This window comes from Tripterygium wilfordii, chromosome 23 (genome assembly GCF_013401445.1).
Source record: "Tripterygium wilfordii isolate XIE 37 chromosome 23, ASM1340144v1, whole genome shotgun sequence".
Lineage (NCBI taxonomy): Eukaryota > Viridiplantae > Streptophyta > Magnoliopsida > Celastrales > Celastraceae > Tripterygium > Tripterygium wilfordii.
Window position 1 is genome coordinate 6,019,049 of NC_052254.1, and position 54,509 is coordinate 6,073,557.

The 54,509-nt window shown below is 36.7% G+C and overlaps 1 protein-coding gene and 2 long non-coding RNA genes across 7 annotated transcripts; 1 reads left to right on the plus strand and 2 right to left on the minus strand.

Moving 5' to 3' along the window:
• Positions 1-5,819: 5,819 nt before the first annotated feature.
• Positions 5,820-19,907, plus strand: LOC119992998. 2 transcript variants are annotated; one of them, XR_005466476.1, is made up of 5 exons: positions 5,820-6,150; positions 6,406-6,481; positions 6,736-6,811; positions 7,072-7,147; positions 19,239-19,907. It is a non-coding gene; the product is annotated as an uncharacterized LOC119992998 (long non-coding RNA). The 2 variants fall into 2 exon arrangements; XR_005466475.1 differs by lacking the exon at positions 19,239-19,907 and having other exon boundaries at positions 7,072-7,568.
• A 630-nt stretch (positions 19,908-20,537) lies between these two features.
• Positions 20,538-28,898, minus strand: LOC119993013 (disease resistance protein At4g27190-like). 4 transcript variants are annotated; one of them, XM_038839892.1, is made up of 9 exons: positions 28,241-28,896; positions 24,867-27,726; positions 24,178-24,615; positions 23,418-24,083; positions 22,006-22,785; positions 21,586-21,685; positions 21,309-21,421; positions 21,106-21,166; positions 20,538-20,656 (listed from the first exon to the last, which is right to left on the minus strand). In XM_038839892.1, exons 2-7 carry the CDS (start codon positions 27,684-27,686, stop codon positions 21,366-21,368), a joined length of 4,860 nt encoding a protein of 1,619 aa, XP_038695820.1. In that variant the 5' UTR covers positions 27,687-27,726; positions 28,241-28,896; the 3' UTR covers positions 20,538-20,656; positions 21,106-21,166; positions 21,309-21,365. The 4 variants fall into 4 exon arrangements, with proteins under 4 accessions (XP_038695820.1, XP_038695819.1, XP_038695818.1 ...); XM_038839891.1 differs by lacking the exon at positions 20,538-20,656 and having other exon boundaries at positions 20,890-21,166; positions 28,241-28,496; positions 28,590-28,895; XM_038839890.1 differs by lacking the exon at positions 20,538-20,656 and having other exon boundaries at positions 20,890-21,166; positions 28,241-28,895.
• A 5,336-nt stretch (positions 28,899-34,234) lies between these two features.
• On the minus strand, positions 34,235-35,166 carry LOC119992589. Its single transcript, XR_005466413.1, has 3 exons — positions 34,912-35,166; positions 34,456-34,596; positions 34,235-34,366 (listed from the first exon to the last, which is right to left on the minus strand). It is a non-coding gene; the product is annotated as an uncharacterized LOC119992589 (long non-coding RNA).
• Positions 35,167-54,509: the final 19,343 nt, after the last annotated feature.

Here is a 54,509-nt window from a genome sequence, read left to right on the forward strand (position 1 = left end):
TGTATTTACAGCATAACTAATATCACGTCTGGAAATGGTTAGATACATTAACCTCCCTATGAGTCTTCTATATTGAAGTTGATCTTCTAAAGGTGTGCCTATGTTTAAGGAAAGTTTGGTATTACTGTCTGTTGGTGTGTTACTTATCTTGGCATTGGTAAGACTACTGTCCTTAACAAGATCAATTGCATATTTTCTTTGAGATAAATGAATACCTGCATCTGTGTGATGTATTTCTAGACCTAGAAAATATTTTAAGATTCCTAAATCTTTTATTTTAAAACAAGTAGCTATGTAATTCTTAACTTGGTGAATGAGATTAAGATCATTCCCTCCTAAGGCCATGTCATCAACATAGAGTAAAAGAAGTAAGATGCTATTGCCTTTCTTATAATGAAACATTGAGTAATCTGACTTGCATTGAACAAAACCAAATTGTATTAAAGCTTTACTACATTTTTCATTCCATTGCCTAGAGGCTTGTTTGAGACCATAAATAGATTTTCTAAGCTTACAAACTAGGTTTTTGTTTGTGTGAGGATAACCTGGAGGAAGTTTCATATAGACTTCCTCCTCGAGGTCTCCATTCAAGAAGGCATTGTGTACATCTATGTGATGTATATGCCATTTGTTCATGCTAGCTAATGCTAGAAACAATCTAACAGTAGTAATCTTAACTACAGGGGCAAAAGTCTCTTTGTAATCAAAACCCTCAGTTTGCTTGAAACCTTGAGCTACTAACCTAGCCTTGTATCTTTCTAGACTGCCATCAGCATTGTATTTTAGTTTGTAAATCCATTTACAACCTATAGCTTTTCTACCTAATGGTATAGTAGTCAATTCCCAAGTATTATTTGCATTGATAGCTTGCAGTTCTAAATTCATGGCTTTAGTCCATCTAGCATCTTTTAAAGCTTCATTGTGATGTTTTGGTTCAGTATGTGCAGCAAAAGAAGCAATGAAATGTTGATGCGATGAATGATGATGTGATGCAATAGTATTGCATTGATAATCTGCTAAGTAAGTGGGAGTTCTTGTGATTCTGTGAGATCTATTAAGTGTTGTGTTTCTTTCATATTGATGAGTACTGTCAAGAGATTGTGTAGTAGGTGTAATAGAATCTGAATTTGAAGGACTGTCTTTATGTAGGAAGGGAAAATCTGACTCATAAAAAATAACATCTCTAGAAACAAAAATATCTTGTGTTTCTAGGTCTAAAAGTTTGTAGCCTTTTGTACCCAAAGGGTAGCCTAAGAAGACACAAGACTGAGCTCTAGGTTGAAATTTGGAACTTAAAAGTTTGTTATTCTTTGCTAGACAATGACAACCAAACACCCTGAGTGCATTATAGTCAAATTTCTTTTTGTATAGAATAGTGTATGGTGATTGTTGATCTAGTACTCTGCTAGGTACTCTGTTAATTAGAAAAACTGCTGTTTGAACACAGAATGTCCAATAATTTTCAGGTAGACCACTATGTAGTCTTATTGTTCTTGCCACATTTAAAATGTGCTGATGTTTCCTCTCAACAATACCATTTTGTTGAGGGGTATAAGGGCAACTTTTCTGATGTATAATGCCTAGACTAAGAAAATTAGATGGCATATCAAACTCTTTACCATTATCTGACCTAATGCTTCTTATTGTTTTATCAAATTGAGTTTTCACAAATTCTATAAATCCTTTGAGATACAGTCTAGTTTCAGATTTATTAGTCATCAAGAATATCCATGTCATTCGAGAGTGGTCATCTACTATGGTAAGGAAGTATTTGTGGCCTTCAATGGAAGGTATAGGGTTAGGTCCCCAAATGTCTACATGAATCAAATCAAAACAAGAATCTGTAACAGAGTTACTAATAGCAAAAGGTATTCTTTTCATTTTCCCACTGACACAATCATGACATTGTAATACAGAATCCTTAGGAACATTATGTATCAGGTAAAGAACATCACCAGAAGGATGACCAAGCCTTCTGTGAAGAACAGTATGACTAATTGTTGCATTAACAAAAACAGAGTGATTTAATCTAACAAACTGATTAGGATTAAGCATGTAAAGATCTTTAAGCACCATTCCCAAGCCAATCTTCTCCAAAGTGACTATATCATGCAATTCACATGTTCCTTTTGTAAAAATCACATCATATTTATTTGTTTTGATCAACTTACTTACTGAAATTAAGTTAAAATTAAAGCTGGGAACACATAGAACTTCAGTAAGAGATATTTGTGGTGTGATTGTGACTGTGCCTATGTGAGATATTGGGTGTTTCTGTCCATTAGGTAAATGAACATAAGCATGATGTAATTCATGAGATGATGTATATAATGATGCATGGCAAACTATATGGTCTGATGCACCACTATCTATAAGCCATTTATGAATAAATTGTTTAGAGTTGTGATGTGAGGTACCTGAAACTGAGGCAACATGTGATTGCATGGTTTGAGAAGTATCTGTTTGAGGAGTCCTAGACTGCATGAAATTCATGAATTGTTGGCATTGTTCTGGTGTGAACTCCACAGTAGGCTTGTTCTCAGTTTCTGCCATGTTTTCTGTATTGGCTTGATTTGCTTGATACCTCCCAGTGTTGTATCTAGGTTTCTTAGGGAGTTTCTGTGGAAAGCCATGGATTTTGAAACACTTGTCAATAGTATGATTGGTCATTTTACAGTAATTGCAAAATAAACCTTCCTTGGTGCCTTGTGATTGTTTGCTAGAGGTAGCTTCCCTGGTGCCTTGTGTTGGCTTTCCAAAAGCATTGTCTGAATTCCTTTTTCCCTGACCATTCCTGTTATAGTAGGGCTTTGAGGGTGCATTATTGGCTGAAGTAAAGGTCTTGAAAGCCATTGCCATTGCCTCCTGAGTGATGCCAGGAGCTTTATCTGTTAGTTTCTGCTTCCTCTTGGGATACAATGTTGAAAGCTTGATTTACATTTGGAAAGGGGTTCATTAGCAAGATTTGACTTCCAATAGCACTGAAATTTTCATTCAACCCCATAAGAAACTGCATGACTCTTTCTTTTTCTGCTTTGATTTTGATTGGCTCAAGAAGATCACATGGACAAAGTCCACACTTGCATTTCGGAAGAGTTTCATATTCTTGGAGTTCATCCCATAAAATCTTCATCTTAGTATGATAGTCTGAAACTGATTGAGTCCCTTGCTTCATAATAGAAATTTCTCTTTTCACTTCAAAAACTCTAGTCTCACTAACTACAGAATACCTGACTTTCAAATCTGCCCATAATTCTTGAGCTGATCTCCATGAGGATATGCTCTGGAGGATGTTGGGTGCAACACAGTTGGTAAGCCAAGTCTTGACCAAGCCATTGGCTTGCTTCCATAACTGATAGTTTGGATTTGTAGTGTCTGGAGATGGTATGGTTCCATCAAGAAAACCCATTTTGTTTCTAGCCTCCATAGCATTTATGAAATTAGCACTCCAAGTGTGATAATTGGTACCATTAAACTCTAGAGAAATTAGTTTAGTGACTGAGAAGTCATTGGGTAACAGATTATAAGGGTTTAAGAATGGATTGGATGATGTAGTCTGGTGGTTAGGAAAGGGTGTGTGATAAGGAACTGAAGGCGGTGTAGGGAGAAGTGGTGGTGGATAATGAATAGTAGGGGTAGGTGGTGTTATACCAGTAGTATTAGCATCATTGCTCATTGTTGATGAAGTTTGAAGGCTTCTCAGCATATTTGCTAAATCAGAAGCAGTGAAAGCAGGAAGTGCAGAAGCAGCTGTGGTTTGCACAGTTCCTGTATTCGTATAATTTGTTGCAGGTGTTGCAGCCATTTGTGAGGATATGGCTTGCATATTTCTCAAAAATTGAGATACCTCAGACATTTGTTCTGAGGTCATGACAGCTTCAGTAGTTGAGGCTGGCGGTGGCGATGGTGGTGGTGGTGGTGATGGTGGTGGTGGTGGTGGTGGCGGCTGTGAATCGGAAAGCTCCGATACCATATTATATTTTGAATTAACAAAATATCTTTGTGTATTTGCAGGTATGCAAGATCAAAAGATTGAGAAAAAAGAAGAGTTCAGAGAGCAAGTTGAGAGAAGGAAGAAGAAGGAATAGTATCTCATTTCAAAAAGTGTCTCACAACGGCTACAAAGACAGACATATATGGAAGACAAAGTACATACTTGTCGTACAGTTGAAAAAGACTAAAACATATTAAACTAGTATTGGGCCAAACATGTATAACCCAATAAGGAGAACAAAGGGTTGAACCCAAATAAGAAACATAACTATAAGGCATGAAGCCCAATAACAAGATAAACAAAAGGCCTGCAAGTAGGAGGCCCGTGAAGAGAATAAAACCTAAAATAGAATTGTGCACAGCGGAGAAGATAAGCAAGCAGCAGAGACAAGGAGATGCTTTCACTACCCCCATTGAAATAGACCTTGTCCTCAAGTTATTTTACAAAGGAAATATAGGAAATTTCTGCACAAACTCCTAGTAATCTTCCCAAGTAGCCTCATCAGCATTGTGGTCTTGCCATTGCACCAACAGCTGTGTGCCTGCAGCATTATCCTTCTTATAGACATGCCTTTGTAAAATTGCTAATGGTTGTTGTTGCACCAAACCCTGATCAGTCACAGTAGGTAAAACCATAGAAGGCACCACAGCAGCTCCCAAATGTTTTCTTAGACTACTGACATGGAAGACAGGATGGATTCTGGATCCGGCAGGCAAATCTAACCTGTAAGCAACCTCTCCAATTCGTTCCAAAACTCTAAATGGACCATAAAACTTGGGATGTAACTTTGAGAATGAATGAGCATTCAACGAAGGAAATTGGTAGGGAATCAACTTCAGATATACTAAATCATCAACTGCAAATGTACTTTCTGTTCTATGCTTATTTGCATGGTGTTGCATTCTCTCCTGAGCGAATGCAAGATTATGCCTTAATAAATATAACATACCATCTCTTTCCAGCAAGCTTTTCTCCAACAAATCCAGCTTTGCAGTCCCTAGCTAACTCATATGTAATGACATGAGGTGGGGGATATCCATAGACTAACTCAAATGGAGTAGTCTGAGCAGCAGTATGAAAAGTGCGGTTTATTTGGAACCCGTAGACCAACATCACGATATGTTTATCAAAAACTGGCTACGCAACTTCAACTACCGTTTTGAATTGATGATATACATTGCATTATTGGTCAAAGAGTAATAGCTGTCATGCATGGAGAGAGTCAGAGAACTAATTCCTAAAAATTGCAAGAATTTGAAGCAACCGAGGTCCTAAAAAGAAATAACGCGGTGCAGACGTGCAGTGGGTGATATATAAAATTTAGAATCCACGTACCGGTGCATCCACCAGCGAGAATGAATTTCAAAAGTTGAATCGGTTGGTTGGAAATGTCAAGAACCGAATATTTTTTGAATTTATTTAATTGATAATATATATTTTTTAAATTTTGTTTCCTAAGAAGTATTGGATTCTATTTAAAATTTTAAATACATCACAAGTAGCCGTTCAATCATACCCGACAAACATTGATACGTATGATCCCTTCAAAACTTGTATTTTTTTAAAAAAAAATTGAAATTAAAAATCAACATGGATGATTGGGTGAGATGATGCATGGAACTCACCATGTGGGACTGTGAAATTGTAATGGGACAATTTCAGAAAAATAAAAAAAAAGTCACGGGTCCCACGCAGCCCAACCCAGATTGTCGTTTAGTTCATGCAGCCATGCTCAACTTGTCTTCTTTACCATTTTAAAAATAAAAGAAAGTTGACATGATACATTTTCTATAAAAAGCAGCAAAAGGAGGAAGGACGACATCATTTCGTCCGAGACACGGCAACAAAACTCTATCCCGCATGGTAAATTTCGGGTACCGGAGTTCTCTCTCACTCTTATCATCCTTCCATTAATGTGTTAATATGTCGTGCGAGGGGAATATGTATAGATGTGTGATGATTCCGATTTCCTAGTGGACAAGTGCTGTATTGGATGTGGCTATGCCTATTTGTATGTGTGGCTTTGTCTATAGTTGAGTTCAATATGTAGTACCGTACAAGTTAAATTATTTGATTGCAGTGATCTTGGATTCCTATAATTTTCTAGTGGCTCTACTTTACCTGCCTTCTTTCACCTGCTCCTATCTTCTTTCCAGGTATTTATTTTGGGTTCTTTGTACTCCGTAGGTATTGCTAATCATTATAGGAGTGCCACTTGATTTATGAAAAAAACATCAGCATATATAGTAGTCTCTTTTTTAAAAGAAAAAAAGTCTAAGTGGGTTTTCAAATTCTATAACTAGTGTTTTCAAATATAGTGATGATTAATTCTAGAAACTAGGCTTGGTGGCTTATATTTCACAACTGATTCTAACTACTCTACTTCAACAAGTTGAATTCTTTGATTGCAGTGATCTTGGATTCCTATAATTTTCTAGTGGCTCTAATTTACTTGCCTCCTTTCACCTGCTGCTATTTTCTTTTCAGGTATTAACTTTAGGTTCTTTGTACTCTGTAAGTATCATTAATCATTATAGGAGTGCCACTTGATTTATGAAAAAACATCAACATATGCAGAAGTCTGTCTCTTTGTTAAAAAAAATCCAAGTAGGTTTTTCAAATTCTATAACTAATTTTTTTATGTGCAGTGATAATTAATTCTAGATATTATGATTGGTGACTTGTCTTTTACAACTGATACTAGCTAGTATGCTTCAACAAGTTGAATTCGCTGATTGCAGTGATCTTGGATTCCTATAATTTCCCAGTGGTTCTACTTTACCTGGCTCATTCCACCTGCTGCTATCTTCTATGCAGGTATTTATTTTTGTTCTATGTAGTTTGTAAGTATCGTTAATCATTATAGGAGTGTCACTTGATTTATGAAAAAAAAACATCAACATCTGTAGAAGTCTCTTTTGTAAAAGAAAAAAAAAAAGCCCAACTGGGTTTTCAAAATCTATAACTAGTGTTTTTATATATAGTGATGCTTAATTCTAGATAGTAGGATTGGTGGCCTATATTTCATAACTTATACTAACTACTCTGTTTTAACAAGTCGAATTCTTTGATTGCAGTGATCTTGGATTCCTATAATTTTCTAGTGACTTTACTTTACCTAGCTCATTCCACCTGCTACTATCTTCTTTGAAGGTATTTACTTTGGTTCTATGTAGATTAATATAAACATGCAATTTCGCTATGGTATATTAATATAAACATGCAAGATATCCGTAAATTAAAAAATTCATTGACGAGTCATGAAAATTCTAGGAGTATGGTATCTATCATAAACGTTCCCAATTCCTAATCACTAGAAATTGGTCACAATTCCAACCTTTTTCAAGGTCTTAACTTTATTCTCCAATTGACCATTCCCAATCAGCTCGAGCTAACTCTATATCTGCCTGAACGAACAAACCAATGGTTTTTTTAGCTCAAGGCAAAAATGTGTAGCTCGAGCTAATTTGGTTTGTGCCTCAGCGAATCCGCGAGTCAGTTTTTTAGCTTAAGGCTAAAATATGTAGCTTGAGCTAACTTTGCACGTGTACTATATCTCAAGCCAAAATCTCCATTAATGCCCAAACACTACCATTAATTCCCTCAATCCACTGGATCTGAAACACATCTGAATCAGTCCATTCATTGACAGACCCTACAACACCAATCATAACCAAAACATTAGATTTAGATGTAAGCATCTGTAGTGGAATTCAACCCACACATACAATCTCAACCCAAGTAAAATCAGTGTAAATCCTACGCAGATCGTACAAGCAAAAACAATTAGAGATAACAACCAAAGCAACAACCCAAATACCCATAGAATCCAGCGAACCACAAGCAAATCAAAGCATATAAGAGCAAAGAAGTAAAAGACACTGAGAATTATAGTGGTTCATCCGATTTGTGCGATCAAGCAGGCTACGTTCACTTTGATGTTGCTAGGCTTCACTATGAATCAAGAATCAAAGAGTACACTCCAACTCTGTACAAAAAACCATACATGTCTGGACAGTTTATTCTGGTGTCCAGACAATAAACCCAAAACTACAACATTAAGCATGTAATTTGTCTCCATACTCAACAATCTCCCACTTGGAGCTAATTCCTCAAACAACCAGAACTTTATGATCATAAAAAAAGCCCATTAGCAACATCCATCTCCACTCATCAGTTACGGAGACCAACTAAAGCATTATACAGCTTCAACTTATCAGTAGGCACAACCTTGGTTAACATATCAGCTGGATTTTCACTACCAAGAATTTCGTGTAGCTTCAACTCTCCATCCTCCAACAGTGAATACATGAAATGATACCTAAATCGAATATGCTTCGTCCTCGAATGACATGCAGAATTCTTCGCCAAATGAATAGCACTCTGGCTATCACCGTATAGAATACCATCAACTTTCTTTTTGTCTAATTCCTCCAAGAAACTACTCAATCATATCATCTCCTTTGCAGCCTCTGTAAAAGCCACGTACTCCGCTTCTATTGTCGAAAGAGCTAATATCTTCTGTAACTTAGAAGCCGAGCTAAGAACAGTACCACCCATAATATACACATATCCTGAAGTACTCTTGCTGTCATCCATGTTACCACCCACGATTGCATCTAAATAACCTTGCAACTTCACACTTTCAGCCCCAAACCATAGGGCCATACTAGTAGTACCACGAAGATACCTCAATATCCACTTTACTGCCTCCCAATGTTGCTTTTCAGGATTACTCCTGTATCGGCTGACTACTCCCATTGCCTGAGCAATGTATGTTAGGTCTAGTACATACCATAGCATACATAAGACTCCCTATGGCTGAAGCATATGGCACATTCTTCATGGTTTCCTTCTCCTCCTTGGTCTTAGGCGCAAGCTCTTTGGACAATTTAAAATGTGCTGCCAAATGTGTCTTGACAGTTTTTGCTTCTTCAAGATTAAACCACTTCAATACCTTCTTGATATACTCCTCTTGCGATAGCTTTAGAGTACCCTTAATTCTGTCCCTGACAATCCTTATTCCTAGGATTTGTTTGGCTTCACCTAGATCTTTCATAGAGAACTTGTTTGATAATTGTTTTTTTTAGATTTTTAATCTCACTCATATCAGCCCCCACCACCAATATATCATCCACATATAGTAGAAGAATAATGTAGTCATTGTCAAACCTTTTAAAATAATTATAGTTGTCTGAATGGCATCTTGTATAGCCACTCTCCTTCATGAACGAGTCAAACTTCTTGTACCACTGTCTAGGGGCTAATTTCAAGTCATAAAGACTCATTTCCAATTTGCATACCAAGTCCTCCTTTCCCAGTGCTACAAAACCCTATGGCTGCATCATATAAATGTCCGCCCCCAAATCCCCATGGAGAAAAGCAGTATTGATGTCTACCTACTCCAAATATAGATTTTTCACTGCCACCATACGTAACACTAGCCGAATTGTGGTGAGTTTCACAACCAGTGAAAATATTTATGTATAGTCTATGCACTCCTTTTGTTGAAAGCCCTTTACCACCAGTCTCGCCTTATACCTCTTACTTCCATCTGCTTCCTCTTTGATCCTATAAACTCATTTATTATGCAGTGCCAGTTTTCCTGTAAGTAAACTCACCAATCTCCATGTGTGATTGGACATGAGAGAATCCATTTCGTCTTGCATGGCGAACTCTCACTTGACATATTCTTCATGATTCACTGCTTCCTTATAATACTCAAGTCCACCACAATCAATCAATAAAATATAATTCAATGATGGAGAGTACCTCTCTAGTGCTTTTCTTTCTCTTGTGGACTTTCTCAAAGTAAGTGTGCCTGGCTCGACTTCAAGAATAGAAATCGGTTCTTCAAAGTTGGTAACTTCAAGAGCATCATTTGAAGTATCAACTTCTAGTTCTTCTTGATTCCCATTGGTCACATTATCATCACCAAGATCATCTAGACTAGCAACCTATTTATCTTTCTTTTCAGGAGTCTTTTCATGAACTATTGCTTCCTTATTCTTGTACATCACCTTCTCGTTGAAGATGACATTCTTGCTCTGGAAAAGTTTCTTGTTTTCCTCATCCCAAAATCGGTAGCTGTATTCATCACCACCATAGCTAGTGAAAATGCACTTTTAGGACTTGGAATCCAACTTACTTCTCGCATTAGACTCAATGTGAACATATGCCACACAACCAAACACCCTCAAATGTAATAGATCTATCTTTTTGCCACTCCATTCCTCCTTAGGTAGGAGTTCTCCAAGTGGAACTGAAAGTCCACGATTAATCAAATGAGCAGCAGTATTAATCGCATCAACCCACATCATGTTTGTTAAACTTGCATGTATCTGCATACTTTTCGTGCGTTCATTCAAAGGTATATTCATGCGCTCAGCCACTCCATTTTGCTGTAGAATTCCAGGAATTGTCTTCTCCATTCTAATCCCATTCTTAACACAATACTCATGGAAATTACTATCAGTATACTCACCTCCATTATCCGACCTCAAACACTTGACGTTTAAGCCTGTTTGGTTCTTGACCAAAACTTTTCACTTCTTGAAAGTATCATAAACATCATATTTATTTTTCAAGAAATAGACCCACACATTCCTTGTGACGACATCAATAAATGTCATGTAGTACTTGGACCTTGTAGGAGATTGAATCGGTAAAGCCCCCCACACATCAGCATGAACTAATCCCAACTTGGCAAATTTGGGTGCCCTTCCGGTCTTTGAGAAACCAAGAATCTTCTACTTCCCAAAGATACAGTCTTCACAAAGACCAATCTTCACAGACTTTACACCCTGCAACTTGCCCTTGGACTGTAAAACCCTCATCCCTGTCTCACTAATATGCGTAAGCCTACAATGTCAAATGTTTGCATCATCTTTGTCTACGATAGTATTCACCAAATTCTTTGAATTCAAAGTCATATAGAGTGTACCTGACATTTCTCCACGAGCCACAATCACCGCTCCTTTTGTAACCTTCAAACCATGGTTAGACAAAAAGGATCACACACCCTTCTCTATCTAGTTGTCCCACGAAAATCAAATTCTATGATAAACTTGTAATATGTCTCACATCATGTATCCTCCACACACTATTGCTAGGCAATTTAATACGCACCTCTCCTCTTCCCACAACATCAAAAGCTTCATCATTTGCAATATGCACCTTGTCGTAGTTGCCGAATTTGTAATCCTCCATGATACTCCGATTTAAAATAGAGTAAAATGACACTCCCGAATCTATCACCCAAGATTCCAATGGACCCACAAAGTCTTCTCTTAAAAGTATGGAAATAATAATCTCATAATTTGTCTCCAAATGTGTGGTGCATGGGACTTCAATTTTCATCCCTTGATTTCAGCTAGGACTTCCTTCTTTTGTATTGCAAAAGTCAATCCATCAGGTCCTTACGTTCACGTACAATCATTTGTCAATAATCCTTCAATGTTGTAGTAGTGAAATCCCTATACTTCATATAGAAAGTACCATTTGAATTTCTTCCCATTAATATGTAGATTCAGCCCTATGAAATCTGGCTCTTAATGATCGATCTTGAATTCAGCCTCAAAGTCTTCTCTTTTCAAAATGAAAATAGCCCTAGATTTCCCTCATCAAGGTTGAAAATCGGCTCTTCTTTATATGGTAAGAAAATCAGTTTCAAAAGAAAAGGTATTCTCTTCACTTGTGGAAGCCGGCCTTGATATGTTTCTCATGATTTAGGAAACAAGATCATCTTGTATTAATGTTGAAATCATCTTCATAATCTTCAACAAAATCTCATCTTCTCCTTTTAAATTCAAACGGTGAGTAATATTTCAAGCCCTTGAATTTAGGTGAAACTAAGGAATGTGAACCTTCTCTTTATCTCCAAAATATCTCTAGGTGAACAATCTTAATATGGCAAGAAGATCTCCCCTTATACACACTTCAACTCTTGCCAACTTCGCACTTTTCATGATAAGTTGATCTTCCCAAATTTACTTCAACCTCTTCTAGTCAATTTAGCATGGTGCTTACGTGTTTCTTAGCAAGCCCTAAGTCTTCCAAGACCATTCTCTAACTGCCGGAAAGATATATATATATATATATATATATTCAAGTTAAGCATGCTCAGACACATTTTGACACACAATCATCAAAAACACAATGTTGATAAGTCTTGGTCCAATAGTAGGTTATAGAATTCGTGCTTGTAACGAGAATTTGTAAATAACGACTAAAATGTTGATATAAAAATGTTATTGATGTGAGATTGCGAACCACTAAAATTATAGAGCTGCAAAATTTAGTTTATACTCACAAGTGCACGAATTAATAGTAGTATAACTTAACAAATACGAATGTCAAATCCACGAGAATTGAATATTAATCTATTCTAATTCCAAAATTCACTATAGTATCACCAAAGAAAAAGTTAAGATTGTTTATGGTTGGAAAAGTATGAAATTAAAAGAGAAAATTAACAGAAAAATATAGGAAGCATATAAAAAACAAACAAGTTTGCAAGCTAGGTTCCGACTTCACCATCATTATACTTAAATCATTTAGCTATCAATTATCAATTCCTTCATACATGTCAAAGACCAAGTCCCCTGATTCATGTAATAGTTATGATATCTAGCTTACTACGTCTATTATTAATTTGCAACTATCCATGACATCTAGATTAGTTGAACAAACAAGAACGCATTAAGATCAATGGCAACTTATATAGCGTTCACGTAAGTCCTAGCATATGGCATCTATGTCTAGATAAATATGGTGTTAAATTGCAAGAAGTTATTCTCAATTTGAGCATGGACATCTACTACAAATTGCAATACAACAATCAAACCTAGATGGTAACTAAGCATCACAATTCAATCGTCAATTAAGTAGAACAATCAACACTTGACATAGCATAAAGAAATCAATAATTAATTAAACCAATCTCATTAAGCACAATCAAAAAAATGATCAAAAAATGACCATAGGTTTTTTTTTTTGAGCTTTTATCCATTTTTGCCCACCCTAGATCCTAAGTTCGGCAAATGCCATTTTAATACCCACTTCACTAAAGTTGGACACATGGGTCAAACAAAAAAACAGTTTACCGCGTAAGTACCTATTTGCCTTTCTATTACCTGTTATAATGTTTAATATTTATGTAATCCCTCTTTTGCCCTTCTTGTTATATATGTCCTGATTTTGTCTGCCTTCGACGATTCATTCATTCTCTTCTTTGCCATACCTACACTGCTCAAATTCGTTTAGTTATTGGATAACCGGGAATTGCCTGAACCTTCCACCGTATTCTGCCTTCTGTACAAGTTTTTCAATATGAAGCTCACTTTTAAACAAATGCACGGTCTGTTGAAGCACACAGATTCTCCTTATAGTTGGTTGGATAACCCGGTTTTCTCTCAAAGTTGTTTCTAACTTAAACACGTTTCTACACAGCTCAAGCCATGTTCCTCCTGCACCACTCAGAAGTTTCCATTTTCACATGATCCTTCGTGCAAAAGAATCAACAAGAAGATCGCCACGAGCCATGTTCCCATGTTTTTCATCATGAAGCCTGAAGACTTGCAAAGTAAAGATTGTCATGACATCAAAGAGAGTTTGTTTCCTGTATAAAGAAGCAGCACGACCAGAAAGACACTGCCATTATTTCCACATTCAGGAGAAAATTGCGGGTACAAAGTCCACTAACCCAGTCACTCGAGCAAGCAACAAGAGAGCAGTTGTGCCACGATTCCCATGATGCTCCACAACCAACACCTAAAGAAGAACAAAAGAAGTGTTCATCTCTTAGCACTATAAAGAAGAAGAGAAAGAAACAACAAGCCACCCTGCGTCAAACACAGACCCAGCGTCTTCAATCCTTTATTTGCTTTCTTAAGTATGGCTTTGGCCACTTATCTTTTTATTTAGCATGGCTCCACGCCAACTAGTACTTAGATTTACTTTTCCAAAAGCCCCCGCGGCTATGTTTTAGTTTAAGTTTGTAAAGCATGCCTACATCCCAAGATGTATCCCTTTTCAATGAATATTCTGATGCATTCCCACAATACGTTGTTTTTCATTTCATCTCAATAGGACTCTTGTCCAGAGCAGAAGACTACATTGATATCAATAAAATTTCTATTCCTAACTGCCAGAATTGTGAGGTCTCCTGTTCAGAGTAGAAGACGACAAACATATTTTTGGCACACTTGATGGGACTTGAAGTGTTAGTATCTTGCAGTCATGACAAAGAGAACTGAAAAAAACATCAATAGGTGAACCAACTGGAGACTCGTCTCCGCCACTTTCACCAAGGGAATCACACAACAATTTCCAGCCTACTCGTCCCGATGAAGGCGAGGGAGAAGGTGATGTGATCTAGAGGTCACCATTTGGCCTGTGGGCCTAGGCCCGACCCGGGCCTGAAAATTTATCGGGCCTGGACAGCCTAACCCGATGCCTTGGGCGGGCCTGAGCTCCATTTCTGGGGCCGGGCCTCGTCAGAAGCCCAATATCTCGGGCTAAATTTGACCCGGCCCTAGCCCGAGCCCAAAGCCCATCCGGAGGCCCGGTCAATGTTCTGCATGTACATGTATATACATGTCTGTGTTTGCATATATATATATATATGTTATGTGTGTGTATATGTGTTCTGCATGTAAATACATATCACACACATATATCTACATATATCTACATATTTATATACATATATCTACATAGCACACTTATATCTTTTGAAAAACAGTCAAAAAAATAGTCAAGGCCAAGCTTGGGCCTGGGCTTGGGCCTGAAAAAGTCAGGTCGGGCCGGCCCAACCTGATGCCGAGCGCTAATGTGATCCCTATACTTGTCAAACTCCTGAGCCAGGAAATCTCCTCATAAAACCACAATTTGATACAGATCGTGGAGCAGTAGCCAAGAACATGCAGCAACCTTGTCAGCATACTCTCTTACAGAATCATGAGGCTCTTCAATGAAATTCCTAAGAGTTCTGGCAAGTTCTTCAATCAATGTAGCAAGGCTCACAACAAGTTGCATTTTCAACACCTGTTTCTCAGCAGTCGATGTAGTCTATTCAGCAGCCAGCTCGACCCCAACCGTAGCAACAATTCATAATAGAGCTAGCCTCCATGTTGAAGGTAAGCTAATCGACATCAAATCCGAGTACTTGCAGCAATGGCCACCCTGTTGTGACCAACCCAGCTCCAGTTTTTGTGGCTATTCCTCCAGCTTTAGTGTAGAATATTCATAATCTTGGAATGCAAGAAAGGAGTTTTCAGGTGATGCCTTCTAGCTCAACTTCTTTAACTCCACTTACTGTCGTTCCTATGATGGGCAGCAAAATAATGGGAACAATGGTGAATGGGCAGAGGGATATGAACGAGACAAACCAGAGGCTTCCTCAGGTGACACCTCTTGCAGATCCTTGGAGAGAGCATTATTTTCAACCACAACAACAACACCACCAACCTTACCTCCAAGCAGAGGTTGGGGGGCAGGTTCTGTTTTGCTATCAGCAACATTATTTCCAGTCGCAGATGATTTAGCAATAACCTCAACAGGCGGTGAACAGGGATCAAGTCGTGAACATAGTTCAGGACATGCTAGGCCCTAGGCACTTGGAGAGACCTATGTTTTGCTGGCTTTTCACTGAGAGAGTATATCGTATTCCATTTCCAAAAGGATTTCGGCCTCTGGATTTCCCTTAGTTATCCGAAAAAGACGCCTAGTCAACCGTTGAGCACATAGCTCGGTTTACTATTCAGTGTGGTGAAGTTGGCTCGAAGGACGACTACAACTCAAATTAATTGGGACCTCTCTCACGGGTATAGCCTTCTCTTGGAATATCAAGTTATCCACTAACTCCATTGATACATGGATAGAAATGGATGAGGCTTTCCATAAGCAATTCTACAAAGAAAAGGTGGTGGATTTGTCAAGAATCACTCAATTTCCAAGAGAGCGGATTGGGTCATTTTTTACCAGATTCAAGGAAGCCAGACTTCACTGCAACACTGAGATTCCAGAAGGAGAAGTAGTGGCATTGGAAGTGAAAGGGATGTTTATTCAATTCAAGAATAAGTTCGATTATTTATACTTCCAAGACTTTTCTCACCTAACTGCCAAAGCTATCCGCTACGAAAGAGTCCTGAAGGGAGAGCAAGACATGATCAATTCATCCAAGGAAAACTACTACAGGGACTCAACTACATGGTGGCCAATGTCAATGATGATCTTAACTAGGAGGTGATTGTAGCAAAAATTCTGAGCAAGAAGTCCTACATTCGCAAAGATTTTGTCAATCAGAACCTTCTATGCAGCAAGCTACAGGATGATCCAAGTCAGCCAAATTCTATGGACTCTATGAATGGATGGTAATGCCTTTTTTGATTTATCCAACGCACTAAGTACTTTCATGAGAGTCATGACCCAGGTATTTCAACCATTTATTGGCAAGTTCGTTGTCGTTTACTTTGACGATATTTTAATCTACAGTCGTGATAAAAAAGAGCATCTTCAGCATCTTCGAGAAGTCTTTGAGGCTCTGAGAATATGTATGCCAATATGAAGAAATGTAATTTTATGGGAGACAGTTTGGTGTTCCTGGGATTTTTTATTAGTGCTGAAGGTATTAAACTTGACCAAGAAAAGGTTTGTTCCATTCGAGAATGGCCTACCCCAAAATCTATTGCAGAAGTTCAGAGCTTTCACGGATTAGCAACTTTCTATAGACGATTCATGAAAGATTTCAGTACACTGGCTGCTCCTCTCACGGATTGTCTAAAGAAGAAGTACTTGGAGTGGAGCGATCAAGCGGAACATAGTTTTGCTGTACTGAAGGAAAAGCTAACTAGTGCACCTATCCTTGCACTTCCCGACTTTTTGACAAGCTGTTTGAGGTGGATTGTGATGCCTCAGGGGTTGGAATTGGCGCCATTTTATCTTAGGATAGAATACCAGTAGCTTTCTTTAGCGAGAAACTCAGTGAAGTCAGGAGGAAATGGCCGACTTGTGAACAAGAACTTTATGCCATTGTTCGCACGCTTCAGCAATGGGAAGAATATCTCAACAACTCCTCAACGGCGAACAGACTGCATGCTCATTGGATTGCAGGCACAAGGCTGGACATTTAAACAAAGTTGCTGACGATTTGAGCCGCCGCGTCTTACTGTTGACTGTCATGTGTAGTCAAATTATGGGGTTTGATTACTTGAAGGACATGTATGCCGATGATGAAGACTTCAAACTGGAGTGGCAGAAGTGCTTCGCTGGGATTTTAGGTAAACATCAGTTGCATGATGGATTCATGTTCTTTGAGAACCGATTATGCATTCCCAAAGGTTCTCTAAGAGAACATATTTTACAAGAAATGCACAGTGGTGGGCTTAGCATACATTTTGCGAGAGATAAAACAATTTCTTTGGTAGAGGATCCATATTACTGGCCTCACCTTAAACATGATGTGGAGCAATTCATCAAGAAGTGCTATACTTCTCAAACCGCAAAGGGGCATACTCAGAATACTAGTCTCTACATGCCGCTCCCAATTCTTAATAGTTTGTGGGTAGATTTGTCTATGGATTTTATACTCGGACTACCACAGACGCAGAGGGGTGCTAATTCCATATTCGTGATTGTCAATCGTTTTTAAAAAATGACCCATTTCATAAAATACTCCGTCTCTATAACAGAAGATAAAAGTAAAATAAAATAAATATGGACTTAGTTTATGAAATAAATAAAAATGAGGGTAGAAAGAAAGTTCAAAAAGGTTTAAAGGGTGCAATAGCACCCGATTCTCACAATAAAAAAAAAAGAAAGAAATATTTTTTAAAAAAAATAATAATAATAGAAGAGAAAAGGGTGCAGTAGCACCCGATTCCCATTTTTACAAAAAGATAAAAGGGTTTTCTTTCCGATATCTCTCCACCACCTCCGGCAGCCACTCCCGGTGACACTCCAGCGAGTTTTCTGGCTAGACAAGGGTTCTCCAAAGTTGAAACTACACCTACACTTCACTTGCTTAAAGAAAATAGAATGATTAAGGTAATTTTTGAACCTAGGGTTTGTGGGTTTAATGGGTTTTGGGGATTTAGATTCAATGAGAGTTTTCTTTGTTCAATAACTCAAAATTAAATTCTAATCTTCTTATATTACTAGATTCAAGTGTGGTTCTTGAACCGATTCAAGAGGAAGCTTGGAATTCTTGAGTTGGTGAAAACTAACAAGTTTCAAGATAAGGTTTCTTGACTCAAATTGTTCCAATTAAGATTGGGTTGGGAGGAAAATACTATTGTGATAGAATTTTAATTGTTTAACCTTTGAATTTAAGGTAGAATGTGGATTTCTAAGAAATGGGTTAGAGTTTAGAGTATGAAATGTAAGACTTGAGTGATTGGTGAACATTGAAATATTGATGGAGTTTATTTCACGGAGTATACATTGTTTTTGTGGTAAGGGCTTACAATTCGATTTGAGGTAGGGATTTTCCCCATCTTTGTTGGATTCTTTAAATTCCGTAAAAGTACCTTGAATTTCTTTTTTGTGGATATCATATTATTCTTTGGTTTAGTAAATTCATTTGGGCTACTTCTTGTTTGTTCCAAAGAGGGTCGAGCCCCTATTTTATTCCTATTATTTGCTATCTCTATAATTGTTTATTCATTGTATCTTAAACCTTGGAAATGTCAAGCTTGATTGACATGTTTGAAATGCTCTTCATGAAACGTTACTGTATGTGAACATTGCATTCCTTTTGTGCATTATTAGTGGCATGGTGGATCACCGGGTATGGACTCGGGTGATTCAAGTTAGGTGCTGGTGGATTGGGGGTTACTATGATATTTGGGCCAAGAGGGTGCTCCGTGTGATCGGGACTCTTGTGCCGGATATATGTATATGTGATCTTCGGCCAAGAGGATGCTCCATGTGATCGGGACTCTTGAGTCAGAGATTAGGACAAGAGGGTGCTTCGTGTGATTGGGACTCTTGTGCCTAATATTTGACATTCTCAAGTATTTATCAGTGTTTCGGATATTCTGGTGCTTGTAAATGCTAGAGAATGATGAGTTGCTGCTGATTGATCATTGGAGGTGAGTTTGGATGTTCGGTTGGATGGTCCAAGTGCATATTTTATCATTGACATATTACTGTATTTACTTTCTTAAAATTTCAACCCTCATTTATACTCTATTTTTACCCCTATTGTGCATCAGGCTCATACCCTCTTTTCTTATCCGTTCAGGTGAGTCTACTTCTGATGTAGGTCCTCTAGATCCGTAGAAGGGGGTGTGATAGTGGTGGCCCGGGTTGATGATTGACTTATGTTTTGAGCTTTAGATTTTTTTTTATGTGATTTGGATATATATTTATGTATTATGAAATTGTGTCTCTGGATTGATGTCAGATGATCAGGAGGGTGCTCCAGATTATTGGGACTCTTGTGTCGAGTAGTAAGGAGGTGGTTGTGGGCTCTGAGGGTTTTGATTTAGATTATGTTGTATATATGATATCTTGAAATTTTTTTTACGTTTGCAAGGAGGCATTCTCCAATTTATGGGGAGATGTTGTCCGATTTTCTGCTTGATTTATTCTTGTGTGTGGTGTTGTTGTGTCATTTTCTCATTTTTCTCACGCTCCGAGGGTCGGGGCGTGACATTTCATCCCTTGCAAGAAGACCTTGGATGCCTCACATATTGCACAACTATTCTTTCGAGATGTAGCTCGTTTGCATGGCCTTCCCAAGACTATAGTCTCCCATCGAGATAGCAAGTTTTTAAGCCATTTTTGGCGAACCTTGTGGAAGATTGCTTCTAGTTCAGACCTTGTCAGCATCGGCACATCAGCTCCGTTGAAGATTTGCTCGACTTGATAATTTCCTTAATTTTTATCCTTGTTATCTTTATTAGTCCTTATGTTAAGGTGCACGATTGTCTGCATGTAAATATTTTAATTTTTATCCTTGTTATCTTTATTAGTCCTTATGTTAAGGTGCACGATTGTCTGCATTTAAATATTTTAATTTCCTAGTATTAAGGCTAACTTTAGGGAATGGGACCCACTTTATAATTACAACGGAAAAGACGTTTGCCCCATTTTTTTTATGTGATGAGACCCACTTTATAATTATAAGATTTAACTTTTTTAAAAAAAACAAAGCACATGGGTCCCACTTTATTAATATAGTAATATTTTGTTAACAAATTAATTTTTAAATTTTTTTTAATTCTTTTACTTATTAATATTTTTTATTTATATAAACATTATAATATAATAAAAATATTTATAATAAAATAAGTTTAAAAAGTTAAATAAATCATAATAAAAAATTAATTTTATAATTTATACTTAAAATTAATTTTAATAATAAAATTAATTAAAAAAATCATCAAATATAATATTATATAATTGAAAATAATACTTTTATTCCGTATGTATGATGTTAAAGCTCATTAAAAATCACTTGAACAACGACAAAACCATAATTCTAATCTTCATCCTTCAGTAGATCTTACAGCAGCAACTAGATACTAACCCTGCCAAGTGCCAAGACCATTTCTCCCGCACCCTTACCTTGGAACACTTATCATATGCCTTCTCCAAATCAAAGAAAAACTGGATTTCTTTCTATCAGGAGTAACATAGCTTCCATTGTGCATCATCCTGAAAAACTAACTTTTCAAAATGCCAAGAACTGCGAACATCAATCTCATTTCCCAAAGTTGCATATCATATTATTGTGAATGCCCACACAGTGTCGATGAAAAACCTCACCAAGTTTTCAATCAGGCATTCAATGAATATTGATGGCCACTAATCATACAACTACAACTATCTATATTCTCTTGAAATTGATAAGCATTGCGACTTTGTAATCAGGACAGCCAAACAAAATGAGTATTCAAGCCAAATCCAATTTTTTCTTGCACTCTAAATTTAATTGTTATAAGATGCAAGCAGAGCACATGACTGTCTGTCTTTAAAATTTAGGAGTCCCAGAAGTAACGAATTCAGTCCATGGATTCGATTATAATCAACAAGAGCGTACTCGTAATCATGGAAGGAAAAAAGAAAGAAAGAAAGAACGAAAGATTTCCAGCACACGTCCTCACCTGACACGTACAGAAAGCTTAATTAGCCACCTTCATCCTTAAAGAGAGGCATTGTTGGAGCCTAAAATTTGTTGAATCCAGAAATAAAACACAATTATGTTAGAAACACAAATAAGATGATCAAGAGCAACATTTTATGATCAAAATTACTTCTAAGTAGTAAGTAGTCATTGGAACTCTGTACAAGTACATGGCCTGCTCACCTGATGATGCATTTTGCAGATCTCTTACATATGACATGTACGGCGCTCTTGTGAACATCAATTCAAAGCAATATCTCCTTTTAAGCTTTCAAAAATTTTACGTGCAATATTTCCTGCAAATTTGCAAAATGCGTGTGTTAAATTACTGAGTAAAGAGCGAGGCTACTCTCCTAACCCATCAGAGAAAATTGAAGTCAAAGGGACATGGAGTTGCTAAGATTAACATTTCATGTATTGAAATAGATATTCAACTTATTACATATTTCTGATGCCTTACCTCTCACTACAGACTGTATTACTGTGGAAGACATCCGCAATGCAACAAAATTCCTACGAGCAATGTGCCTCCGAAATTGGCGTTGGATTCTGATGGTCATCTGAAAGTGGAGCCATATTTAAAATAACTATATATATTCAGCCTATTCTTCAATCGGAAAATTTATATTCATTGGATTTAATTAGAACATTTAAAGGTAGATAAAGTATTCAAACTTAAAATCATAGTCTACGCCAATCAACCCACAAATTAATTAAAACCAGAATGCATCATGCGGCAGAGCATACAATCGAGAAGCTAAAGAGAAGGGCATCGAGTTTCATTATAATAGGAAAGAAATTGTCAAATGACTCATATTACCTATAAAATTCATATGAGTGCAACTTGATTGGAAAGAAGGAGCGAAAGGAAAATGTGTACCGTTTCTACCCTTTCTTTATACAAGGTCTGTATGGTAGTATTGAGGTTGCCATTCCAGCGCTCTTCATAATCTAATGTTGATATATAGAGACTCCGGAGCTTAAAAGTGGAAAGTGGTCCCTCGCAGAAAATTTTCAGATTGGGGCATCTTTCCACAATTACTTTTTCCAATGATGGTAATTTGAAGGCATGTTTCCTTGAGCCACAGAAGCTTGAAAGGTTTTGCATATAAGTAATATTCAGTCGTTTCAGTCGGTGGAAAATAATATCATTATCATCCTCTGCCTCACCTTCCCCTACACATTCTACAATGGACGTCATCATTTCACATTCATATACCTCCATTACCTTGAGCTGCGTCATGCTTTTAGCTGTCGAGGAAGACATTAAGTAAGTCAATCCATTACAATATGATATCTCCAGTGTAATCAAATTGCAGAATGACAGCAGTGAGGACGGAAACAGAATTTTCAATCTGTCACAGTCTCCTACTCTCAGAATTTTCAGACTGCAAAATGTTGAGAGCTCTCCAGCCTCGCCAATGACTTCTCCATTTGGGAATATCTCATTGAAAGCACAATAGCTTACATCAAGTTCGTCCAAATCTGGCAGTTTCTTAAAGAAACCTGGTGGAAAAGAAGTGATGGTTTCATCATGAAACTCAATAACCTTAAGGGATTTTAATCTGCAAAACATTTCAGATTGAAATTCTCCATGCCACATCTCCTTCATCGTGTAATTCCAACTCAATGACAATTCTTCTAGGTTGGGGAATATCTCCTGTCAAAATATTAAGTCAATGTAAAAAAAAAGCAAATTAGTCACTCAACATCCAATGAAATACATACTTATATATAGAGAAATTTGATATGTGGCTTCACATAATTCAAACATGCAGCTATTACTAAATTATTAATCTTTCATAATGGTTAGATTTTTTAATACGAGTTTTTTCAAAACCATCCAAACACTTGATAACATCATTAAATTATAACTTTATATTATACGGAGCCTTATCCTCTACTCCAAACAAGACCCTAAGTGAACAAAATATAAATGTCTTATCAATAGTATTATCTCTCTTAGTAAATTGAAGGTTTAGTATAAAAATATTAATTACAATTTATTTTTCATCAGTGAATAATAAAAATTAAGAGATGGAGGACATGTGCATTTTTTTTCTTCCTAGTGTACGAGTATGTATAATCTACTTACTTGGATCGCTCTATTGTCCTCTAATTACCTTGGACGTTGCGATTTAAAGGATTCATTCCCAGCTAACTCCATCATTCATGGGTGGTTATCTAAACATACATCTACGAGATACTTTAACTGTTGCTTGAGTTTTTAATGATGTTTAGGCATAAAATGAGAACTTTAGATATTCTAAGCAGAGAGTTATAAGTCTATACCTTTTCATGAAAAAAAAGAGGTTGCTCAACTGAGGTCTCCAAAAGATACTCATCATGCGAGCCTTCTTTGACATTCGAAGATTCAGAAGGAAATATTTTCAGTTTGTCACATTCAATAACTCCCAATTTCTTTAACAACGGCCATTCTGATGTATGAATTCCAGGGTAGAAACTTCTTAGTTGTGGTATGCAATCAAGTATCAGGGAAGTCATGACTTTTGGGAACTCGAACCTAACATCCGCATCTACCCCTTCCATTGCAACAATTTTCTCAACTGCTCTGCAGTTTTCAATATGTAACTCCTCAAGTTCCTGAAGACCACTGCCTATAGAGAGTGGAAAAATATATCTCAGACTTGGACACTCACTGATCATTATGGACTTTAGTTTTCTGAATATAGGGGCCTTTGTAATATCCATCTCTAATGCATTTGGCCCTTCCAAATCAAATATCGCATCCATTGACTTGCAATCTGTTATCCCCAATGCTCGAAGGTTCTGGAGTCTTGTCAGCATATGAGACGGAAAAATGTTCAATAGATTTTTACAACCATGCAGCCAAAGATCATCTAGTTTGCAAAAGGATTCTACGGAGAGTTCATTATGCCATATTCTTTTCAGGTTAACGGATGAGATGTGTAATGTTTCAATGGTAGGGAGTTCCACCTATAAAAATGATTCCAATTGCATCAGCTAATAAGCAAAAGAACGCAGCACAATATTTACTCACAATCAAAGTAATGAAACAAATTAAACTAACCTTTTCATCAAAGAGAGGAGGTGGGAGGTCATCATTGCTGACTTCCTTTTCATCAATGATGAACGACTTCAATTCGGGGCACAGTTTTATAGACATATCGGTCAAGGATGGAAATTCAATAGAATTTGCTGTGCATAATCTTTTCAGTCTGGGAAGATCTTCGAGCTCCAGGTCATGTAATTTGGGGAAGATCATCTGACCTGTCACTCCTTCTATTATCCCTTCCATTAATTCACATTCTTTTACATAAAGTTTTTTGAGTTGAATGAGACTTGTCACCACACCAACGGGAAATAAGAACTTTAACTTATTACAGCTCATCACGTACAAATATCTCAATGTCTGAAAACAACGTGGCATTGCTAGAAGATTGTTGTCCCATATTTTTTCAGCACCAATAGCAATTAGGACTAGCTTCTCCAAGTTGGGAAACACTATCTGCATATACACAAGAGAATGTTACCTAATCCTACTAAATTACATTTGACGAGGTCATGCAAATTAAATAGGGTCATCTCAACTAAGTCTTGCTGATCTTATATAAAGGAATTGAGAGACTTCCCTTTGCTCTACATAATTATGGATCAAATTTTTGGCTTAATCTGTTGGATAATTATGTTTTGTACCCAACAAAATACAGTATTTACAAATACATAGAGATGGATGCAATAAAAGAATAAAAAAAATACCTTCCCATTAAGAAGTGGGATGGGCTCATCCTTCATCATAAGTTCCACGTTTTGAGACGACCCTGATGGGTCCATTGTCTGCAGCTTCTGTTTTATAATATTCACCTCAGAGCAGAAGCTAATGATCTGCGGTAAACGTTGTAGATATAGGGAGTGTACTTGCGTCAATTCAATCACATCGCACTTGCCATCCTTTTCACTTTCACAGGAAAAAATCTCCTCCATGTTTTTACAGTTATACACTTCAATTTCTTGCAGTTGAAAAAGGGATTTGGCAGTAGAGAATGAGAAAAGGTTCTTCAACATGTCACAACTTCTCACTATCACAATTCTCAATTTACTAAACGACTGTACTCCAAGTTGGCCGTGAAATATCATCTCAAGGTTAATCAATTCTGTAAGAGACAATACCTCCAAGCCTGGAAAAATGAGACATGGAACCCTTGTGTTTGAGTTTACAATGTATTGGAAGTTGCGACCCTTTTGGACATGTAAACATCTCAATCTTGGAAAACCTTCCCTATCTAACTCAGAAACACTTTTAACACCACCCAGTTCATCGAGATATAGATCTTCAGTTTTCTTCAACAATTCCTTAACACCAGGCTTCAAATGAATGCTTGTGGAGAGTTTGAGTTTCAACCTTTGTGAGGTTTCATACTTGCTAGACCATTCCCAGTCCCAGCCATCTCCTATTAATATTTTAAATCTTTCTAGCTTGACTGAGAACAAGTCATTTGGCATAATATGAGAATTCGGAATGTGAATGTTTAAGCTAGTCAGCTTAGACAATTTTTTCAACTCAGCAACGCAAGCATTTCGACCATTAACTCCTTCAGCCTCCCAGTTTACAAAGCTTTCTTCCATCGACAATTCCTCTAATCGAGTCAACGACGAAATCACATTTGGTGGAATCACTTCAAGATTATAACATCTACTGACATTCAACAACTTCAGACCATTCAATTGTTTTATTTCCTCAGGCAAATGGGAGATGTCTGTATTCACTATCCGAAGAACTTCTAGTCCAATTAAATTCCCTATTATGGCTATATCTTCCAACTCACACTCCTCAAGAGAAAGAGTGCAAAGGTTGTTTAGATAATCAAGGGATGAAGGCAAAGATGGAATTATTATATTCTTAATATCTAAGGTTATAATTCCTCTCAATCTTTGGAAAAATGAACTAGGAATCTCCAAATCACGATTTTTTGAGTGCAGAATAAATAATTTTAGCTCTTCACATTCCCACCCTTCTTGTAGTCTGTGAATATAATTGTGAGGAAAAAATATCGAAGAGAACTTTGCAACTGTATTCTTTTTGGGCCATTCTTCCAATTCACCATCATATTCTCCCATGAACATATTATGTTTTTCGCGTGCAAATGACACAGCAAACTTGCGAACCACATCATGCATTTTGATGTAACCATTTTTTTCACCATCTGATAACAAACATGAGGATTTGAGGTCTATCACCAATTTATGCAACTTGTTTCTCCTATCTTCCAATTGATCAATATCTTTGAAAGAATCAAGGCTCGTGCAGTAGTTCAACAAACCCTCGATAGCATAATCATTGTTTATCAGTAGACCACAAAGCAAGAACAACTGTTTGATCACTTCACTTTGCAAGTGTTTGTAACTTAACTCTAGAGCTGAATACACTCGTGCATCAAATTCATCATTTCCAAACTTTTCTAACTGTTGTAAGGCTTCTTTCCAAGCATATAAATCATTTCTACTTCTTAGAGCGCTTGCAACTGTGACAATCAAAATTGGCAAACCTGCACATCTTTTAGCTATTTCAATGGCGAGAGGTTGAAAATTGCAAACTTTCACGATGTCCCCTGCCATTTTTTCAAATAAATTCCAAGCCTCCCCATCATCTAATGTATCAACCCTAATGTTCCAACTATTATTACCCATATCGGTTAATACATACTCATATCTAGATGTCATCAATATTTTGCATCCTTTGTGGTCATTCCCTAAAGGTATTCCTAACACTCCCAGATCAAGCCTTGCCCAAATATTATCAAGAATCACTAGAATTTTTGTTTCTTTCAGCAAACGTTCACGTAATTGGTTGGATCTCCCTGAAATTGTCTCCGCCTCAAATTTGAAGCCTAATGCTTCTGCAATTTCCCCTTGAATCCTTCTCAAATCTTGATTTAAAGATACCTCCGATAAAATCACCACATCAAAAACCCTATCTGCATTGGCTTGTTCAGCAGCTTTCTTCACAAGAGTAGTTTTGCCCACACCACCCATACCCCAAACACCAATCATGTTGACATTAGGATCTTTTAAGGCCTTCATAATTTCTTCCAAATGGCATGCTCTTGATTCGAAGGTCTCATAATCATTGATGGTAGCAAAACGTATTCCTTGTGGAGCAGGACGATATGAAACACTAGTAAACTGCCCTGCCAACAGAAGATCAGCTGCGGCCTTTGATACGTCCTCGGCTTTCTTACTAAGATGGTACCTTGCCTTCACATTAGGACATAACCCAAAGAAACACCCCTTCTTTGCCCTCCCTGTTTTCTCCAAAAAACGTTCTGCATTCTCATTAATTATTGTCACTTGCTGCAGCCAGTCTTCAACGTCCTTTTCAATCACCTCCATTTTTCTCCTAGTTGCATCATCAATAGCATGCTCGATTCTCTCTCTCTTAAGTTTCAAATTATGGAGTTGATTATTAAAATTATCAACATGCCTTTTGAGGTTGAACACATAACTGATTTGACGTTTAATCCAACTTGCAACAGGAGCACCCACTTCCTCTACAACAATTGGAACAGCAATCTCAGCCATTTCACAAAAGTTTTATTCTCGTTACTTTCGTCTTGATTTTCTGTAGGGTGAAAAAATGTGACTGACTATAACAAGACATGGGACTAAATAATATTAATATATGCTGTTCAAAATGCTATGACAAATTATATACACACTAGTATTATTATGCATTTTATAATAATGCAGTAATTATGACACAATGCAAGTAATTCTTTCACAATTCAAGGAATATATTCAAATTCTTATATATTTACATTACAATATATTATATATTTAAAATAAAAGAGAAATAAATTCTTACATATTTACATCACAAATTTTTTTCCATCAATTAAACCCAACTATATGCATAATCACACACACAAATTCACATAGCCACAAAAAATCCACAACAACCACTTGGCACTTCTATAGAAAATATATCATGTCAACTTTCTTTTATTCACCTTTGGCACGCGAGTCGAGTGACGTAAAGAAGACAAGTTGATGACTTGACTCGACTCGAGTGATTTTTTTTTTTTTTTTGTCAGGCACAAACATATGATCCTCTCAGGAGAGAAAGCTGTATCTACCTTGTTATTCATCAAGTTCTGCAACTGCTCCTCCACCTCACGCCTTAGCCTTGAGAGAATTCACTCCACCTCACGGCAAGCCATCACCAAAAGATAGAAAAGATCCCCAATAACTAGGAACAAAAGTCACCACACCTGGACAGCAAAAGGCAGAGAGCCCAACAACGAACACTAAGATCTTGAAGTCGCACCCCAAAAGTTGAATTCATAAAAAAAAATTCGAATCCGAACACCAAAGTCACCACATTAGGAACACCTGGACAGCAAAAGGCAAGAGATCTCAGGAAGGCAAGGCAAGAGAACTCAGAAAGGCAGTCCAAGATTCCAGATCAGAATAATCGAAGACAACCCTTAAAGACGCACGCGGAAGCAGCCCTTGGAGAGGGCACCTGAAGAAGAACAGCTTAGTGAGGATGGCGACAAGACACACTGACTAATACTCCAAGCAGCAGAATAGGTCGAGGTTGAGGTCGAGGATCGCCGTTTAACTCCGTTGCACAAGATTGTCAATGATGCCATTGTTGACGATGTGATTGAACAAAATACAATCACGCCGTTGTGAATATCGTGATTGTAAAAAAAATACTCTTAAACTCTTATATTGATAATAAACTTTGTATCAGTGTTATATAAAACATTTAATTGTCCAAGAGTATTATTTTTTTTGATCAAAAACTCAAGTCAACGACAACCTGGTTGGGGTGTTTGGGGTCCTGTGACTTTTATTTTTAATTGGATAAGTATGAAATTGACCCTTTATTTTGATTTTTGGTTCAAAAAAATTCCTCAATTTTGTTTTGGATAAAAAAACCCTTGTACTTATAAGAATAAAAAACAATAACCCATCTGTTAAAATTCAGTTAAAATCAATTGATTTGACATTTAAGTGATTTTTTCTTTAATTTTCAACAAATGACGTGGTGTACATGTGGACTTAACATATTAGATGTTGACACGTGTCATTTTTAAAAAGTAATTCAAGAGTTGCTGTCTTTGTGAGTCACAAGTTGTATTTAAATGTAGAAATGACTCAATTAAACCCTTGTACTATTGGAAAAGGGCCATTTAAGACCCTTCATTTCACAGAAGTGACTCAATTTAACCCTTTTTAAAGATAACAATGCTAACAACTACTTTTAACATATGTGGATGTGGCACCTAATGACATGGGATTGTTGACCTCCTTGAACCGTCACAATAGTTCTATCCCTTTATTTCTCTAGCTATCCTCTATGCTTTACTTGAACAATTTCATCAACTGTATGAAGAACAATCCGTCTCCGCGTCTCCAATTAACTCAATTCTTTTCATTCGTCCCAAACACCTTCATTCTCGACAATGGTGTGTCCTCAAATAGCGATCCGTCTCTCAAGATTCAACTATGTTCTTTGTCCAGGTCCACTACTAGAGGGTGGATAGGAAGAGATAAAAATTGATTTTTGTTTTTTTATTGGTAGCCATGTAACTTTTTACACCTAATTTTTTTATTTTCTTCAAATAAATGCCATGCAGATATGTTGTGCCAAATCAATTGATTTTAACAGAATCTTAACATAATGACTAACGTTTTTCATTCTTATAAATACAAAGGTTTTTTTATCCAAAATAAAATTGAGGGACTTTTTTGAACAAAAAAACAAAATACAAGGGTCATTTTCACACTTATCCCATTTTTTATTTTTGAAATTGTCCCACTACTACAATTCACAGTCCAACATGGTTGGTGACTTTTTTCTTTTTTTTTTAAATTGTCCCGTTACTATTCATAGTCCCATAATGGTGGGTACTATTAGGCGTCCTGGGATTATCATTTTTAAAAACTTTGACACCCGAGTTTATGGCTCTGTTTGACAGAGTGGAAATCTTGATTTGCAATGCTAGTGGAAATACTGTGAAAAATATGCTGAACTTAAAACTGTGAAATATGCTGTGAGGTATTTGGTGCACTAAAAACTGAAGCTAACGGAAAAACTGTTGAAATAAAGTATTATAATATTATTTTTATTTTTATATTAAAATTAATCTAATAAATATAATTCTTATTAAAAATAATTTTAAGTATTAATTAATAAATATTTTTAATTTTTAATTAATAAAATATTAATATTTCTTTATTTTAAGTATTATAACTGTTAAAATATTTTTATAGTATTAAAACTGTTAAAAATAATTTTAAGTATTAAAATTATATTTAAGCTAATAAATATAATTTATTATTAAAATTAGTTATAATTTGTTTTTATATCAAAACTGAAATTAATGTTTTAAATATTAAAAGAAATGAATGTTATAAATATTACTTGTAGGACCTACAGTATTAAAAAATAATAAAATGCAATGATGATGTGGGGTGCACATCATTAAAAAACAAAAAAAAAAGAAGCAGGAGGCTAAACGCCTCTCGCTGTGGAAAGAAGCTCGTTTTGGGAGCTTCTTTTCCTCCAGCAGATTTGCTAGCACTTAGCCAGCAGATCCGTTGATTCCACTGCACCGTTTGGTGTAGCGGAAGTTGAAAGCGGCTGGTGTAGGGGATCCGAGAGCGGAAGTTGAAAGCGGTTGGTGCAGCGGAATAGGCACTACTAATGTAAAAAAGATAGGTTGAGCGCCTTTCGTATATATTAAATGACAACCTAGGTTGGATGTGTGGCCGGTTTTGTAGACTTCTGTTTGATTGTAATTAATCCCACATGGCCGTTTTATCGACTTTTGTCATTAATCCTCCTTAACTGCAGTTGGCGTGAAAACGCGTTAATTGAAGTGGCCTACATACATCACGTCTACTTTGGCCTAGTTAGTCAAACAAATTAGGTAGTTGTCCAATCAATTAAATAGATAGTTTTTGATGTATGTATGTGTGTGTAATTTTTGGATGCATCTATTTAGAGACATCTATATTATTAAGTTAAGACCTCTAACATGTAGACTTTTCAAATTTCTTGATTCTAATTGATTGACAATTGCTACACATATATAACTTTTTACTAAATACACACATACTACATTTCAATCAATCATTTCACATACCATATTTCAATTAATCATTTCAAAAAAGAGTCAACTTTTTTGTTCACAAAAATATATCAATATTAATTTTTTTAGAATATTGGTTTATTTATTATTTGAGTTTATATAGTCTTTTCAACTTAGGACCACCAAATTAAAACTATTTCTATATGTTAAGTTGTAAACTAAAATACTACTAATTAGCATTTTTTTTTATAAATATACAAGCCTAGTTTATAAAAATATTACTTAGCAAAAACAATGGACATGCTTGAACACATCTCCCAATACATTGACTTCAATTTTATTAAAAAGAATGTTATATATATATATATATATATATATATATATATATATATATATATATATATATATGATCTCAATAATGTATGATACATATGATTTAATTACCTCATGTAAATTTATTTAAGCACAATAGCACATGTTACATTACTAATCTTCTACCACAATGGTTTCAGGAGAAAACCTAGAACGAGTATGTTGCATCTATGCATCAAGTTGTTCCATATACGATAAAACTCATGCAGCTGCGCACTCATACCTGAAGTAATTCCACTGAGGCATAATGGTAGGCATCGGATAACCCCCAACAAAGAAAACTTGGACTTAGTGATTATTATTAACGTGTCCGATAGCGATAACGATAGCGACAGCGACATGTTGATACTGCGGTGGAGGAGTTGATCGTAGTGGTAAATATGTGAAGCTTTGTGCAGAACTAAGAACGTGTAGTATGACATTGTACCTCGAAGCAATCAAGAGACCCATGTTTGACATTGTCATCCAGTGCTTAATTGGTGTAGCTCTATCTAATTCAAAGAAGTTCAGTGAGTTGTGAACACGATATGCATGCTCTTTACTACCAAACAGTGCAACATATTCATGCCAAAATGCGCCCAACTCATCTATCAAGTCACGACGGACAGTAGTCCATGCATGACCAAAACAAGCAGCTATCGCTCAAAAGCCGCAATTTCCATTAGGTATTACATCTTGTACAGACACAATGTAAGGATGCAATATTGGTGGAAATTGACGAACATAAATATGTTCATGCTTAACGTTACTCGATCTTGAACTCCTGTGTGTAGGGAGTGGTGGAGTACTATACAGGGATGAGCAACTGTGTCTCCCTGGTTGATGGGAATGATGAGTATGTATGTATGTTTTTTTCTTCGAAGAGGGGCGTCCACGTGTACATTTCCTAACAATCGGATCTTGTACTATAGTAGTTGACGGTTTAATTATCTCCCTGATCTTTCGTAGTAGATTGAACTTTCCTGGTCGTGACTGACGCTTAAATTGTTCTGCAAACATTTGTAGCTCAACGGTACAATCAATGTCATCGTCTTTAAGAGAAACACATGGCGATATGTTAAGTTTCTTCTAGAATGCATCGATGGAAGCAAGTCATGTATATTGTTCATGACTATCGTTCATGTATATTGAAAGCTCGTGCACACATAGTAGTCCGTAGATTGTACGAAGTTTACATCCACAGGGGTACGAATCTTCTCTAATGACTTTAGATTGCTTAGATTCTTTGAAAATCATATTCAACGCTTCAATCGAAACAAAACCACATAATTCCCTGAATTGATTTGTGTTGAACGATGCTGGACGATATGTCTAATTTTCTACAAACTAGCCTTGATTGATGTGGCCTGAGCTTGGACGAGTTGATGAATTAAAGATACTACGGACTCGACGTCTAACTGTAATGATCCCAGGTATTTCTTTAACTTTGTATGCTGACTCTCGACCCTATTAGTGGTCAAGTTCCCCAAATGCAAATACTTATTCGTCCAAGCGGAGACAAACATCTCCTTATATGGTGTCAACTATACATCTTTAATGTAACTAACCACAACTGCATAGTTTTGTAGGATTACCTCTAAGTGCGACAAATTGTACACGTAGGCAATCTTATTTTTAGATTCCACCGACGTAGTCCAGAAGGAGTAGAATGCATCTCATGATTCCTTGTCTTGAAATGATCTTTTACTGTTCACCAAAACACTCTTATATATATGCCATCTATAGAGTAGTTTCTTTGCATCAGGAAATACGAGGGCATATGATTTCATCAGCGCCAACTCTCTATAGGTGACAATAACTCTTGGGGCAACGCTTTCCTCAATTGCTGACTGCAAACACCTTAAAGCCCACGTATTATTGTCCACCTTCTCGGAATTCAAGAACAGGAATGCTATGCAATAGATCATATTTGTTGGAGTCACCCCGACAATCTCAAGAAGAGGCATCTTAAACCTGTTCGTCTTGTATGTTGCGTCCATTAATAAAACATGTGTGAATGCACGTAATAGTTTTAACGAGTCTGGATGAGCAAAGAATAAATCATGGAGCTCGTTGGTTATATCATCGGTTCGATAATAGAAAATGCACATGTGATCGTGTAGGAATGACACTAGAGATTGAATGTGGAATTTATCGGCTTTTTTAGAAGTTTGAAACTTCTGTCGTGTATTGTATATTGTTTTAATAGTGGACGCATTGTTCAGATCTCATTTCTTCAACGATGCCAAGATGTCTCGTGGCTTCACACGATTACTATACATATCTACCATTACCTCAATTTCAGAGTCAGAAAAGCGATCGGTGTATGGATGCCCCTCCATCTATGATGTAGGGGCATGGTTGTGCATTCCACATAGCACTCTTACCATCCAATCATCATCTGTCTTTAGTTTCAACCATTTAAGTCTAAAAGGACAATCAAGCTTTTTCGTACCTGTTAGCTTTGCGGAGGTTTTCTTCCTTCTATACTTGCAACCACGATCGCATTGCAACAATAAGGATGAGCTCGATGAGCTTCTTGTAACGATGATGAATCCCAAATTACACCTTGTTTCTTGAACCCAATCAATCAACGATTGACATGAATCGAATACTTGAAAATAATTTATACATGTTGTAAATTAAAACAAGTTTGCTAAAGATGTTCAAAATAGAATACATATTATTTCCGTGGTTGTTGTACGTCTCGATTAAAAATGCATTTGTAACGTCAACTTCAATTTTCCCTTCACAATCATCCACAAGTTCTTCTTCTTTTTTCATTTCATTTCTGATAGTATAATCCTGTCAACAATAAATTTCACTTGAGTTTCTGTAATTAATCAAAATATTTTGTGAAACAAATAAAAAATGTCTTCAGTATCTATATTTACCTGATCACTAGAATTACTACTTGACAAGCGTAGATCTTCGGCCCAAGCTCTCATTTATTCCAAATGGTTCATATCCGCAAGAATAAAAATTGATTCCGGAGGTCGGTTCAGTGTAGGGAAGATGTTACCACCCTACAACACCTACTTAAAATTGGTTAACTAAACTTAATCAAAGGCTAACTGAATATTTTTTTTTAGTTTTTTTTAAACCAATTAAACTTATTAGGCCCGTTGAACTAGAAAACACCCATTTAGACTATCTTTTTTTTTTATTACCCTATTAAGACTATCAAACTCAAATAAAACAAACCCAATGATTTATAAACTTAATCCAATCTGCACATTTGCCGAAATTAACGAGTATGACTCATTTAATCATTCCCACTTTATAAAGAAAACCCATTTAATCTTTTTTATTTTTTTAAAAAAAATGCTTGGCTGAAGCAAAACACTTACCAGGACCGTCTTGTCAGCGAGGGAAGCAGAAATACATGGATGCTAGAAAGAACATCTCAGTATCTGTAAGCTTGTCCAGTCCCAGAGCGTAATTATATTCATCAGTGCCCCCAAATAATGTATAGAGCTTCTGAAGCACACTCTTCCCCATCTTTTGCTAAATTTCATAATCAAACCTGAGATTGAGAATTCTCATGGCAGGTAATTGCTCTCCTTCCTTGGGCTCCCTACAAGACCCATCTCCCCATCCCAGGACCCAATCCCCACTCTTGGACCGTGAAATCTGTCGGAGAATTGTTGTGAAAGTTAACCAAAAAAAAAGCAACTAGACTACCGACGCCCCAATCCCGTGGCATGTGCATGTGATGGATGCAGTGATCAAGTGGAGGTGTCAGATACACCACAATGGTTTCAATCTTTTTTTAAGCTCAAAAGTCAATGAAACACAGATATTACAACACAAAAATCAACACAGTGGGGTCAAATCAATATTTGTGTGTATTTAGTAAAAAATAATGTGTATTTAGATGTGCCCCAATTGATTTTATTCTTTTGATATGACACTTGACAATTTTTTTATCAAATCAATTACAAACTTTTATGGGTTAAAGTTTATAATAATTTTATTTAAAATTAATTTAAAATAATATTCTAATTTCGTTAACACTTTAGCTATTTTCATTAATAAATCCAATAATTTGTAATTAATTATTTTAAATTAGTTCTCATGATCAAAATTAAAGGGTAATAATTTGTACCATTTTATTAATCTGAATCTAAATTTATAGCACATTGAGATACATTTGATATTGTAAATATTCGGTTATAAAATTCAACGTACTATTCATAACTTATGGCTCATTGTGCTGCACATTCATATCTATATTTGTCCCATTGCATCATAATTGGTGGCATTGGTGGATCTGAGACCAATGACACCTCCCCAAAGTGATTTTGATTGACAAATCCAATACATATCACACCTCGTGTTTTGTGGAAGTTGTGGTGGAAAAGAGCGCAAAGGTAAGAATGTAATGCACTGTGCACTGCTAATTAAGATCAAAGCAATGTTGTAATATGATGCAATCAAGTGTCCCATGTCAGGCATAGTCATCTAGTGATTCAATGGTGGAGGCGTCTCTCTAGATCATATGAACTAATAATACCATGGAATCATTCAATTCGACTGGAGAAAACAACGAGATTTCCAAGAAGGAAAGATGAAAACAAAGCTTTTGTGATCTCAAATGTATTACAGATACTTAACCTAACTGCACAACCATCTTTCAAACATATACAAGAAATTAATGAATAAAGAATTAAAGCTATAGTAAGAGGCACTAAAAAATCTCACCTACAGCACAAGAGGAAAACCTAAAGAAAAACTATGTTGTTTCAATGATCTTATTTGACAACCAGTTCAATCATCCATTTGACTTTTCATTTTAATTTGTTCTTTTATTAAAATACTAGATTTGGAGGGATCAATGTTTGTTGAGTTTCTTTTTTTTTTGAAATAGGGGTTTGAGCAGGGGTAGGATTCGAACCCATGTGCTAATGGGTGGGTGATCCCTTGCATACAATGTGATTTTCATTCAACCAATGGCTCACTTGTAATGTTTGTTGAGTTTGATTGAACGGGCTACTTACGATGTATTCAAAATTTTAAATACAATCCAATACATCTTTGGAAACAAATTTAAAAATGATAGAGCATAAATTTAGGGATACCATAGTCTCTCCATGATCTCGGTATCTCCTTGTCTACACAAGTCAACTGAATCTTCGTGATTAAAATTATATTAACTAGGATGATTCAGTTTCCTTACTAGTGTGATTTAGTTACCTCTTATACCATGTAATAAGGGAAACTTGTATCACTATCTATTGTATCATAAGCATCAATGCAAAATACTCTTCTTTCGTACAAATTCATTAAAAACATATATAATCCAAAAATATGTGGTTCAACCCTTGATATTTCGAGCCAACTCCATTGAATTTTTGAAATTCATCCTCGTTGGTCGATGACCGATTGATTATGATAACATTCTTATATCACTAACTACACCAATTGTGTTATTTCTTTTTACGAAGTTGGTTGCTTCAAATTCTTGCAATTTTTATGAATCAGATCTCCTGCTCTCTACATGCACGACAGCTGTTACACTTGACCATTAATGCAATGTGCAACATCAAATTCAAAAGGAAAGTTCAAGTGGCATAGCTAGTTAATTGTGATACATATCGTGTAATGTAGGTTTCATCTCCTTAGGACAAGATGGAGGCTTCATTTGCGATATTGCTTGCACCTTCTCAGGATTTGCTTCTATTCCTCTTAAAGTGACAAGGAATTCTAGGAATTTTCCCAATGAAACACCAAATGCATATTTCTTAGGGCTCAACCTCATTCAAAGTATTAAAAACACTCTGTTGGTCGGCTAGATGATCTTCTATTTTCTTACTTTTAACCACCATATCATCCACAAAAACCTTTTTCACTAATCTTTGGTAGGTTGCTCCCGCATTCCTTAAGCCAAAAGGTATGACTTTGTACTAGTATGTACCCTCGGGTATGGTAAAAGATGTATGTTCTTGATCTATTGGATGCATCTGAATTTGGTGATAACCCTAATATGTATCAAGAAAGCTTAATACTTCATACCCTGAGGTAGCATCAACCAACTGATCTATTTTGCTCGGTGACTAGTGGCGGTCAATGTTTCAGTTGGTTTAGGTTGAGAGTCTCATCGGATTCCCAAACATCTAGTGTTACTACATTAAGTGACGACTTTTTCTTCTCCCTCAAATATGTCAGATAGACTTGTCTGACTATCCTTTGATCTCCCTTTACTACTCCCACTCCCTCATCAGTCAAAAACTTCATCTTAAAGTGATAAGTGGATACCACTACAGGGGCTTTATGCAAGAGTAGCCTACCGATGATGGCATTATAGGCCAATTTGATATCAACAACCAAGAACTCTGACATAAACATCTTGGTTTTGGAGCCTGTTCCTAGAGATGTTGGTAAGGTAACTACACCCACTAGCAAGACAGATTCCCCACTAAATTCGAAAAGCAGAGTCGTTGACTTCTTGAGTTTATTTTCTAGAATGTTCATCCCTTTAAAAGCTTCATAGAATAATATGTCAGTTGCACTCCCTCCATTGATCAACACTCTTTTCACTAGATGATTTGTGATGTTACCTTCAACAACTAAGACATCATCATTTTGGATTATGATGTCATCGGTATCTTCATCCGAGAAGGATATGGGCTCCTAATTTCTCCTTGGTTTCTTAGATTTCTGGTCCAACTGGTGGACTATCCTGACATAGACTTTTCCAGTTTAGGAGCTTTCGCCTCCTATAGCTAATCCACCAATAATAACATTGATTACTATCGTAGCTATTTTGTCATCTCCTCAAAGAGAGTCATCTCTTCTCGATATTCAATTAGCCCTATCTTCTATATCATCTTCCCTTTCCCTTTTTCGATCATCTTGGTCATTCCTAAATTCCTTCAAGTATCCTCTTCTAATTAGACTTTCAATCTTATCCTTGGGTTGCCTACAATCATTTGTGTCATGATTGTGATCACGATGAAAACAACAATACTTATCTCGGCTCCGTTTGTTTGAGGGAGCATTCATCTTTTGAGGCCATCTAAGGAGATTTGTATTTCGTACCTCCATAAACACTTTACTCAGGGAAGAGTTCAATGGCGTGTAATTCCCATACTAACGATCGAAAGATTGATATGTTTTTTTGTCTTCTCTTTTCCTCTTGTCATCACATCCTCGGTTCATACTTCCACACTCTAATTGGCCAGACTCACCTAGGTTGTTCTTTCTCACTGGAGATATGTTAACATCCTTTGCCTCCCCGATTGCTTCAGTAGAGTTAATGTACTTTTCTGCCCGGGCTAATAGCTCTCCCATATCATAGGGTGATCGTTTGGATAGAGAGTTTTGAAAACCTTTGTTTCAAACATTGCGAATAAGAGCTGTTATGGCAACTGGCACCTGCAAGTAAAGAACATTGAGACATTCCCGAGAAAACCTTGTAATGAAGTCTCAAAATGATTCATCACGACCATGTCAAATATTTCATAAGGCTGAGGTTTGTCTTCCTTGGCCTTCGAGCATTGGCGAAGTGAGTTACGAATTTTTGAGATAGATCCCCAAAGCTAGTGATGTTGTGCCGAGATAAATTTAAGAACCATGTTCGTGTTGCACCGAGAAGAGCAGTAGGAAAAGCTTACATAGAGCCATATCGTTAGCTCCTTGAAATTTCATCACTGATCGAAAACCTATGATGTGATCAAAAGGGTCGCTCCTGCCATCATATTTCTCAAGAGTTGGTGCCTTAAAATTTAGGGGCATCTCGACACTCAACACCTCGGTGGACAAAGGTTCGAGGGAGTTGTCCCTCCCTACGCTCATAGGAGTAGCTCCTTTTAACTTAGTAATTTTACGGTTCATTATCTCTTCAATCTCCTTGGCCAATCCTCCTTCATTTGCTGCCGAGATCTTATCTCAGGTTTCTTATTCACGCATGCTTTCCCCTATGTCATGTCGGTGGCTATCCAAAAGGGAATGGGCTTTATCACCTTTATTGGCATGAGAGCTAGGTACTGGTTGATATTGTTGTTGAGCTGTCAACATTTCCATCATGACTTGCATCTATTGAGCTAGTACTAAGAACTATTCTTGTGTGACTGGAGCATTGCGTTGAACCTGCTCAGGTAGCTCCCCTTTTCCCTAGGGATCATTTTCTAGAGGATCAATAGGTCCTGAATTGGTTGTACGGGTATTCCTTAATCTAATCATTGTGAGTTGTTTTTGAGAAGACTATCACTACTCCTCCCAAAGATGATTCCAAACTGATGACGAGCAGAATGGATGACTGGTGCTCCTCAGATCTGTGGCATCCCAGTTAGTCAAACAAGGAATTTGGTCTGCTGTTCTTCTCTACACAGACAACAAATAAGAGCTGGGGGCCCCCAAGGTGTTCCTCATGGGGGACACTCCGACACTTAAATTAGTTCAATAATGAGATATGATTAATGAGACTGCTCAATATTGAGAGCTTTCTTTTTAACCAAAAGTAATAAGTCCAAAAAGTTAGAGCCTTACATAAGTAGAGGTTTTCTTTTTATATGCTTTATGTGTAACCATTGCTTTGCGGTTGTAACTGCTCTTTAATGATCATGGGAGTGGTAAACACGCAGATAATGACTATTCATAACGATCTCCTCGGTTATCAAGAAGATATAGGCCAAGGTGACACCAGATTCTGACTCTGGTGATCCCAACATTGCACTTTGAGAAATTGACACGTGTTATCATTTCAATAGGGGGTATTTTGGAATTATCAGATTGTTTCATCATTGTTTTTTTGCATAATATCTAACATCGGATTCATGACACCAGTAATCAATCATCTTATTCAACTACCAGCGTGAAACAGTTGTTGTCAAGGCATGCTATTGGGGATGGCTGCTCTGCCATAAGTATAGACTTAGGACTTCAAGTTTTAGAAAGTCAGTTGACACATTGTAAAATCTATTAATATTTGTCTGCAAATAGTGGGTAAATTATTTATTGAGAAAATTATTGAAATGCTGTGTTGATTAGAAGAAGGATAATTTTTTGTGAGGAAACCCTTCCTGATGCTTTGTAAAGATAAAGATGATTCGTTAAATTGTTTTATTTTACTTGGATTCATAAATTGTAGTTTGTAAGTGTAGTTTAAATCACAATCATGAACCATGTCAAGTGGCTACTTGTTTCTAATAAATTTTCTTTTGTTCTATGAATTGCATCTCGACAAAGTGAATGTATGTATAATCAAACATTGTTCTTTCCATTCTTGATTTAGTTTTGGAAGTTCATTTTTTGTTACCTGAAAAGTCACTAAAAGTTTATTGGTTGTTCGGCAGTGCTAGACGTCCATAAGGAATTCATATATAACCATACATAACTGATGTGGCAGTGCACCTCATCCATCTGATCTGGCACATTTTCAAATTTTGAAAAAAAAACACAATTAACTAGGCACTCAGCGTATCAATACCCACGAGGGTGTTTGGAAACCCTAAGCTCGTGGGAGGGAAACGAAATTAGAGGCGGAAGCATTGTTTCTTTCAAAAATTTCAAGGAAGTTGGAAAACTTCAATCGAACCACGAATTGAAGCTTCAAGGAGGTCGGAAATCCTTCAAGCAAGATAGTTGAAAAGGTGACTTTCGTTTTTATGCAGTGTAATATAATGCTTTTACAGTTTGATTATGGGTTTTGGGTTTCGAAATCATAAAAGATGTTAATACGATATAAATCCTTCGTGTTTTAGTATCATAAGCTGAAAATAGGAATGAATCATGTTTTACATTGTTCTATAATTTGTCCTCGTTGGTTTATTTGTAGATTATATGAAAATATGAAATTTTGTATTTTGGTATAGCATTGTATGATGAGTTTCGTGAACTACATTGTGCAAAACTAGTATTCTTTTGTAATATAATGCTTATTTAGTTGCATGTTGGGTTCGAAAGTCACAAAATAGGGTTAAATATGAATGAATAATGTATTACATTTTTTTTTTATGGTTATGTTTGGTTGGTTTGATGAATTTTAAGAGCATATAGAACTGCAACTATGCATATTACATTACGTGAATAATTACGTTGGCACAAAGAGCCAATGTAATTAGGGAATTGTGATTATGGCATTTTAAATTGCGGCATGGCTAAATCATGAGCAAGAAAGCCTGTTTCATCCCAGAAAGCATTGGTTGAGAAACCATAATCTTTTAAAGAGATTGATGATAAGCCCCATCCCTTTCAATACCTGTCAAATCTTGGAGCCTTAATAGCACTTCTAAGAAGCCTTAACCTGAGGAAAAGGCACAAAAGATGTCTCCAAGAAACGCTTTTTTGGAGCATGTTCAAGAACATCATGCCTGAGGATCACAGTGACTTGAAGACAAAAAAATTGGAACACATTGTAAAAGATTTTTATTAGCACTTTTGATGATAGGAAGGGATGTTGCATTCTTGAGAAGAAAAGAGTCCAGTTAACAGATAATGACATAACATTGATATTTGGTGTGGTATCAGGGGAGAGGAATATGAAGATTGGTAGAAATAAAAAAGCCCATTACATATGAGTTTGTGGAAAGAAGATTTGATGATACTGAGTTGATAAAGTCCACCCATATTAAGAACGCAATCGAAGAAGCAATTGAAGGGGATACAAATATTGCAACTGAAGTTGTAGCACGATTGATCATGTTGTATAGTTGTTTGACGTTGTTCTTCTCAACTAGAGTGGATCACCTTCCATAGGCATTCATCAAGTACGTTGACAACTTGGACAATGCAAAAAGGTACAACTGGTCAAGGGCTACTATAAGAAATCTCATGACTTCAATAAATAAGCACAAGAACGATCCAACAAAGGTGACGGGTTGAGTAGCCCTGATGTCGTAAAGTATATATATTCTATTTTTGATTGATTTGACCTTCAATGTTTTCTGTAGAATGGCAAATAATTTTTTTGTATTGCAATATTGGTTTTGTGAGCGTACAAATATATTCACACCCATATATCACACTATTTTCCCAAGATTCCTCAAGTGGAATATAAGCAAATGGCCAAAGGACTTCAAGGTTCAGCACATCGAAAGCTTGAGGGGAAACCAGGTACATTGTTGGCGTCGCCATTATCAATAACATTGTGAACCATTATCAATAACATTGTGAAAACTAATAATTACACTGTAACTATGTACAAATACATTGCACGTGATGATAAATACATTGCTTAACAGGTAACAGAAGGAGGGCTAGTCATGATTGATGATGAGAAGGGATTACTTAAAATGAAACATGCCATTTCTGAATCTGAATCTGAATCTAGCACTCCAAACATTAGTGGAGTTCCAAGTGCATCTACTAGCGAATCGGACTCCGATAGTGACTGATAAATGTATAAAAGTCTATATATAAACAGTGTTATAGGTAGATATATACATATATAAGTCTATATATATAGTTGTATATATATATGTGTCTGTGTGTGTGGTACGAAAGTCAAAGTAATAGTTATATATATAGATATATATATGTATGTGTGTATATATATATGCAAAAGTCCAACGTAATAGTTATACGTATAGATATATGTATATGTATATAAGTGTCGGACATTAATAAATGATCTTTGTATTGATATTTCATGTATGCAGCCCAACTTTCCTCTAAAGTCTTCAAAATACGGCATTCGTGAAGCTTATCAGTAACTTTTCACTTCTATAGAAGGACCAGACACTGAGACAAAAAGAGAGGAGTCTCTCTGGAGAAAGCAAAGAGCAAGAGAAGAAAAAATATCAGAGAGTGAGCTAGAATCGTAGAGAGAGTTCTGGAGTTTCATTTTCTCTTTTACAGCAATTCTATCACATATTCTTTCTAGAATTTTGTGAGATAAATTATTGGTTGTGTAACCTAGTATGAGGAACTAATCCTCTTACTAGGGTGATGATGGATCCACTCTATTATGTTTAAATAAATTTGGTTTGATTAATTGTTAGTTTATTCATGCTATGTCAAGTGTTAATTAGCTATTCTTTATTGATAATTAAATCCTGATGCTTAGCTATCATCTAGGGTTGAGTACCATGATGCAACTTGAGACATATGCCCATGTCCAATTTGAGACCAGCTTCTTGCAGTTGACACCGGAGTTACTTAGACATAAATGCCATATGCTAGGATCTCCGTGATCGCTACATAAGTTACCATAGGTCCTAATGCATTTTTTATTGTCCTAGCCAATCCATATGCCCATGGATGGTTGCAGTTGAGAATAGACGTGGTAAGTTAGATGCCCATGACTATTACATAAATTAGGGGACTTGATCTTTGACATGCATGAATGAAATGAGAATTATTGGCTAAATAATTTAAATACAATAGAGTTGGTGAAATCGGATCCCTAGTGTTTGTCTAGTTGTGTTAATCTTTATTCATTTTGTTTCTACTGATAATTACGAAGAGTTGGAATTACATATATTTAATATTCAGTCCTTGTGGGTACGACACTCGTATTTACCACTTCTATGCTACAATTGATTCGTGCACTTGCGAGTATAATTTGGGTTTGAAATCGCTATATTTTTAGTAGGTCTTAAATTTCATATCAAATTTTTTGCGCCGTTGCCGGGGACTGATTTAATATATTGTTATCTAACTTTTGTATATATATATATATATATATATATTAATATTAGTATCCTACACCTCCTTAATGGAAGGTTTTTCAGTTTTTTTTTTGTGGATGGCTTAACCGCCCCATCTAACTATATATTATTGGCTGGTTCTACTGCTATCGCCTATATCTGTTTATAATAACTGTCACTAACACTTACTAACTTACTAACATTTAAATTTCTGCCACTAACAGTAACGTTTATTTATTTATTTCTTTTACAGTATTATTTATATTTGTGGTTGGCTTTACACTGCCCCACCTTTATATATATATATGCTTATGTGGTCGGCTGAGCCGCCTAATATAACTTTTTATTTCTGTTAATACTTATGTTGGCCTTTATGCCCCATTTTATTGTTTTTTATATTAATTTCTTATTTTGTGTATAATCACTCTTTTAATTTTGTTAAAAAAAAAAAAGGATTATTATTGCTTACATTTTCTTTTATGCAAGGACGTTGATCTCAAAGTTCAAATCTTCTTAAATACAATCCAGAGATTGAACAAACTCTTGCACAACTGAGAAGAGAAGTAAGAGGAAAAATGGCAGAAGAGAATCCTGAGAATGCTCTTGCTGGAATTGCAAATCCACCAATCAATGAACCTGCTCGGAGGCCAATGAAGAATTCATTTGTACCTCAGAATATGGAGCAACCATCCAGCATAGCATTTCAACCCAATGTTCAAGGCAATGTCACATTCTCTCCAGTTCTACTCAATGCAGTCCCACAATTTTGAGGCACAACATTTGATGACCCTTACCTACACATCAGAGAATTCTTTAAACTCTGTAAGACACAATCTGTTCAAGGTTTGACGTCGGAAGAAGCACGACTCATATTGTTTCCATTTTCTCTCAAAGACAATGCAAAACTGTGGTTCAATTCTTTGACCCCAGGATCGATCACTACATGGGAGGAAATGGCAACAAAATTTTTGAAGAAGTTTTTCCCAGCCCAGAAGACGAAACAATTAAGAAGGGAATTTCAAACATGGCAGCAAAAAGATGGGGACTTATTTTATGAAGCTTGGGTTAACTTTAAACAGCTACTGCTCAAGTGTCCACACCACAACTTGTCACAAGATGATCAAGTTCAAGCTTTTTATGAAGGACTCGACGCAACAAACACAAGCATTGTAGATTCAGCTTGTGGAGGCATATTAATGGAGAAAAGCAGTGAAGAAGCTTTTGAACTATTTGAAACTTTAAATGAAATTTCTCAACAATTTTCATCTAGAGTAAAGCAAGGGGTAAAGCTTCCAAAAGGTGTGTATGAAGTTCACACCAGAGCAGAAAATCAACCTCAGTTGCAAGCCATGGAGAAGAAGATTGACATGATAATGAATGCAATTTCATCTTCCCAACAAGCAGGCCAAGTTGAGATGTGTGCCATTTGTTCTCAACCTAACCACACCAAGGAAACATGTCCTATGTCTTCCAACTCTGAACAAGAACATACCAATTATGTGGGGCAAGGTGGTTTCCAACCCAACAACAATCCATTTTCAAATACATACAATCCAGGATGGAGAAATCACCCAAATTTCAGTTGGGGAGGACAAGGCCAGAGTAAGCAATACAATCAGAAGATGACGCAACAAGTCCCTGCCGAACCAAAGAAGTTTTCTTTGGAGGAGCAAATGGCTTTTCTAGCTTTCAACACCTAAAATTTTATTCAGAATACGACGGAGTAAAATAGCAGGTACGACCAACAATTTAGCAACATACATGGATCTATTCAGAAACTTGAAGTTCAAGTTGGTCAAATTGCTGAGCGATTAAGTGAAAGAGAGCTGGGCAGATTGCAGAGTCAACCAGAAGTCAATCCAAAAGGCAAGGAACAAATCAACGCCATTACCACCAGACGCGGAACAACTGTGGGATTTTTAGAGAATGATGGTGAAGAGGCCAAGAAGAAAACAAAAACTGATGAACAAAAGCCTGATGATGCAACTCAGCCCAAGCCGGCTGACTTATCAAAGCATAAAATGAATGAATTTCATGTGCCTTTCCCTAGCCGGTTGGTGAATGAGAAGAAGATTGACCAGATGCGGCGAATAACGGATATATTCAGAAAGGTGGAGATCAACATTCCTCTCCTTGACGCAGTTCAACAAATTCCTTCCTATGCAAAATTTCTCAAAGACGTTTGCACCAGAAAGAAGAAACTGGCTCCATACGAGAAGGTTATGCTGTCTGAACAATGCAGCGCCGTTCTAAATAAGAAGCTACCACCAAAGCTGAAGGATCCAGGGAGTTTCACTATCCCTTGTGCTATTGGGAAAGTTTCTTTCGAGAAAGCTTTTCTAGACCTGGGTGCTAGCATCAACCTGATGCCATATTCAGTTTTTGTGCAACTTGGTCTCGAAAAGGAATTACAACCAACTTCGATCACTTTGCAATTGGCGGATCGGTCAATAAAATTTCCACTAGGTATCATAGAAGATGTTCTTGTCAAAGTTGACACATTTCTCCTTCCAGCAGATTTTATTATCCTTGATATGGAGGAAGACAGAAACATACCAATCATTTTGGGGAGGCCTTTCTTGGCCACTGCGGGAACTATTATGGATGTACAAAAGGGTTGTTTGTCCATGACTGTGCAAGGACAAACGGTGGAATTTAATCTGTTCGAAGCTACTCGACATCCTTCAGATATAGGGGAGTGTTTTAGCATTGAAGTTTTTGATGGCTCAATTTATGAATCATTTTTGGAGCATCAATCTACTGACCATTTGGCAACTTGCCTTGCGTTTCCTGAATTGCAAGTTGAAGAAGATGGTGAAGTTGCAGAATTTTGTGTATATTTGCAAGCACACCAACCAGTGAATCATAGGTGGATCCGTACATTTGAAGCTCTCGGTCCTCCACTTCCGAAAGTGGTTCCTTCAATTGCAAATCCACCAAAGTTAGATTTGAAGCAACTTCCGGAGCATTTGAAGTATGTTTATCTTGGTGCTGAAGAAGCGTTACCTGTCATTGTAGCCGCTAATCTTACCAATTCGGAGGAAGAAAGTCTCTTGCTGGTGCTACGGCAATACAAAAGTGTTATTGGCTGGTCCATTGCTGACATCAAAGGCATCAGCCCTACTATGTGCATGCACCGAATTTTACTGGGAGATGATTCAAAATCCTCACGTGAAGCACAAAGACGCCTCAATCCAGCGATGAAGGAGGTAGTTCGATCTGAAATATTGAAGTTGTTGGATGTAGGAGTCATCTATCCTATTTCCGACAGTCAATGGGTCAGTCCTGTTCAAGTGGTTCCCAAGAAATCGGGAATCACGGTGATTACTAATGACAAAAATGAGCTCATTCCAACAAGAAAACAGACAGGGTGGCGTGTTTGTATTGATTATCGGAAGCTGAATTCTGCCACAAGAAAGGATCACTTCCCTTTACCATTTCTTGATCAGGTGCTGGAAAGACTGGCAGGTCATTCCCATTATTGCTTTCTTGATGGCTACTCTAGCTATAATCAAATTGTGATCGCATTGGAGGATCAAGAGAAAACAACTTTTACATGTCCTTTTGGGACATTTGCTTACAGAAGAATGCCATTTGAGCTTTGCAATGCACCAGCTACTTTTCAACGGTGCATGACAAGTATATTTTCTGACATGGTGGGCCACATTATTGAAGTATTTATGGATGATTTCTCCGTGTTCGGATCATCTTCTGATACTTGCTTGTGCAATCTTGCCTTGGTTCTGGAGAGATGTCAGAAGACTAATTTGGTGCTTAATTGGGAGAAATGCCATTTTATGGTTCACGAAGGTATTGTCCAAGCAAATGATGGTGAGAAGACGGAGCTTCCATTGAATGAAACTTTTCCGGATGAACAGCTTTTCTCCGTACAAATTAAGATACCTTGGTATGCTGATATTGCCAATTACCTTGCAAAAGGTTTTATTCCCAAAAACTGGACTCACCAACAACGGAAGAAATTTTTCTCCACAGCCAAGCATTATTTCTAGGATGAGCCTTACTTATACAAGCATTGTGCTGATCAAATCATTCGGAGGTGTGTGCCACAGGAAGAACAACGGAGTATTTTACAATTCTATCATACATTCGCCTGTGGTGGTCATTTTGGTACCCAGAGAACTTCTGCAAAGATTTTACAATCAGGGTTCTATTGGCCAACTCTTCACAAGGATGCCCACATTTTCTATTCCACCTGTGGAAATTGTCAGAAACTTGGCAACATTTCTGGCAGGAATGAAATGCCACTCAACAATATTTTGGTGGTTGAAATCTTTGATGTTTGGGGAATAGATTTCATGGGGCCATTTCCCAAGTCTCATGGGAATGAATATATACTAGTGGCAGTAGACTACGTGTCCAAGTGGGTTGAAGCTGTTGCAAGCCCAACCAACAAAAGTGAGGTGGTAATCCGGTTACTTCAAGGTGTAATATTTCCAAGATATGCACTCCACGTGCTATAATCAGTGATGAAGGGAAGCATTTTCTGAACAGGAGTGTGTCTACACTTCTTGCCAAGTACAATATCACGCATAAGATTGCCACTGCTTATCATCCTCAAACCAGTGGACAAGCAGAGATTTCTAACCGAGAAATTAAACGAATTTTGGAGAAGACTGTGAATATCAAAAGAACTGATTGGAGTATAAAATTGAATGATGCTCTTTGGGCATATCGCACTGCATATAAAACTCCAATTGGCATGTCTCCGTATCGTTTGAATTTCGGCAAGGCTTGTCATCTTCCTGTAGAGCTCGAGCATAAGGCATTCTGGGCAATAAAAAGGTTGAATTTTGATTACGATGCAGCTGGTGAGAAGAGGAAACTGCAGCTCAATGAACTTGCCGAGCTACGTGACGAGGCATACGAAAATGCGAGGATTTATAAGGAAAAGACAAAAAGATATCATGATCAGCGCATCACAATGAAAGAATTTTTTCCTGGTCAAAAGGTACTTTTGTTTAACTCTCGTCTAAAACTTTTTCCAGGGAAGTTACGTTCAAGATGGTATGGCCCATTTCAAGTTGTTCGAGCATATCCCCATGGAGCTGTTGATATTAAAAACTTGGAGACGGGAAATGAATTCAAGGTTAACGGTCATCGCCTCAAACCTTATTTGGAAGTTAATTATGACACAACAGTGTCCAGCATTACTCTCCAAGACCCAGGTAATTGAGTGTTGGGAACACTTCGTCTTGCCCAGACGATAAATACAGCGCTTATGGGAGGCAACCCATATTTCTGTCTTATTTTTGTTTTTATTTTTTTTTTAATATTATTATTATTTATTTGAAAAACAAAAGTATTTTGGTCTTCATCGAGCGTTGAACTGAACAGCGGAGCGTGATGGTAAATAGACTGGTGATGTGACAGGCACCCCAAATTTCTTCCATACTTGTAGTACATTATTCTCGATTCATCGAAATCTCAAATCAATTTTTTTTTTGGAGTGTGTTTTTTTTCTCTCTCTAGCAAAGATCAAAAAATATGCCGAGACGCCCACGCACCATCTTATCAAAATCCCAGTCCAGGTTTGCATTATTCAACGAAGCTGAAATCATTCCTGAGTGTAGAATTGATGAAAAGATACAGCGAGACGTCATCAACAGATGGGCGATGCACTTCCTGAGGGAGCATTCCTTGTTGTTTCTCGTAGATCCAGATCCAGAAGATAATTTACTAGTGTATCCTCAAATCATTCGTTCTTTCTATCACACTCTCATCGAGCTACCACGAAGTGAGCGGATTGGGAATCAACCTGTTTACCAGGTTGTTATAGCTGGTATGACTGTTCAATTCACAACAACAGATCTGTGTTGCTGCTTAGGGTATCCACCAGCATATGATAAGACCATTGGATTTCGACAACCGATCTTTGCATCAAAGCAGGAAATGATTGATGATATGTGTAGCGGAAAGAGGAATAAACACACCAATGCTACACGCCGAGCCTACTTGCCACCAAAGATGTGGTTGTTGGATGATGCTATCAGGGAAAATCTGTGTCCTATTGGCCATGAGCAAGAACGACGGGGAAAATTCTTGTCAGTTTTATACTCTATGTATAAAGGGTATTGGTTTGACATTGGGAAGATCTATCTGGCCATAATTTTCACAGCCAAATCTTTCGTCGAGAAGAAGCCAACAAAGGCAGGAAAGTTATTTTTCCCACGACTTATCACAAGGTTGCTTTCGTACAAAAGCATTCGACCTCCTTTGCCTCAGGCATCTTAGGGATATCAGGTCACCATGCTGAAAAAAAAGACATGGCGTCAAAGCATTAACCATTTGAAAACATCTTCTTCTAGAAAGAAGCAGCCCCAAGAAAAACCCTTAACATCACCACCTGAAGAGTCCTCCTCAGCAGTTGCAGTGTCTCAACAACCAGATCACGTGAGTGTAGCGATAGCCCGGCTCGAGATGGGGCTACAAACATTAGAGGCTGGACAACAGAGGCTGGAGCACATGTTGACCGTGCTCATGGATATGATACGGCATTGAAAACATCGCAATCCAATGGTCCAAATTTTTTGCATCAGGTTGTATTTCTCTGAACCACAGTTTAGCATATTTAATTTTCCTATTTAGTTTTTTTTTTTTGTCTTTTCCCATTGAGGACAATGCGAAATTTTAAGTGGGGGAGGAAATGATTGTTAGATAAAAAAAAAAAAATGTAGCTAGAGGAGGCAAGTGTTGTGCTACCTTAGGTGCAAGCTTGAAACACTTGTAGTTGATCTCTTGGAGGGATGCCAACTCAACCAGCTAAGTAATTAGTAGTTTGTCTAGGAAACAACCACCGATAAGGTATTTGGGAGTCCTAAGCATAGACTGGACGAAATGTCCATAATTGTAAAGCCCCAAAGTGGAGATACAAAGGACTGTTGACCTTGGCTTGGGTTCCATTGAGCCGACCAGAAACTCTTAGAGAATGACAACCTATTGTAAGGCCTTGTTAGCCTTTTACCCTTTGCTATGGGGTACATCTCTTTAGTTAGGTTGATAGTAACCTAGCATCCAGTCTCAAGGATCCTGGTGTTGAGACAAATTCCGTTTGTTTGCGGTGCTTTGGGAATATTGAGTCTTAGAACCGTTTGTTGTTAAATGTTTATTCCGTTTAGTTATTTGAAATATATATATATATATATTGGTTGTGATTTGGAAGTTATGATTTTACCGTATTTCTGAGTTGGTCTAAATATCTCTGAAGTATGGATAATAATTTGAGTTGAAAACCCATAATCACTTGTGGATTATTCTGACTTTAGTTTTGTCTCACCTATTCTATTTAATAATTGAATCAATTGCACAGAATTACGTATTTGTGGGGTATGATATTTGAGATTAATTATGAATATTGTGATTTTCTAGAGTTGATTTGGAATTCTTTGAATATTTATATCTTGGGATATATATATATATAAAAAAAAGGTAATTATAAATAACAGGCGTGTCTATGAGTTTCTCTGCTGAGTAACCGGGCCTCTTGCCTCAGTAAGCAGTGAGTGTTCACGTAAAAAGGTAGAAAAATCAAGACATCAACCTATGTGACAAGCGAAGTTTTGTAGCCTTTTTGACTCGAGTTATTAAACCCGTTGGGGTGTCTTTACACCTAATGCCCTGAGCCAACTGGATTGGGAGTCATTGGTTGAACGCTTGTTACAAGGGTCAATTAGAAAGCTTAATAAAACTGAGCATTGCACAAGTCACATAAAAAATATATATATTATTAAAAAAAAAATCCCTTGATATTAACTGTTCATTGAGTCTGATGATTCTTGTGATATTGCAGTGTTTGTGTTAAGCTTAAATTAAAGCCTCATATTTATGTTAAATTCGCTACGCACTACACCTCACGCTAAGAAAGAATGGGTGGTATGAAATTTAGTCAGAATGATTTGTTCTAGTGATAGTGGTTGATGGATTCTTGAATATATTCATATTATCGAGATACTTGGATTATTTACAGTTTTTGCATGAATTTTCCGAACGCTTGAATTACTAGGGACTAGCAATAAGCTGGTTGGGGGTTGTGATAAATGTATAAAAGTCTATATATAAACAGTGTTATAGGCAGATATATACATATATAAGTCTATATATATAGTTGTATATATATGTGTGTGTGTGTGTGGTACGAAAGTCAAAGTAATAGTTATATATATAGATATATATATGTATGTGTGTATATATATATGCAAAAGTCCAACGTAATAGTTATACGTATAGATATATATGTATATGTATATAAGTGTCTGACATTAATAAATGATCTTTGTATTGATATTTCATGTATGCAGCCCAACTTTCCTCTGAAGTCTTCAAAATACGGCATTCGTGAAGCTTATCAGTAACTTTTCACTTCTATAAAAGGACCAGACACTGAGACAAAAAGAGAGGAGTCTCTCTGGAGAAAGCAAAGAGCAAGAGAAGAAAAAATATCAGAGAGTGAGTTAGAATCATAGAGAGAGTTCTGGAGTTTCATTTTCTCTTTTACAGCAATTCTATCACATATTCTTTCTAGAATTTTGTGAGATAAATTGTTGGTTATGTAACCTAGTATGAGGAACTAATCCTCTTACTAGGGTGATGATGGATCCACTCTATTATGTTTAAATAAATTTGGTTTGATTAATTGTTAGTTTATTCATGCTATGTCAAGTGTTAATTAGCTATTCTTTATTGATAATTAAATCCTGATGGTTAGCTATCATCTAGGGTTGATTACCATGATGCAACTTGAGACATATGCCCATGTCCAATTTGAGACCAGCTTCTTGCAGGTGACACCGGAGTTACTTAGACATAAATGTCATATGCTAGGATCTCTGTGATCGCTACATAAGTTACCATAGGTCCTAATGCATTTTTTATTGTCCTAGCCAATCCATATGCCCATGAATGGTTGCAGTTGAGAATAGACGTGGTAAGTCAGATGCCCATGACTATTACATAAATTAGGGGACTTGATCTTTGACATGCATGAATGAAATGAGAATTATTGGCTAAATAATTTAAATACAATAGAGTTGGTGAAATCGGATCCCTAGTGTTTGTCTAGTTGTGTTAATCTTTATTCATTTTGTTTCTACTGATAATTACGAAGAGTTGGAATTGCACATATTTAATATTCAGTCCTTGTGGGTACGACACTCGTATTTACCACTTCTATGCTACAATTGATTCGTGCACTTACGAGTATAATTTGGGTTTGAAATCGCTATATTTTTAATAGGTCTTAAATTTCATATCAGTGACCATGGTATAGAAATAGAGAATGATGGTGATTCAACAATATTAAGAGAAGCACTGCTTAGAATACAAAAGTTAGAGGCAGTAATTGATGGTGCAAACTTATTAATCTCCCACTTTTCATCTTCAGATTGACGTCGTGCAAGCCTAGCCTTGCATTGGTTCTTTGAATAAGCATGATGATTAATGGGAGACTTTGATCTTCCACAAGTAAATAGCAAATACTTGTGATTCCCATTGTTGTCATGTGTGATAGACCTCCTTTTAACAGAAAAGCCATTGACTAATCCATACTCCTTGTAGAAGTTGTACATATCATCAACTGAATCAAATATCATTCCGTTCATCGGAACATTAGAGGAAACAGCCTTGACAAAGCCATCTATGTTGTCCACTTGACCTACATTATAGTTAAGATCACAACCTTCCATATTATCCCTTTCATCACTACAAATATATATTAATAACTAATTACATTACAGCATACACAATGCAATAACCAGTTTATTTACATTAAGTCCTGTATACATTTATTGAACAATTACATTATGCTGGTTAATTACATTGCTCAATGCGCTAGTGTAATTAATCACTCCATATGACAATAACCTGCAATCAAATCTGCTTGAACCGCATTACGCTTCTAATTTCATAAAAAAGCACATCACGGAATCAATTTAACCCAAGTAAAAAATGAAATTAAGTTGAACATTGTACCTATAACAAACTACAACAAAAACACACAAACCTGTCAGATCTAGGAAAACCAAACATTGAAAGATGTCTACCTTGAGTGAATCGAATTGTACGTCTATTAGAACTCCCTGCAACTTTTCAACCGAACCAGCTTGGACAAATGTCTGACAGAATACCCAGAATATGCAGCTTCGAACCCAAAAGAACGGCTGAAATCGTATATGATATCCTAATCTCGAGATCATGCACTTTTTACCTGAAGACAAGCTCTCGTTTGGGATATGCAAAAACCAACCCTTTTTATTCCAAAGATTCTCTTCAGCTCTCGTTCGGGATATGCAAAAACAAATCCTTTTTATTTCAAAGATTCCTCTTATGAATTCCCTGATAACCTC

Excerpts from the sequence above, each read along its gene's own strand:
- LOC119993013 (XM_038839892.1), bottom strand. The coding sequence starts at position 27,686 with ATGGCTGAGATTGCTGTTCCAATTGTTGTAGAGGAAGTGGGTGCTCCT. Across the intron at positions 24,084-24,177 it reads CTCCTCTCTTTGATGAAAAG|GTGGAACTCCCTACCATTGA; the intron begins GTTAGTTTAATT and ends TCATTTTTATAG. Across the intron at positions 22,786-23,417 it reads CTCTTTTTTTTCATGAAAAG|GAGATATTCCCCAACCTAGA; the intron begins GTATAGACTTAT and ends ATATTTTGACAG.